The 72,089-nt window shown below is 48.5% G+C and overlaps 1 protein-coding gene and 1 long non-coding RNA gene across 2 annotated transcripts in view; both read right to left on the reverse strand.

Annotated features, from left to right (window-relative positions):
- Window positions 1-5,570: 5,570 nt before the first annotated feature.
- LOC144166709 (uncharacterized) lies at window positions 5,571-26,379 on the reverse strand. The gene is made up of 3 exons (XR_013321735.1): window positions 26,163-26,379; window positions 10,919-11,137; window positions 5,571-6,416 (listed from the first exon to the last, which is right to left on the reverse strand). It is a non-coding gene; the product is annotated as an uncharacterized LOC144166709 (long non-coding RNA).
- Window positions 26,380-61,357: 34,978 nt separating this feature from the next.
- LOC144138327 (TNF receptor-associated factor 3-like) overlaps window positions 61,358-72,089 on the reverse strand; it is a 13,053-nt gene continuing 2,321 nt past the window's right edge. Inside the window, exon 2 of the mRNA XM_077670558.1 lies at window positions 61,358-63,006. Coding sequence (XP_077526684.1) covers window positions 61,804-63,006 — 1,203 coding nt within the window. The 3' untranslated portion in view covers window positions 61,358-61,803. The remainder of the gene's footprint in view (window positions 63,007-72,089) is intronic.

Here is a 72,089-nt window from a genome sequence, read left to right on the forward strand (position 1 = left end):
GCATTGCTGACTGTTGGGGCGGGGCGGGTATACTCTGAACACTGTTGAGCAGAGGACAACGTGGCGAGGTAGGGTAGGTCCTTCGATTGTGATGAGAAGGGAAGCCGTTTGACCAAGCCGGCGGAAACGCACATTTTTCGAGATGGCTTCCTGCAGTTCCATTGCAAAATATTTTCTCTTTCCATTATGAAGTGTTCAGAGCTACTGGTGTGTGACTATTTACGTAAGGTCTTTCGGGGCTTGCACTCTTTGAAGAGGTTTTTTACCTTCTCTGGAGGTTTGGATGAAAGGACCCGCTCTTTCCGCTGCGAAGCAGACAAGAAAGATGCCACATCTATTTTGTCATCAGATCTGGGGGGGGGGGGGGGGGGGGGGGTGGTACCCAGAGGACCGGACCCCCTGTACTTGGCTCCCTTTTCGGAGCCCTTCGTTCGACCCGCGACGGCCGAGGCTGTCAGGAACGCTCCTGGTGGCACAGGCGGTGCGGCGGGGGTGGGAGCTGCCGCGGGAGCTTCCGTCTCCATCTTATCCGTGCCCTCGCATGTGCTTTGGGCCGGTGGAAAGGAAACAGTGGGTGCAGCAGCATCCCCAACTGACGTGGTTGCTACCACAGCCGCTCCTGGCTCAGCGAGTGGTGCGGAGGCGAGTTGGGCTGCCTGAGGCAACCCAGGGGGGAGGGGGGGGGGTGGACCAAGCCCGACTCTCGGTACTGGGTCCCTGCCGAAACCAGACGCCGCTCCGCCCCCCCCCCCCCCCCCCAGCGAGCTGCGTTGGCGTACTTCCCCTGAGAGAAAAAGGCGAACCTCTTTCGCGTCTGTGGGGAGGGGATGTTCTCGTTGACTCTTACGGTGATGATTTGTTTTTCTTGCTTGAACTTTTCACAACTCCTAGAATAGGCAGCGTGTGGTCCCTGGCAGTTCGCACAGGTGAAGCTCTCGGATTCGCAGTTGTCGGTTAAGTGATCATGTGCTGCACATTTTACACACATCAGTTTACCACGGCAAGAGGTTGTGCCGTGCCCACACCACTGACACTTGAAGCAGCGGCGTGGGCTTGACACGTAGGATCGGACCGGATATCTCATGAAACCTGCGTTGACCGACTCGGGAAGTGTTGAGCGGTCAAATGTCAAGATTATATGTTTGGTTTCCATTTTTTGGTCATCTCGGCGTATGGTGATTCGCCTCACTGCTGTCACGCCCTGATCCCGAAGGCCGTCGAGAAGATCTTCTTCAGTCTCATTTAATAGATCCCGATCAGAGATCATGCCCTGGCAGCTATTAAAGCTGCGATGGGGCGTGATCTTGATGTCAACATCGACCATGCGCGTTTCCTTAAGGAGGTTAGAGGATTGTTTGTTTTCTACTTCAATCAGGACTTCTCCCGTTGTGAGTTTCTTAGAATTGTACGACTTTCCGATAAAACTTTCAAAAAACTTGGAAATCAGAAAGACAGACTGGGAGGTGATGGGTTTTGACTTATCCAGGGATCCCATTACCAAAAAGCGCGAGATATTATAGGGCTTTGGAAGAGGGATCGAAGGCAAATGAGGAAAAGAAACTTCGGTGCCGCCCCTTTTCAGGGACCGATCACGTTGGGGGGGGGAAATACTATATGCTATAGTATAAAAGCAGGGGACGGGGGTACTTCCTTCTCAAACCTTACCCTGAGAGCTTGAGAGGTCTCGGAGCTCCTTGCCTGGTAAATAACAGGGAGCCCATCCGCCGGAGCTTGACCACGACTCCGACAGCCACCGTTCGTGGTTTCTCACCCTCCACCTATAAACACATCGCCACGGTTGACTCCGCTATGTTTGGGCGCTCGGGGTACTGGGTGTCACCAATACCGTCACCAAGATTACTCAAGGGGCCCTGTGCGGGGTTACGAGAACACTATAACAGCAGTTGAAACCATCAGGTGCCATTAGGAAGTGCATCGTTTTGTACAATATAGGTAGCCCTGTTAGTTGTTCATGACGGATTAAAATGTTTGCTCAGTGAACTCACGCCATTACCAGCATGCATGATGGGCGATAGAGTTAAATGTGTTATTGAGATACTCCCGCCTTGGATTTCGCAATGCGTGAGTTTCGAGAATTCCGCACCTCTGAATTTTTTTTTGACATCTGGCTAACCGCTCATAGATTGAGTACAAAAGAACGCCACTTTGAGAAATATCTTGATGCACTCTGCGGTTACCCATGGTTTGTGAATTTTCTTAGTGTGTATGTGTGTTTTAAATTTAAAGCGCTTTTTGTGAGCTTGTAGGCACAAATAAATATGCAGATAAAGATATATGTTGACCACAGCGTGCCATTAGTTGAAGCAATTTGTTGTCTGAAAATTTACAAGGTAGTGACAGCGATGTCCTCAATCAGAGCAATGACAGGCAGTGAAGTTTTCCCTAATTGAGGACTAGCGTTTCTGTGAATTTGCTTCTCAGTTTTACGGTATTGTCTGTGAACTATGAGGTGTTATTTTATGTATGTATGTATGTATGTATGTATGTATGTATGTATGTATGTATGTATGTATGTATGTATGTATGTATGTATGTATGTATGTATGTATGTATGTATGTATGTATGTATGTATGTATGTATGTATGTATGTATGTATGTATGTATGTATGTATGTATGTATGTATCTATTTATTTATTTATTGCCACATACTGCAGCCCTTTAAGGGCTATAGCAGGAGTGTTTGAAATACAGAGGAGCGATTAGAAGTGCATCACTTCAGCGAACAAGAAGTACAATTAACACCGCGCACACATTGCAATTCCATTCAGAACAAAAATACTGGTCCTGTAGATGCCAATGTACGTAGAATCCTAGTTATACATCCAATGAGCAGGCACTGCAGGACGGGGCCCACATACCAACACAACAAAGCAAGGAACTATTGATTAAGCGCGACTTTCAAGAAAAAGCTGAAATTGATTTATCGATGCGCTCCTGATATCACCCAGCAGTAAATTCCACTGTTCTGTCGTTCTTGGAAAAAAACTAAAACTAATCAGTCGCATACGGCCACATGTTCATGGTCATACATCGTCCGCCAACCAAAAAGCTAGAGCTAATTCCTTTCTTTCTTCAGAACTATGAATACCTTGATTTACCAGCGTTTATTACCTGAAACCGATAATAGGGGCGCTCCTATAAAATGGTGGCCGATGACCGCTAACCGTGGTCTCAATAACTCAGGATTTCGTTCCTGTTACATCAGCTTGTGCACTAGATAGATCGTAAACAGTCTCAGCTTCAAGTGTAAGGCGCGTGGGTTTGGGTTCACAAATGAGCTTTTAGAATATTTGATACGAGCAGCAGTGAAAGCTATGAGCCTTTGAGTACTGCTGTAAAACATGTGAATAGTTAGGTTAGCCCTAATTGCCGATTTTAGTTTATTAAAGTACGCAAATCGAAGTATATGTTTAAAGGGGCACTGACACAAAATTTTGAAGACGAGATAACTTCGGAGATAGATTGGTGGGAACACATATACATCATCTGCAAAATATCAGCGGCGAATACAGCCTAGAACATATTTAAAATCAATTTTAAAGTGTGCGAAACGCAACCGACCTGCCAGCAGAGGACCACGCGCAATCGACATCCCGAGGATATCGTGTAAATAAACAACATCCAAACACGTCACGAGTTTGTGTTTGCCGCTTCCGCACTGCCGGCGCTTTTCGCCGGCTCGCCCGGCTCGCCGCTCCAATCGGAGGGCCGGAGGGCGGAGCTTCTGCTCTCGAGAACGAACGACCCGATCGTTGGCGGCGGAGGCGCCGTGATTTCGTCAGCTCATGGGGCAGCTGGCCGCGACCCAAGTTCTACAGCGATTCCAGGCACTCTGTTTCTATTACTGTTTATTACCATTGGATGCGAAAACGCGCCGGAGGCACGAAAAGCCCACTGAGCTAGCCGCACGATCGCTGTGCAGGCGGCGGCCACGGCCGCGAAGTGGCCCAGGCCGGCACAGGTAGCTCGAGTGATAGCTTGTTACCGCTGCACGAAATTGTCCCCAAGTCCCGACCATGGTGGCTTACATGAGAAAGGAGTTAATGATGCGATGGCGGGTTGCATTAAAAATTGTCATCTGCACCGCTTACGAGAGCGGCACTCGAATATCCGCCGCAGTGCTAAGCCGAACACATCTGTAGGTGGACCTGTAGGCAGACCGGCCGGCTGCTCCCAGCGCGCGTCTTGCCACCCACCGTCTCGAGCGTCGCGCGTCGTTCTTTAGCCGCGGTAGCATTTGCACTCGCAGCGCCTGCGTCACATCCACGGTCGCTTTTTAATTAAGCGCCTCACGAGATCAGTACGTGGGGGCATTCGCAGAAACTGCCGTAGATGCGGATTCGACAGTGCTACGGCGGCTCTGCTCTGTGATATCCCTCCGACGGTCACGTGGTCAGCTTTGTGCACACAAAATCCATGGTTTCGTGGCACTCGCTGAAACCGAAACTGCGACTGGCCGCATTTAAAATGCCTCTAATTAAACAACCGTCGCACGCTGAGGCAAATGAGGTTTCTACAGGTTATAAGTAGGTCACTAGCTACTTATCGCAACAAAAAAACAAGATGCAAAATTTTTGTGTCAGTGCCCCTTTAAGGAAAGAAAGAAAAATCCCCAAATATTTGTTGGTGGACGATATATAACGATTAATATTTGCCGCAAGTGACTGATAGCACCTCAGAGTTCCAGACGATGCCGTGAAATTGAAAAGCCAATTGACAGAAAGAATACTCTTGATTAGTTCCGCATTTTCGCCTCGCTTACCTTGCCTCTTTGTAAGAGCTGTAGCCGGGCAGTAGACAACTTTTCTGTCGCAAGTACAACATGTTTGGGTTAACATGACGGCAACAAAATAAAACAAAAAGTTGTTGAGAAGTGCGGCTGTGCATTTGTGTTTATGCCTTGTGGATTAAAGAAATTGAGGCATCTGGTGACTTAGGAGTGCGTAATATCTTTTGAGGTCGTTGGTTTCGACGGAGCAACTCAACTGGGATAGTGGTCATCAGCGCGGACCGTAAGAGTGCATCACACGCTGAAAACACTCAGTATGTATACTGGGCAGATATCTGCATTGAAAGGAGGCCGCTATTAGATATCGAAGTAGAGAAAACAAGAGCATGCAATAATGTTGATTAAACACAGACATTTCTACGAATATGCCGTTGGTTGTATTGTATATGTCTTGTTGACATTTTTGGTGCTCCCTCAAAAATAGTGCTTCTGTCTCGGACTCGTAATTTAATTGCGACGAGAAAGTTTTCTCCGATTCTCGCATTAGAAAAACGCATAGAAAACCCTATCAGCTGAGGACAGTAGGCTCAAGTGTAGAATATTTAAGACATTATTGCCACATGTGATGCGGAAACAACTCTGAATAGAGGCGTATTCCCGACTGTTCGTGTTAGATTGTGGATATTGCTCAACCTCACGAAAGGCGACACAAAACACCAGCACAGCAAAACACTACCTCACCAAGACACCTCTTGAGCTCTGGCCCAGGCGCTCATTGATGAACATGGGTCAATTTTTTTATTTTTTTTATTCCCGTGAGCAGAGTTGTTCGCATCATTCAACTCCGGTTCAGTTACATCGGCCAACACCTCGTTCTAACACGGGCAGCACTTTTTACTTGAATGTTTGGGTGGGCTGGTTGATCCAAGTACGCCATGCAGTGGTCGCTAAGAAAGCAACTCCAAAAGTGAAGCCTTATCCGCTTTAGGTTGCACAGCTTCCCAAAACCGCTCCTGGAATGCGCTGAGCTTCGGAAAGTCGGCCGCGCAAACAGTGCAGGTCAACCAGGCCAAGCTCACCTGCGGATAGTAGTTGCCGACAAAAAGGCGAATATCGTAGCTATCGGTGCTCAGCCTCTTAAGCTCCGGCATTGATCGCATTGCTGCATGCAAATGTTCAGGATCCACGCCCAATCGCTTCAGTGGCGCTCTTGTGGCCAGTGTCAGTCGCTGCAAACGCTTTAGAGTCTTCCACGGCTGACTCTCGGACGCGAGAAATGCTGCGGCAGTTATTCCTGAACTAAGGTACAATTCACTCAGAGAGCCTGCTGCGGCGAAGATTGTTCGGAAGGTGTCAGGAGGGATAAAAGAGCTGAGCTGAAGCGACTCCAGACTGTTTAATCCATCTGGAGGAATGGACTCGTTCCGCACGCTGCATGCAATGATCGTGAGGTTTTTGAGGGCCACAAATTTCTTGGCGATGATTGCAAAGCTCACGCCATCAAAGTGGGATAGTGCCAAATCCGTCAGGAAGGGGACCGTGCGCAGATGTGTTATGTACCCATCAAAGGGGCACGGGCGATCCGCAAAGTTATTCACTGAGAGACGTCTCAGATTGAAAAAGCTACTGAGGCAGGCGATGACCGCCGTCGACGTTGTCGTCAGCTGCAAATAAAGCAAAACACTGGCTTTAAAACGCTGTGAAACACTGGGGAATACACTTGAACGAATGCTTACACTGCTTCGCTAGTTTGCATATAAATATTGTGTATGACTTGCTGGAACCAAAATTTTGTCGGTTGTGACCCGCACACATAACGGTACACTTCGCCGAATCATCAAAGCGGTTAACTATTGCGTGTATACGCGCACCTACGCAAACAGCGTACTTTATTACTTTGCTTCCTTCGCACGGCGCAGGCACCGTGCGAAAACTCAGTTCTGCGTTTACCAAGCGCAAACGAACGCACGCTCTTCAAGCAAATCTCTGAGTGTACGTTAGGGGCACGTATCTCGCTCGTCCCGTTCCCGCTGTTCTGTGGACGGTAAGTGGCATCATACAAAACAAAATGCCGCTTTCTGGCGCCTTACATGCAGTAGCGAACACAACCCAGGATTATGGAAGGGCTGGGTAACTAACGGGCGAGCACGAAAATTGCAATTACTCATAGTCTTAACACGTAGGGGAAAAACCAACCCGCCGCCAGACATCACGGTCACTGTCGTTAGCAGAGTATGCAGGCTACGGTTGCTAGGACTGCACGCGCAAACAAACGCGAAGGTCACGTAACCCTTGGCGCGACTCAAAAAGCAAGTTAATTTGATGACCCGCATTATCCCAAGGATAACCAACCACCGCCACAGCATAAAAGAAGCGGACGTGCAGGCTCCGATCACAAGGCGAATACAGTAGCCGACCGATTTTTCGTACCTGGAGGGGAACGAAAAATAGTCCCAATAAAGGAGCTGCAGTCCAAAAATCCACGAGCCGCAAAAACGAAGTTTATTCAATCTAAATATGACTGATGGAGTCGCGAATGGTTGCTTGCTTTAAATTCCTCCTTTGTTTGAGAACGTCTGCTTGCATCTCTGCAAGCGTCACATTCTCTTTGTAAACATCACAATCTTTGTGATGGTACGCGCAGTGAACAGACGTTGGGGTGAACCGCGTGAACCACAATCACCTGGCTACCGATCAAGTAAAAGAACAACATGCACGACGATGCGCAGCACAGGGGAAAACTGATGATGATGTTGCCTATAGTCAGCGTCACCTGGTGCCTAAAAAGAGTGATTTATAAAAAAAAAAAAACTGGCCACGTACCACCCGTTTCCGGCTTTGCAGACTGCTTCCACCGCAGATTACATGCAAAATTGCAAATCGGCCTGTATTGGCGCCTTAACAGGTTACCTCCCCATGTACTTTAACATGGGTGTTCAATAAAGTTTCACTTACTTACCTGCGCCACTTGTAAATGTAATGCATGGTCAGCAAAGAAAGGTGCATCCAACAGGCACGGGTTCAAACACTTCGTTCGAATCTTAAGTTTGGGGCACGTTGTTCGGGCAGAGCGCGGTCGACGCAAAAAGGTAAATCGAACCCACACCGGTTCAAGCACTTTTTCCGTGATGTCAATATGCGCATAGGCGCAATTTTACCATGCAGGAAACGCCGACGCACCTTAGCCGCAGCTCGTACTACACACGGCGGTGTGCCTTTTCTAACCCGGATCGGCCGCCCTCCGTTATTCAGTTAATGGCAAGGTGTTCAAAGTGTAATTCTCGTGAACAGAGCGATTTCCTCTGTTTTAGACCGATTCTTTGAAACCTTTCTTTCGCCCCGAACGTGCGGAAATAGCAGTAAAGGTTGTCTTTGTCAAAAATTTGGCAGTTTCCGCAGTGGCTAAAAGTGGGTGCTCCGCCGAGCGGGCAGCCTCGCATCTCCAATTTCGCGGATAAATGTGCACCGCCGAAAACGGGGGTGGTGCCATGCAGCTCTTTGCATTTACTGGTCATAATTTCCTTATTTGGGGACACCCAAACATCCCGCCCTGTTACGTCACAGCCCGAGCCAGCGCCGCCAGCTGCAGTGGAAGCGGTTCGGCCGTATCCAGTCCGCTTACAGGGAGCAGGTAGCCCCTCAAAGGGAGTAAGATATAAAGAGGAGCGCCGACTGCGCCACAGAAAAAAAAATTACGCCCACCTCCCCTCGCGGGAACCCTGGTGTGATGCGAAGCTGAGGGGGGTTCAAGCGCAAGCGGAGAGCAACCGTCGACCGAAAGGCCGCCGGAGAGCGGCACACCGGTTATATGCGCAGCGCGCCCGAAGGAGAGGAGACCGCGGTGAGAGAGAGTACTGCACATGCGCAGCACCGCGCGCAGCGCCGCCCACCGGCGGAGTGAGAACGCGCTGGGCCGCACACCCGCAGATGTTGAGAGAGAGTGTTCGCTCTCACCTGGGCACGCGCCGGCGCCAGTGCGTCTGACGCGGCTATGACGCAACACAATCCAACACAATTCACTTTAATCCAATCCAATCCAAATCCAATCCAATCCAAGCCAAGTCAAGCCAATCCAATCGAATCCAATCCAATGCCCCTCGCGAGAGAGTGTTCGCTATCGGAGAGGAGAGGGGGAGAGTGGAGGATAGACGCAGCCTTACGGACAACAACGGACACACGCAGGAGGGCAGCGGTGCGGACAACAACAACGGACGCACGCAGGAAGGACAGGGCCGCCGACAAGAGATGCTCTCAGCGTCGCATCTAAAATGTCCCGGTGGAGCGAGACCGCCATAGAGTTTCTTACTGCATACACTACAGAGGAATCTGGCGCTAGCGTCTATGCGGCTCACATCAAGGCCGTCTGTGTCGTCATGGGCCGCAATTATACCGTGCGCTCGCCTTAGTTTCATCATTGGCTTAGGTTTAAAAGCTTTAGTGGCTGTAAATTCAAATACAATGCCACAAGAACGTGAAGAAGAGTGTGTAATTAAATAAATAAAACACGCTGTTTTAGAGCGAAAGAAATAAAAAAAAATGTTTTCATTTACTGAGAATCTGCCAGTACGGTTAGGGCTACTATTCTGTGGCCTAACGATGATGTAAAATTTTAGGAGAAACTCATTAAAGAATCTTATTTTGCAAACATTTCAAATAATAAATTGTTTGAAAAGCTCAGAAACGTTTTATGCGCGTATACCTAGAAAGCAAGCACCTCGCCTTCGTGGTGTCTCCGTTCGTGTTTTCGTGACAGTCCGTCTGCTACAACTTTCGCAGCGGCAAATTACCCGCTCAGTCTAAATGTGCAGGGGCTATTATATGTACTCCTACTGCAAAAAAGAACCGGGAAGCGGACTCTCCTTACCACGAACTAAGGTATACATTGTGGGTTTGTACGTAAATATGTACTGATAGACGCTCGCCGGCGCTTGTCCTCCCATTTGCTTACAATGAAGCACAGCTGTCTTGGCATGAACTAATCGAGCGAATTTCGAGTTTCCAAACGAAGCGAGAGAAGCAAAGCGAGTTTCGGCCGTTTCGGCCGGAGCGGCTACCTCGTAGACGTAACAATGCACAGTGAAGAAAGCAACTCGAAGAAGACGCTCAAGAATCCGATAGACATGCCAAGCCAGCAGCACTATTCATCTTACCATAACCCCCAAGCCGACATGGATTACTGGGCGCAGTTTCCTCTCTAGTATACTTACTGAGAAACTCCATGCAGACCGTCCAGCTTTAACCTTGCTCTCTTCCTCTTTCGCACCCATCTCGTCATTGTGATTGCGTAGGTGGCTCTCCCCTTGTTCGCTCTCCCCAGCGGATTGTTTCCTTTCGTCGCTACACCTTTGTTTAAGCATGTAAAACTGTGGGTGCAATCATAAAAAAACGCGTACGCGCGCGAAACCTAAATTCAGCGGCACGGGAAGTGGCACACCGCCACATCACCGGTGACGCTCGCTTAATTCCCTAGCTGCCAAGGAGCGTTTAGTCAGACATACTCAAGGCCGGCTAAAACATATCGTTCTAACCCGGCAGATTAAAGGCGCAATCGTGCGACGACGATTCCGGCAGCGCCAGATAAAAAATGAGAAATTGTAGTACCACGAACCACAGCATGCAGTTTAGCTTATTTGTGCTCACAGTACATCCATGCAGTGCCTAATTCGCCCTTCTTACTTCTTGCTCACCCGCTCTCCCGCCCCGTGCTTAATGATTTATACTTCTGCGCAAAAACAACGCTTATGAGGGTCGTCCGCAGTCTCCATAGACGCGCGGAATGACGCAAATTTCCGTTTCAACACCTGAAATGGATGGCCGCCCCCACGTAGAAAGGCGCTGTCAGCGTAATTAGGCGACCTAAGAACATCGAACGCCACCTCTACTTTAACCCACGTCCTAACTTGCGGACTCATGTTAACTGTCACTGTACGGTCATGTGATCTTGTCGATAAGGCCAGTGGATAACGCCAGATGCATTTCTGAACGACGTCTCCTGATAACCTAGTTTGTGAAAATAATGGTGTTCAGAAACAAAGAGCTAAGGAGGACACCGGCCTACATTCCGTCATATCAAATGCTTGCGTGTTAGTGCTACAGGATTAGACGCGAGAGGTAAAAAAAGGAGCAGAGAATTTTATTCTAGAGAAACAACTTGACAATAACTCACGTTTATCTGCTGAATATTCGGATACTGCTGCCAGGCACTCCGAATTTCCGCAACGCTCGTGTCCTCAAGCATGGTGATTTCCGAGTTGGGCACCGCGACACTGCGCCCGAGGGTGAGCTCCGTGCACTGTCCCAGTAGTTGTAATGGGATGGTCAAGCCGAACGCGACGAGTTGCGACGGACCGAGGGCCTCGTTCACTGGAGCATGCACGAGACACAACTGCGAGGAACGCAAAATCAAGCGAAATATGCAATCATCATATATGACGTGAGTAGATAACGGCGTGCAGGGAGAATAATCACATGTTTTTGAGATTGTTGGTTCGTATCGAGGAAATATCTTCAAAATAGAAGCACCGGAGATGCAATTATTGGGCCCACGGTTAAAAGTGCTCGCACAATATCACGGCCGACGAAGTTCGCAGCGAGAGCCCTACCTCCAGCCTTTCTCGACATCGCACATTGAGTTCTGATTGCTGAAATGTTATCAATGGTTGTTCAATGCTATCTTCTACCCCTTCATTATTAATGAGATGCTACGTAGTTAGTATCAACTTTGCTAGGTTCTGCGATGTTTCAGTAAGACGGAAGGCATGCCGCGTGGAGGTTGCTTTTACGGTTGTATTCGCCACTCCGACACATGGGTATGTATAATATGTCATTGCTGAGAAGTTTTTTTGCGCGTCATATTCCTCAGCACCAGTCATATTCCCTCAGTTTTATTTTCTTGACACGAAATCGCCGTGAAAATCTGACGAGCAACCGATTGACCTTGGCTGGTTTATTGGTATACAGTTGAACACGGATATATCGAACACGGATATATCGAATTATTGTCTATATCGAACAGAGCAAACATCCCCTTGAAAATCCCACGCAAAAGTATAGGGCGGTTGTGCGCGTTTATCGAACTCCTGATCAGGGGCAAATTCGATATATCGAATTCCGCGCCGAAGGTGCCCCTGAAAGTTTGCTTCTTCTGATGGGGTGGAGTTGATGATAATGTTGACTCATCGCAGGAGGAGCTGCCTGGCTTGGTGAGACAGAGGCGGCGTCCGCGGCATTATGTCGTTCGATGGCCTTCAACAGCTGTTTTCAGGCTAGCACGAGGGGCAGCTCCATGATAGCTAGAACGCGGATAGTGGTTGGGGCGAGAGGACATAAAGGAGCAAAAGAAATTTTTCTGTGATTGAGCTGTTTGGTGGCTCGTGCAGGGGGACCGATGCGGCGTTGTATGTTTGTTTTGTCCAAGGCATTCATTTCGGAGCCACGAAGGCGGGAATTCGTCGGGCGCAGGCTGCTGAAAAGATGTTGGTTGAAAAGGCGTTCGGAATTCCTCGCAGTATATAGTTTTGAGGGCGAAGCACGCATCAACGTTGACGTAAAGGCGAATGCAGCACAACCCGCCCCGGCTATTCCGGAGCGTGTCGGGTGCAAAGCGACTTCGTTGCACGCCTCCAGATGGAGGAGGTGTTCGGTTCGGATACTGAAGATAACGGCACTCAGTGCCTGACAACGTTCCCAATCGCCTACTGCAGCCGTGGTTCCGTCAGCGCTATTCGCCTCTGTTGTTGCACAGTGTACAGCGTTGCTGTTCTCATTTGAGCGTGTTTGTAATCTTGAAGACAATTTGGCAACCTTTACGACGCAGAAGAAAAAACAAGCGAAGCTCCAAGACATTTCAATGATAAATAAAGTGCGGTGGTCATCATGCTGCGGTTAGGAGTTTCCGTGATTTGAGGGTTAAAACGGTAAACTACCGTTTTCCACGACTTCAGAAAACTCTCAGTGATGTGCGGATTTGTCAGATAATCTTCAGATAGGCGTATTTTATATATCGAATTATTGATATATCGAATTTTTTCGCGATTCCCTTGGAGTTCGATATATCCGTGTTCGACTGTATTCCTGTTGCCATTTTGTGCGCAGATAGAGTGTTTAGCTTTATCGAACAGCTTGATTTTTTTCCCGCGTCCGGTTCCACCTGAGAAAAATTCTATGAACTATAAATTACACACCGAGCACCTGCTGCAAAAATTGAAAATAAAAGTCTGAAATATGATTGGTATTACTAGAGGAACTGTCACCGTGTGGATATAATTACCGTTTTGGAACTGGGTTCGGTCCCTCTGCTGACAAGTGCTTCCTTTTCGAATCTGGAGTAAAAATGTCCACGCTTACAGTCACGCATGCCGAGCTCACGAACTTGCCAAAGGTTTAATGTGGGTCCGGCACAGGTAAAAGTATTTATTTCAGAAGATACTTTACTAATATTAGCCATTGAGATGACAACAGTGGACACCGAGCACACCGCTTAGATCTGTCGGCCCCAGTAAACACTACAATTCGGAACAATGGTGTTCTTCCTGACTGCTAACCTTAACACTGTTGGGCTGTGTAATTAAGGAGTAGAAGGAAGTTTTCAGAATTTGTTTTTTTCCCGAACGATTCTATTTTGTTGAATTTAATGCCTATCCTTCGTGCTTTGTTTGTGCCCCGAATGGTGAATCAGTTTTAGCGGAGCCTTAGCATTGTATAAAAACTGAGGAAATAAGAATCCCTACATAACTTCCTCGCATAGGTTTCGGCCATGGAAAGAAGAATCGTGGTGCATGCTTCCAGATTTTAAAGCAAAGCTTTCTACCTCTACCCCCCAAGGGTTCTTTCGCGACCGTTGGTGTCACCAGAAAACTCCAGCGAACAAATAAAAGAATTTACTGGCACCGCCGGGAATCGAACCTGGAACTAATAAACTAACAAAGCGAGAGCCCGTTGTCTCACCGATTCAGCTACGAGCCCACGCGAACGCGGGAAGACAAATGGTGTACTCAACAAGCACATCTACGGGTTTACCCCCTGCCTTCTCGCTGAATGCCACGTGAAAGCGTCACACGACCACTCACACCCGTCTAGCGGCCCTGTGTGCACCTTGCTCATGTGCTAAGAGTTACAAAAATTAAAGGAAGCTCACACCAATCCATGGCATATCACTTTTAGTACGTCAATGTGCTAAAGCCTGTGGCCTCCAGTGTTTACGTAAAAAATCACAGCTCCTTGTCGTCCACCCTCACGCCAAATCAAGGAATACATTCAAATACTCCTTGATGACCAGGCCATCACTCCAAACCCCAGCATCAAGATCCTGGGCCTACATTTCCAGGCCAACACCAGGAGTGACGTCTCCTTGCAGCGCCTCAAAAACAGCATTATTCTAATCATACACATGATCAGGCGAGCTGCCACCAAGAAGCGAGGCCTCAAGAAATCCGATACCTTTCGATTAAATTCAAGCTTTTGTCCTCTCGAGAATCACTTACGTCACACCTTGTCTTATTCTCGGCGAGGAAGACGTAAAGATGCTTTATATAATGAAAGGCCGTTGGTTTTCTCATGAGTGCGTCCACACTGAGGATGCTTAGCACGGGCTCCACAACACGGTGGAAGAGCTCAGAGAAGGCCATCTTTCTAACCAGAAGGTCCGACTCAGAACTGCGGTGGGTAACCGCATGCTTCACGAGATTGGCTGGGCAGCCGAGAATGTCACTCCGCTTGATGTACTCCCAGACTCTTGGCGACTAAAACTAAATATGCTCCCTTTGCTCATAAATATGAACCCCTCACATGACGAGGGTCACCGAAAAGCACGGGCTCAAGCGCTAAACACCACCCTCGATGGGGATCATGCAGTTATCTACACAGACGCCTCCAAACATCGACGGCAGCAACACGCCATCATCGTGGCTACCTCCAGAACCAACCTCCTTGCGTGTACCTCGATTAGGACCCAACAAATGACGGCAGCAGAAGAGGCAGCCATCACATTGGCTCTCACTCAACCAGGGGTTCGGAGGGTAGTCACCGATTCCCAGCAATCCTACTGGAATTACCAGTCGCGTTGGGTGTCCTGACCTGCACTGTGCGTGCAAAAAAACCACTCCCCAAACGGTTCCATTCAGCTCATCTGGACACCGCCTCACGCTTCAATGGAGGGCAACAAATACGCCCACCCAACAAGCCTGCGCTTTCACCTCCCGTGCTATGGAGCTGCACGAGGACAGTCACCCGCTTGTCACGTCCAGTGAGATAATCCAGCATTATCGCCTTCTGAGAGAGACCGCACCTTCGCTTTAAACTGACCTTTCCAGAGAACAACAGACTACGCTACGGCTCATACAATACTGGCTCCTTCCCACAGCCTGCGCGTCTTCACATAATGCATCCGAATCGCTACGACGCTGAATGTAATTTTTTCTCAGAAGTAGGAATACTCCGCCCCGTGATCGGGGTGTGCGACTTTAGCCCTGAGCACCCTACTCTCTTTCCGTCAACTTCCCAACAAGAGCAATGGGAGATGATGCTGTCCAGGCCCTCTCTACCTACCCAGCTTCAGCGGGTGGACAGAACACCGGCCGCGCGGAATGCATATGGGCCCCACAGAAGAAGGAACCACTCCCCAAGGCTGCACTCTGGGCCGTTCAGAAATCTGAACAGAAGTATTTCTTCCTCCTACTTCTCAGCCGCAAGTCTCGTCGCCTCCGTCCGCGGCGCAGAGACGGAGAAGTCAGATCGTCTAACACCGGGTTGGAGCTTGCTTTGATTTTATAAAAAAAAGTTTCCACTCTTGCTACACCAATACAACTGAACCAAACACCGTTCATGCATCATGCATTGATTTAACCTTACCAAGATTATCTCTTTGAAGTAATAAATGGTGTGGTTAAGTGCATCTAACTTCTCTCTGGTTTTACTATTTGTAGAGCGATGTGAGTGATTTTACGTGACGTCGCATGAGTAATCGTTATGGGTGCCGTTTACAGCTTTGCTTTCCAACCACATTCACGGGGTGGATTGGCGCGATTTTTTTAATTTGGAAATGTCATGCTCATGATTAAGCTACATAACTTGAAGCCGTATTTCTAGGACGGTAGCCGAAGCCAATTCAAGAGACCCAATAAAAAGGTTATTGCATCAGAACAAAGTTTGGTGTTCGCTACGCGCACAGTAACTTCCACTACGAGCAGTATAGAATCTCCTGAACAACAAATTTGGAAGCCGCACTTTTGCAGCTTGCTTCAGTTGGAGGCACGGAAAATAGAGTACGTATATAAAATTCTCAAACAACGAAAGAGGTTCAAGACGCTGATGCCTTGGCAGGAACGACATTCAGGACGATTCAGGTAGTGTGTACAAACACGAAGAAGTTTTCGTAGAAGCCGATTGCGAATACTTTATCCAGTTTAGGTGTTACACAACGTGTGTAACTCTAAGAGCAGAATATCGAGGCCCCAGCATGGAGATGACACTTGAGCGCTTCGCGCAGAATTAGTGCATCGGCTGCCTGAGTATGAAGGCTCATTGAAATCTACCCATTTCCCCCAATCACCATCAGATTCTCGTACTGGCTCGCAGGGGGGGCAACAAGGGTGGAGGTGGTCGAAAATCTTGACAAGTGCGGAGCACAGCTTAGGCATGAAGACGGGGTGGTATCCTGGAGATAATTCTGTCGGACGCGTCTCTGAAGTATTTTGATCAAAACGGCCCCAGGGTGGGTATTTAGTTGATTCTTTAGCCCATAATTTTGCCAAACAATGTTCTATAAAATCTTAGCGGGAGCTGGTGGCTGTCCAAATGTTGTTAACTCATCCAATTGTATGTCAAAGATTAGCTGTTTTGTGTCACAGAAATGTTATTTTATTTATTTCAGAATAGTGCAGGCCAGTATTCTCCTAGCGGGAGAAACAAAGTGACACATACATTCAAACATTTGCCGGTACAGCATATCCCACATATAAGGAACCAGGTTTTAACGAAATAGCGGATTTTACGAACAAATCTTCGTTTCCCGTCACCATTTGGATGCATAGATTTTGTGTCCAGATATAGCGAAAACTGGATATAACGAACTGATTTCCGCTTCCCGATGTGTTCGTTATAAGCGGACTCGACTGTATCAGCAACCTAAAAAATGAAAAAGAATTCACACACACAAAAAACATGACGGGAAAACATACCAGCATATTTGGTAACGCAGCACGTAGATAATACAGATCACAAAGCCATATAAAAATCAGCGTAAATGTCACCTTTAAGTCATATAAGAAACACTCATATAAAACTAGATAACAAAAAGTAGTACATTTCAATATTCCAAAAAACAATAGGCTCAACAAAGGAAGTGCTGTTTTATGGCTCTGACAAGATTTCCGGTCGCCACAACATACTCACGAATTTAGAGGGAAAATGATATTTTCGAGTAAGTTAGTTCTCGCAGAAACAGGCTCTCATGCGTGTACACGTGTGTTAAACGCTCTTGGAGTGGTAAGTGGTTATAGAAACACCGGTATAATTTAAGCAGCCTTTTTACGGAGGGCTTGGTGTAGAATGAAATTGCAAATCTTTTTCCCTCGTGTTTACAGGTTGGGAATATGGCGGTCGGTCATCAGCTTCGTTGGAGAATTTTGCCGCCTGTACTTACCCAAAATCAAAGGAACATATTTAATTCAAATTATGAAAAAAAAACATATTTAACATATTTATTAAAGGAACGTATTTATTTTTTTTTAAATATTATTCTGAGCCGGCGCCATACTACAGACGCATACTGAAGTTTTGACCTCATGTATGTCTGATAGGCTAAGCACAAGCGTGTTTAAACTTCTTCCTCAAGAAAAAAAGTTTTTCAATGATTATTCGCATCTGAGAAATGTTTTGGGACCATGAGAAAGTTTAGGTGAGCTTGACACCAAATACTTATGTGATCAAACTTCCGAAATGGTGCTTCCATGAAGGTGATACCGAAAAAACTGAAATACTTGCCACGCGTATTTCTTGAAATTGCTGTTTTCTGAGCATCAGCTAGGTTCCATATCCCAGTCTTTGCACCGCTGTTCAACACTTTCCACAGCTTTTTGCAGCACAACCTGATCACTTACGAAACTAACATTGATTAGAAAAATAGTTAGTGCCCTTCCACTCTGTGAAAACGGATGACCTGCGAAGCTCCATGCCCTCCACGGAGTGCACGAAACAAAACACGTTTGTTCGTAATTTACGGCTGATCATACTTCCTATACTCGGTGACAACTTAAGAATGGCACCGAAAGTTGCCGCTGTGCCTTATCACCGTAGCCGGATGTTTCTCCGCGCGGCGCAAGTAGGGCGTTACTGGGAATATTTTGAACATGGCGTGAGCCGTTCCCGTGATTTGTTGGACTTAATATGCTTATAAACGACTCCAGTGACGACAAACAAACTGCGTGAGACAAGGCAGACGGATATCACGCATTCATAGCAAACCCTTTCAAAACACGCGCGCACTGACGTCACGGGTCCGGCGCTTTGGCGGAGTGATACACTACATGAGGTGGTGCCGTTCTTGAGTTGTAACCGAGTATAGCAATTACCTGAATGAAACTTGGAATGACCCGAGCTTTATTCTAGCGGACAAGCGTAGAGCTGTCTCCCTCCCGCGTCATAGGCATCTTACTGTTTGTGTAACACTCCAATCCAACCACTCAACCACTGAGGACACCGAACCGGTCGCATTGGGCTGTTTGACGGCCACGTTTAAACCTCACGCCAACACAACGAACATGACATGCCATCAGTAAGGGCATGAAACCTATAGCTGCGCGTGCCCGCCCCCTCCCCCCTACCTTCACTCCCCTGGTGCACGCATAAACTAGAAACTGTTCAGGATCTGGTGCTTAGAAGGGAAAGACACTGTCGAACATGTCGCTCTTGAAATCCCTTTAAGCTGGGCAAGCGATATTGGCCCAAGTCGGCGTTCTAAGCGGGCCAGTTGCTGTTCATCCAGGAGGGATTCGCAGCTACTCGACCAGCTGGAACATCAGGTGGCAACGGTGGCGGCAGTGGCTTTCCGTTGTTTTCGCGCCAATTCACGCTTCTGTTCGGGCTGACGCTTCTAAAGTTTCCGCTCTTCTTCCTCCAAGCCTGTTCTCCCTCCAAGCGTGTGTCCCATAGCGAGTTACCACCTCGACGGCCTAGACCTTTATTCCAGCCGACACACACGTGGGTGTCTCTTTTGCTCCCCAGTCGTAGGCATGTTATTGTGTGTGCAACACACAAACCAAGCCCCAAACCTCTCGATTACGGAGGACAGGGGAAAGGGCGCATTGAGCCATGAGACTCCCACATATAAATCTCCCACCACCACAACGGGTATGTCATCGGTAGCGGTATTCAGCCCTGCTGTGCGTGCATGCCCCCTCCGCCCACCCCCAACCCGTGCACGCCTAAACCGGCAACCGGGGATGGGCGCATAATTATGCGTGAAATACATCGGCGAAGGGAAAGAGGCTCTACATGTGGCCAGACTGATTTATTATTATTCTCCCGCCAGAAGAACTATGACCAGCTGGTAAACGAGGGCCGCCGACGCGACAATGTCGCTCGGAACGGCTTTCAAGCTAAAGAAGAGTTGTGTGTTCACGCCGGCGTTCCAACGGGCGCAAGTTGCTTTCAACCGGCAGGGGCTCGCAGCTAGTGGGCGAGGTAGAATTTGAGGCGGCAACGGCCGCGGCTACATTCCCTGCGGCGTCGGCTTTCGGGCGTTTTAAGTGCGAATGCACGTTATAAGCGACCCCAAACCTTCCACCGCCGGCGGCGGCGGCGGCGTCCGCAGTCCTCCTCTCCCTAGCAACGGCGTGGAGCGGAGAGGAGCGTCGGTAGCAACGGCGCGGTGACGTCACTTCACCACGTGACCGCGCTCGCTCCGCCTCCTCGCCGTGGCTGCGCGGGTGCGCGCCGCTCCCCGCACCGCTCCTCGCGCCGTGACGTCATGGTATGACGTCACAGCGCGCCTCCTCTCCCCAGCAGCTGCCGCGCGCCTCTCTCTCCACCGTGACGTCACACTCTCTCCTCTCCCCCTCGCTCGGCTGCAGCTGCCGTGCGCCGCTGTCCCTCTCTCCTTGCGCTCGCCTCCTCTCTCAGCCACCTGGCTCGGCGCGCTCGGCGCGGCGTACCCCCCTATATATGCAGCGATAAACTGCCAGACCTCCGTGGGTCGGCTCGCGCGCGCTCACGGGCGAATGCCAACGGATTTTAACTTTACTCCCCCTCATAGCATCACCCCGTGCATTCGCACTTAACCATGTTCACCCTCGGGGAAATGCTTGGGAGTTTTTTATTTACACTCATTCGCCTTGCTGTTGATTCTCCGCAATCACTTCATAACGGCGCTATACTGCCGCTGTCAGCCGGCTGCGCAACTTGTGAAAGAGGCATCGGTGGTGGCGAGGGGAATAACCGCTGTGATAACCGTTGTGAGGAGGAGCCCAGGAGCAGCGCCGAGTAAAAGTGGCTTCACGGAAATGAAAATTAGGGGTTGATACATATACTGCTTAGAAGTAAAACAAAAAACAAACACGCAATAACAAAATCAGCCCCCGGAATCGACGCGCATGAACAGGGCGCAATCTATAAAGCCGGTCGTGCATCGCTCCCTACGTGCGGCGTGCGTTGCGTACGCGTAACTATAAGTTTCAAACGACATGCGCGTGGGCTACGTATACTTCTGACGTTCGCGTACGTGAACTCTGTACAGACGTGAAACTAAAATTGCCCAAGATCCCGCAAAATCTATGACGGTGCTTCAACGCACAGAATGTACAAATTCGAGACTATCATATGAAATTTGCACGTGCATAGACGAGCTTCAATCTAAAGAAAGCTACTCGATGTAAAGCAAAATTTCATAAAGTTTCCGCATGTTTAAATAAACGAAATGCTCGAAAAAAAAAGAATGCCACTTGAGCAGGCGCATGTGGTAGCAGTGTGCATGGTTTATTTTTCTACGTTGACGTTTGCATAACTAAGAAACAGTTCTAGTCTTGACCGCGATTTCTTCTTGCTGGCCGGAATAATAGGTAGCGGTCTGTAAAATCGGCATTTTTTGTATGACCGCTACTTTTTATGCAAACTTAGCCCTACCTGACAGGCGCGCGCCTTCCCTACACGGCAAATTTTTGGCCCACCGGCTGCCATTGTCGCCGGCTGCGATGGGTAGATCGTTATCTATAGAGCCGGTCGTGTCCCAATTCGATCACGCAGTGTAAACACAGCACCGACAAAATTCGCGCCCGGAAAATGTGGCTTTAATTGGTCTGTTTCTAGACTGCATTAAGCTTCGGAAAGCTGACAAAGTAAAAACAACTCCACACCAGCGCAAACGCAATATGAATATTGGCTAACGACGCTTCGCTGACTTCCCTTCACTGTGGTTGTGAGTTGTGTATGCCGGTGCGACTGGTACGCCTGTAGAAGATCTAACGACAATTAAAGGCAGGAGAATAGTCAGCGCAGTTTTTCTGCGTAAAAAGAAAATAAAATCAACTGTAACTTTTATTGCAAAGCGTAATTCCAAGATACGTAGCAGGACCTTTTAAACTGGGTGAACTAGCACAGCGGTATTCAGGACGACCACGCGTTTGCGGCCCCTTGTCTGCCTAAGGATGGAAGTCGTTGCTGATCAGATACTTGCTGAGGGGGAGCTTACTGCACAATTGGTATTGAACAAACCCGCAGCTTTGCAGCCAGGGGCCGAATTCTCTAAAAAACGGGCGTCGCTTTGAAGCGACGGGTTAGCGCCATTGAAATGCATGTGTTGTGGGGTTGGGGCGTCGCTTTGCGGTGCTCCTCATCAGGGTCGATCCTGAGAAAAGCACTGTGGCAAGGGCGCGAAGTGACAAGCGAAACGACGGGGGGCAGTGGGTGTCGCTTCGCGCCCTTTCCACACTGCTTTTCTCAGGATCGACCCTGATGAGGAGCACCGCAAAGCGACGCCCCAACCCCACAACACATGCATTTCAATGGCGCTAACCCGTCGCTTCAAAGCGACGCCCCGTCGTTTTAGAGAATTCGGCCCCAGGAGTGCTGTAAATCAACGAGTTTGCAAGAAGTAAACAGAATTGCACAGTCGTGGACACATGAAGCGGCAACACGAAAAATATGAACCAGAACACACGAATAGCGCGATTTCTTTTCCTGCAGCTTAGAATTACGCTTGGCTTAGTTACAAAAACAAAGTCATGTGCAGCTTTCCCGCTCATGGCAGTCATTTCAACAGCGATTACTTTGCAGTTATTTAGTGTAATTGAAAGTTATTTTGCGCTGCTAATATTGGGGGTGAAAACTTGCTTTGCGCACAGTTTCAAGTCGTGCACGTTTTGCAGCTAGGTTCCTGAGCCATGGAAACTATCCCATAGAAATGCATGGGAAGTAAGATTTGACAGCGAATTGCACATAAAATATTCAGAATCGTGGAAACTTCTTCGAGCGTTTTCATCTCCACGTTGACTTCTTGCTTTGCGCCAAATATCACTTTCCTGAAGTGGTTTCCCTAGGTTCCTGAGAGGTCAAAATTTTGAGAGAGAAAGCTGGGCATGTTGGGAAATGCGGCTTTCCACACGCCACTATTGGACCTCAACGAACAGTATTTTTCAGTTTTGCGTGTTCTGGTTCATATTTTCGTGTTCACATTTCATTCGGCCATGACCATGACTGTACATGTAGGGATAGGCCCTGGAAACTATACCTATTATCTGTGGCCGACCTTGTGTTGTATGGAGCATTGCAAGGCTGCACGCATCTCATTTCCAATCTTCAAGCCTTGTTTTCCTGCCTCGACTCACCGCAACGAAGTGCATTTATCTGCATAATTGAACTTGGTCTACTGCAGGCCTTAAGGTCACGCACCTTTTGCGACCCGGTGGAAAATACCAAGAGGAAACAGGCCCCGTTCTCACAAGGTGCGGTCTTCCAGTTGAGCATGTATACGATGGCGCGGAGGGCGTTCAGCTACTGTGTGCGCCTCGGCTCGTCCTTTGGCGCTGAATGGTCGAATACTCGGTCGGCCTGAGCAATGCTGGCAGACTTATCTGGACGATTTCTTGAGCGAACAACATGAAAATGGCACCCCACGGCGGTTCCTAAAGTACCGATAATGCGCGATAACACACAACGTTGGAAGCAGTATACGCCTCGAGCTTCGCAATCGCTGCGCCGCCTGCCGCCGCTTCTTCGCTGTGTGTACGGGATTAGCGCTGTGTGGCTGACAGGTGATCATACAGTGTTTTGGTTCTCTTGCGCTTCTCTTTGCCTTTCCGCGCACTAAACAACTTGTTATGGTGACGTCTGTAAGCAAATAGCACGTTTGGTGCACTTTAAAAAACAGCTGCGTCTTGGTAAAGCGCCGGAACGCCAACAAGAGCTATCTGGGGCCGAATTCTCTAAAAAACGGGCGTCGTTTTGAAACGACGGGGCAGCGCCATGCAAATGCATGTGTTCTGGGGTTGGGGCCGTCGCTTTGGGGCGACCCGCAGGGGGAGTCACCGCAGAAAAGCGCTGTGGCAAGGGCGCGAAGCGACAAGTGAAACGACGGGGGGGCAGTGGGTGTCGCTTCGCGCCCTTGCCACAGCGCTTTTCTGCGGTGACTCCCCCTGCGGGTCGCCCCAAAGCGACGGCCCCAACCCCAGAACACATGCATTTGCATGGCGCTGCCCCGTCGTTTCAAAACGACGCCTCGTCGTTTTAGAGAATTCGGCCCCCGGAGAGCGTATTTCCAAACGCTTCGCTGCACAGAGCACCCATGCGACATGTGTGATGTCACTGCATGCGCTATTCTTTCGAGCGCCTGCTAAAAGGTGCCCACCGTTCGGTTTCTGTGGCCTCGATGTCGAGTACTGAGTACTGGCGCTGACGGCTTGAGTTCGATCCCCAGCAGGTCTATCTTTTTTTTTTCCATTGCCTAATTTTCTTTTCTAGATTTAATTTTTTTCTTAATAAAATCTACGTGTTGTTTTTGTTAATAATGGTGATGTGGTATGTTTTAAGTCGCTTTAGGCGTGGGGCGCAGGCAATGGCCATGTTGAATTACTGTTCTCCATCGCGAACAGAGATGTCACGTGGGTGCTCTGTGCAGTGAAGCGTTTGGAAATACGCGCATCCGGGGAGGCGGTTCTGCACGCTTCTTGGTCGCTCTTGCGGGTGTCGGCGACGGCAGCAGCGTATCACCACTGTCCCCTTCAGACACGTCATGCACAAATGATTTCTGTTGTCGCCTCGTTTAGATCTGGTATTGGCACTATAAAAGGTTGGTTCGTTTTGCAGCGCAGGCAACAAAAGCGGCTTTGCTTCAAATATGTACGTCGTACAAAAATATGTTTCGGGAATGTGATAACCCAATAGCTGACAATAAATTGTGCCTTTTATGGGAATATAAGCCACGCGCAAATGCTAAGTTCATTCAAAGGCTGTGCCTTGTTAAATATGTGTCCACTCACGCCTTATAGCAAGAACCAAGGTATAAGTTAATGAAACCAAGGAAAAATGAATGGTCTGCAAGGCAGAAATAAATAAAATAGTCAAACGGGAATGAAAAAAAAAACGTAGTGCAGCTTCGGAAATGCCAAGGACGTTTGTTTAAGCAAGGTAGTATTCACCAGACCAACTAGATGCGAAATGCGCTGATAGTTCGCAAGTCATTGGGGGGAGGGGGGGGGGGAGGGGAGGGGAACGCTGAACTATCGATGTTTACAAATGCGGAGCAAAATAACGAATGAACGTTTTAGTAATCACACACACAAGCTGCGTGTTCACTTTCAGTTTGTTTTTCGCCTTCATCGAACGGCTGATCACTCGGCGGACGCATTTTTTTAAGAATACAGTGTAGGCAGTTCACAAGCGATACAAGGTGTCGTTGGAAGAGTTGATTGATTGATTGTAGGGTTTAACACGCCGACGCAACGGAGGCGATGAGGCGCGCCGTAGTGGAGGGCTCCGGATTAATTTTGACCGCATGGGGATCTTTAACGTGCGCCGAAATCTCGTGCACACGGGCTCGTTGGAAGAGTGTGGTATCTGATAAGGTCCTCTGATTTCGATTTATGCTAAATTCTGCAGTCTCCCTGTGTTATATGGCGATGTTTCTTAGAAGAGTTTAGTCGTGGACACGGATTACTCTCTGAGCCCGTCTCCGCGCTTCTCGTGGAGGATAAATGTAACAGACGAATCTTTGCGAGCGCTAACTTCGCGAAAAGACGACAAAGCATTAAATTGATCGTTAAATTATCATACTCCCGAGTATAATTTTGCATTATCCATAGTACTTCTTTCGGATAACGTTTGTGAAATTTATGCCGCATCGGCTGATATCTGATATGTGATATTGGCAAGCGTAACTTGCGTGCTGTCAGGTATGAGTGCTCCGATAGACTATGTAAGCGCACAAAGCCGACTTACTTCATAGTGTATGGCCGCAACATGACCATCGGATGAAACACTGCTTACGGAGACACTGCCACTAAATTTCAGGGCAGCGGAATTGCAATCAGCTGTATGCGTACGCCGGATTCGGGGCGCCGGTGTGTGACACACAAATGGCGCTCATTCAGACCGAATGCACCACACTAAGATCGCGTCATAAACGTTTATACTCTCGTAAACACACCACGCTTGCACACAGAGTGCCTGCTCGAACGCGTGCAAACGGTAAATCGCAGTCTTGAACGAGCCCGAAAATCAACGGCGACAGGGGGGAGCGGGCCGGTGACTCCCGCGGCTGCTTTCGAAACGGGCCGCTAGGGGATTTCAGTGGCGCCCCTACAGGCCACGCTTGAGGCGTATACGTATTGCCATGAAACAGAAACCGAAACTGGTTTCAGCAACTCTGCAAAATAAAGCCACGAGAATTGCACTCCCACACATATGCCTGTTGCCAAATACCACTGAAGTTTTTCGTAAAGAAAAGATAGCCTTGACACGCACGCAAATGGGTATGCATGAACATTAACATCTTATATATCGTTCGATCGCATAGCAAGAAGAGTTCGCGTCATTTCGCGTCGATGCGGTAGTTGTTGGGGCCGCCGCAAACGTCGCATGATGTGTTTTCTTCTTTCAGGTTTTCCAAATAAATAGTGCTATGAAACGATGACAAGTACGTTTATTTGAGCCCCTCTACGTAATGCAAACACAAACAGAAGTTTGTGAAATTCACCTCAGTGTCCCTTCACTGTCAAAATCTGAAGCAGGGCTCGTCGGGGTGGAAGCAGCACTAAATGCACGTGGAAGAAAAAATCGAATAAATTTTTACGCTATTTTTCTATCATCTATTACGCTATCTATTCTATAATATATTTTACGCTATTTTTCTATCAGAGCATTGATCTAACATATCCGCGAAAAACGTCTGTTTAAAGAGCCTTTCACAAACTACGAGTACTTACGTTCGGACATTTGATAAACAACAAATCATCTAGTAGCTCCGATGAGATGTAGAGGTTGTGCGCGCCGATACCAGGTGCAGTGCCACAGAGCCATCGGAGCTGTGAGGGCTGCTTTGTCCAGCGTTTATTCTTGTCCCCTCCCGCATGAAGTCTCAAATCGTGGTAGAGTATTAGCGCTGTAACGGCTGGGAACCAGTCCACCAAGTCATCGATACGGTCCCTGCGTTAGTTTGGAGCGGTGGTTAGAGGAAGCACTGTTGGAATGTAGATATATGGTGATAAAATTGAAAACAACACGAGACCGTTTTAGTAGCAGCTTGCCTGTTGTGCACTATGATGAGCCTCTTGGTCCTCCCGTGCAGTGCCTTCCGGGAAGCAGCGAGAAATGTTGGCGTCGATCCTAGTTCTGGACAGCCGGCAAAAACCGCCACAGAAATGGACTGCTTTGCGAAAAAGTCCTGTAGTTTCGTGAAGACCTCCCTATTCGCCGTAAGGAGCAAGCCACTAGAGTCGAGTGCAACCTCGGGTGGGGTATGCCCGGTGGAGAGCGGCTTCTCTAATTTGAGGACGACACTGTCTTGGAGATTGGCGAGTTCATCTGGGTCCCCGATGTCACGAATGGCCGCCATCATCGCTTCCTCGGAGCTCATTTTCTCTCCTCAGAAGGGTATGAAAGTAACTGGGCTGAGAAAAGGGAAAGACACAAAAATGTTGTAGTGCCTCCTGATCTTTTGCTCCAAACGCAGGTTATCTTCGTCTAACGAGAAAACATAAAGAAGTCGGAAAAAAAGGTTTTGTTTGGAGGAACGATAACGTTTGATGAGCATCACAAATTTCTCTTCTTAATGAAAGCCATTTGCGAGTAATAGCGCTTTTAATGCAATGCGCCAAATGTTCAGGAGGAAGTGTTCACCTAATAGTGTCAAACAATGTGCATGACGTCGCCCCCGTTTTATTGCGTTTGTAACCATTTTCGCGAATGGCGGAACGAACAACTTCGTCAGCTGGTAAGGGTTGTTGGCTACTAATAGCGCTCGTTGGCGATTACCAAAAAAAATCTGGACAGAAATCGTTCTGCTACATCTATTCTTTGCTTATCGTCTGTGCGCAGTGCGAGTAGGCCTGATTGTTTTTGCGAAGCGGCGAAAAATGTATCCGAAACAAAAATTTCCGCATGAATCGACTTCACTTCTTACGCTATGGAAATGGAAGCAATTCCGGCTAAATCACTCCTTTCTTTCTTTATTACATGAAACAGAAAACGCATCCTTTTCAAAACACACTTGCACAGCTAGAGACGAACAAGTAGGATTAGATCAAAACCACACACACACAGACACATGCATATATCAGACGAACACACGCACACGCACGCACGCACACACGCACGCGCACACGCACGCACACACGCACGCAGCACCTGCAGCCAACGTGCATTGGCCCCTACATGGCGTTCAGTTGCCATATCTTATAGCGTAATCGAGACACCTGCATTTTCAACTTTTTTTCCCTTCGATCTCTGCTTGGTCTTTTGTAGTCTCACGTGCAAAGCCCGACTACTCTATACATACTCACCCAGTAGCCATACAGTGGTGTGTGTGTGTGTGTGTGTGTGTGTGTGTGTGTGTGTGTGTGTGTGTGTGTGTGTGTGTGTGTGTGTGTGTGTGTGTGCGCGCGTGTGCGTGTGCGTGCGTGTGCTTGTGTGCGTGCGGGCGCATGTGTGTGTGCGTGTGCGTGCGCGCGCGCGTGCGCGCGTGTTTATGATGGGTGCGTGTGTGGGTGCGTGTGTGTGCGCGTGTGTGCGCGTGCGCGCGAATTATTGCTCTCTCTCTCTCTCTCTCTCTCTCTCTCTCTCTCTCTCTCTCACCTACAACGTTCTGAACGATTATCCGATTTCTAAAAAAAGTGCAATGCATAACCACTAAAACAATTTAGTTTCAGACAACACTCATCTATCGAACTTGCACTGCTACGACAAAAAGAGAACATTCTTACCAACATCGAGAATAAACTGATAACGTTAGGATTATTTATGGACTTTTCTAGACCCTTTGACAGAATGAATCATCGTACTGTTCTTTTAGAACTTTCAGCATACGGAATCAGAAATAATATGTTCAATTTTCGATTATCTCAGTAATCGCGTGTAGTGTGTCACAATTGATAGTTTTCAATCTGCCTTCAAGCATGTTAAACATGGGGTTCCTCAGGGACGTTTGCTAGGTCCCCACTATTGAATATATATATATATATATATATATATATATAGTATAAGTAAAGAGTCGGATACACAGCAAGAACAATAACAAACAATGTTTACTTACGTAGCGGCAATGGGACTTGCCTTCATCAGAGTAAAGTTACATGATTATGGTGTCGCAAACATTGAACACATTTCTTATATAGGTTTGCATAAAACTGTAAGAAGGAATGGAAAATGTTTCGCAAATGGAGAGTGTGCATACAGTCAGGCTACGCCTACGTTACAACATCAACCAACAAAAAAAAAAAAAAAAAAAAAAAAAAAAAAGGGGGGGGGGGAGCAAGAGAGAGAAAAAGGGGTCGTGTTAACAATGCAGCGTTCAAGGTTGCACCATGACGGGTCAACGTATGCCGCGCGGGTTGCAAGTTCAGACAATGGGGGAAAATGGTCAACCGCGGTTTGTAAAGAAAGGGAAGAGTATACAGCAAGGTATTCAGTGGCTGGGGAGACTGGTTCTAGGGAAAGCGAAGATGGGTGTGCCCCCCGCGGATGAAGAGAATAGATAGGGTGCACAAAAGAGCATTTCACAGAAGCTAGCAATCGAACAGGAAATAGGTAGGGTCACAAAAGGTTAAACATGAATAGATCACAAAGAGTTAAACATTCTTAAGTGGTGGTGGGAACGAGGCCTCCTTCTCCCGGACAAATGGCATTGTTGAGCCGCATTAAGCTAACAAAGCTGCTGTATTAGGAGAGTTTCTGCGAATTCTGGTGGCAAACTCGAGGGTAGGAATAATGAACATAGTTATAAAAATTATGAAGCCGCTAAGTTTATTCGAGGGATAAGCACGTTAATTTTCCGTAACTTTCATTAATTCCAAGTGTGGCTGACCCAAACTTATAAATGAGATAAGATTCCCGAACCTCGCGGTCGTGGTGCGTTTTGAAGGCGGATTCTAAAATCGTTGCTTTAAGATGATCAAATGCATGCCCGGGACTGTTCACATGTCTTGACAGGGGCAAATAAGGGCAGCTTTTTGCATGAGAGCGGTGATTATTGAACCGTATTCGGAAGGGCGTTTCAGTTTGGCCGATATATTGTTGCCTACAAACAGTGCACTCTAGAAGATATACGACATTAGCGGAGTCACAGTTAAAGTTACCTTTTATATTTACGTAGTAGTCTGAAGCCGTGCTGGTGGCGCGCTGTGTAGTGGTCATGTGTGGGCATACTTTACATCGGGGTTTATTGCAGGGCATGCAGCCAGTAGTTGCCGGTCGGTTGATACGAGAGTTAGTAAGAAAGTCCCCTAAATTCTTATTACGCCGGTAGACAACGCGTGGTGGTTCGGGGAATATGCTTTTTAAGCGGTCACTTTGCATTAGGATATTGTGATGTTTTTTTAGCACGGTTGACACTCTTGGAGCGGAGGATGAGTGGGTTAAAACTAAGTTAGTTTGTGGGTTCCCGTTCGGGGCTTTTTTCTTACAGATTTCGTTACGGTCTAATTGGTTGGCTCGCACAATAGCGTCGTCGATAACTTTTTCCGGGTATTTTTTATTCAGGAGGGAGGTCTTGAGTTCTCGACAGTTTGAGTCAAAGTCGGCTTGGTTTGAGCAAATTCTCCTAAATCGGTGGGCTTGGCTGTAAGGTATTGCTGTCTTGCAGTGTCTGACATGGCTACTTCGGAAGTGCAAATACTGCCGCGTGTCTGTCGGTTTTCTATACAGTTTAGTTTGAAGCCGACCTTGGAAGGTAGTAACGGTGACGTCCAGAAAGTTTACACTGTGTTCCGAATAGGAATGAGCAAGGGAAATACTAGGATGGGCTAGATTAAATGCCTCAATGAAGGTGAGGAGTTCCGCCTCACCGTGTTGCCAGATAATGAATATGTCATCAATATACCTTTTATAGTACATTGGCTTTAAATTTTGGGTGTCAAGAAAGTTTGATTCGAGGTGAGCCATAAAGATATTAGCGTAGTTAGGTCCGATTCGAGTTCCCATTGACGTTCCGCTGACTTGCACGTAATGAACTCCGTCGAACTCAAAATTGTTAAGTTCAAGAATAAGCCTAAGGAATGTTTGGAGAGCAGAAGAATCGATAGGTTTGTCGCACGATGACTGCTCATACGCAAGGGATACAGCGGCGATGCCATCTTCATGGGGGATGTTAGTATACAGTGACGCAACATCAAGGGTGACTAGAAGGCAGTTATCAGGAATTTCAATTTTTGAGATGTCTGAGAGAAAGTCATTGGTATCCTTAATGAAGGAGGGAAAGCTGGGCGGAATGTCGCAAATGAGATTATCCACATAGCGCGAGAGGTTTTCGGTAACAGTGCCAATGCCAGAAACAATGGGGCGCCCTGGGTTGTTCACCTTGTGAATCTTTGGGAGAAGATAGAATTTACCGGCTACTGGGCTTAAGGGGATCAGGGAACGAGCCGTGGTTTCATTTATTGTTTTATTTTTAACAAGCTCAGCAAGTTTATCTTTGACAATTTGCTTATAATCTTGAGTGGGATCATTGGGTAGTGCTTTATAGAACGTCGATACTGATAGTTGCTTGTTGGCCTCGTTAACATAGTCGGTTTTGTCAAGGATTACGATTGCGCCTCCCTTGTCGGCAGGTTTAATAATTATGTCGGGACAGCTTGCGAGTTCCTCTAGGGCTTTCTTTTCGTTGGTAGTCATGTTGTGGCGGAAAGAATTTTGTGTTTGGTATGCTTTTCGCACATCGCGTTGGACAGCTTTGATGTACATGTCGAGGCAACTATCACGCTGTGTGGGAGGGGTCCAGTGCTTATAGCTAGGTAGGGTTCTGCGGGCTTCTTCCGTCGCGGGGTGATCGTAGAAGTATTCTCGTAGCCTCATGTTTCTGGCGAAGTTATCTAAGTCCTTAAAAAGTTGAAATTCATCAAAACCACCAGTAGCCGGGCAAAAGTTTAGGCCCTTTGACAAGACGTTCATCTGAGCTGGGGAGAGGGTTATGCTTGAAAGGTTCATTACATTCCCGGTAAGGTTTTCTTTTGTGACGGCAGGCGAGGGAAAAATATTAGTACAGTGGTTTAACTGAACTGTTTGGGGTGCAGTAGTCGAAGCATTTATTACAGTCGTAGTGACATTATCGGCCGTATTGTCAGAGTTGGGGCAGTTACTAGTGCCGGAGCTTGTTAGGTTCTTACGCATGTGGCCAGTGTTAGAAATCTTATCTCGGTTAAACTTTCGGGCTTTTGTTCGGGATATGGCGGAGGCCGTCTTAGACTCGTAGTTGCTTAAAAGGTTCAACTCTCTTTTGCTTAGTCCCTGACTAAGTAGTTCCTCTTTCTTTCGGAGAGAATGGGCCGTAGTTTCGTAGTGATTGAGGATTATTTCAGTTAATTGTAAAGATGCTTTATCGAGTACCTGTTTCCACTTATTCATGTTGGACGGGGAGAGTTCGGTAGTAGCAGGTTTTATTCTAATCTTAAGACCCCTGGGAGCGACCGCGGCAGTCAAGTACTGTGCAAGAGCGGAAACGTGCAATTCGGAACGTACGCGCTTTTCGGTGATTTTTCTTAGCTTTAAAAACTGTCTTGAAACGGGGAAGGAGGCCGCGTTACCTGTTTTTTCGTGTTGTAGTCAGTTGCTGCTATGCCGATTCTTTCGAAGGTTGTAAGGGCATGTGGCACGGAGGGCTGGATTTTGGACCCCGGAAGGTCCGGCGGACGCGCTGCTGTTGGTTTTCGTGGGCTCGGCGGTCGCTGAAGATGCGGAGGTTGGGCGTGGCATGCTGTTGGTGCGGCGCCGGTCAGGGAGCTTCTTAGTGTCGCCGCGAGCGTTTCCTCGGGGCGTTGTGGCCGCTGCAGGTTTGCCAGTAGGGGTTGGCATGTCGCTGGCGCGACGCTCGTCCGTGGACTTCGGGGTTGGGGCGCTGGCGCTCGCCCGGGGCGCCGTGGTTGTGGTGGATCTGGGGGGCGGTGGCGGTGGGCTGCTGGCACGACACTGCTCCGGGGTCCTTACACTGGATAGAATTGGAGGCAGTGGTGGGAAGTCGCTGTCATTTGGCAATATAGCCGGGGCTGCAACTGGGTCGGCGGTGCATTGATGACATTGATGACAATGACATGATGACATTGATGACGTATATTGATGACATATTCATTATCTGGCAACACGGTGAGGCGGAACTCCTCACCTTCATTGAGGCATTTAATCTAGCCCATCCTAGTATTTCCCTTGCTCATTCCTATTCGGAACACAGTGTAAACTTTCTGGACGTCACCGTTACTACCTTCCAAGGTCGGCTTCAAACTAAACTGTATAGAAAACCGACAGACACGCGGCAGTATTTGCACTTCCGAAGTAGCCATGTCAGACACTGCAAGACAGCAATACCTTACAGCCAAGCCCACCGATTTAGGAGAATTTGCTCAAACCAAGCCGACTTTGACTCAAACTGTCGAGAACTCAAGACCTCCCTCCTGAATAAAAAATACCCGGAAAAAGTTATCGACGACGCTATTGTGCGAGCCAACCAATTAGACCGTAACGAAATCTGTAAGAAAAAAGCCCCGAACGGGAACCCACAAACTAACTTAGTTTTAACCCACTCATCCTCCGCTCCAAGAGTGTCAACCGTGCTAAAAAAACATCACAATATCCTAATGCAAAGTGACCGCTTAAAAAGCATATTCCCCGAACCACCACGCGTTGTCTACCGGCGTAATAAGAATTTAGGGGACTTTCTTACTAACTCTCGTATCAACCGACCGGCAACTACTGGCTGCATGCCCTGCAATAAACCCCGATGTAAAGTATGCCCACACATGACCACTACACAGCGCGCCACCAGCACGGCTTCAGACTACTACGTAAATATAAAAGGTAACTTTAACTGTGACTCCGCTAATGTCGTATATCTTCTAGAGTGCACTGTTTGTAGGCAACAATATATCGGCCAAACTGAAACGCCCTTCCGAATACGGTTCAATAATCACCGCTCTCATGCAAAAAGCTGCCCTTATTTGCCCCTGTCAAGACATGTGAACAGTCCCGGGCATGCATTTGATCATCTTAAAGCAACGATTTTAGAATCCGCCTTCAAAACGCACCACGACCGCGAGGTTCGGGAATCTTATCTCATTTATAAGTTTGGGTCAGCCACACTTGGAATTAATGAAAGTTACGGAAAATTAACGTGCTTATCCCTCGAATAAACTTAGCGGCTTCATAATTTTTATAACTATGTTCATTATTCCTACCCTCGAGTTTGCCACCAGAATTCGCAGAAACTCTCCTAATACAGCAGCTTTGTTAGCTTAATGCGGCTCAACAATGCCATTTGTCCGGGAGAAGGAGGCCTCGTTCCCACCACCACTTAAGAATGTTTAACTCTTTGTGATCTATTCATGTTTAACCTTTTGTGACCCTACCTATTTCCTGTTCGATTGCTAGCTTCTGTGAAATGCTCTTTTGTGCACCCTATCTATTCTCTTCATCCGCGGGGGGCACACCCATCTTCGCTTTCCCTAGAACCAGTCTCCCCAGCCACTGAATACCTTGCTGTATACTCTTCCCTTTCTTTACAAACCGCGGTTGACCATTTTCCCCCATTGTCTGAACTTGCAACCCGCGCGGCATACGTTGACCCGTCATGGTGCAACCTTGAACGCTGCATTGTTAACACGACCCCTTTTTCTCTCTCTTGCTCCCCCCCCCCCCCTTTTTTTTTTTTTTTTTTTTTTTTGTTGGTTGATGTTGTAACGTAGGCGTAGCCTGACTGTATGCACACTCTCCATTTGCGAAACATTTTCCATTCCTTCTTACAGTTTTATGCAAACCTATATAAGAAATGTGTTCAATGTTTGCGACACCATAATCATGTAACTTTACTCTGATGAAGGCAAGTCCCATTGCCGCTACGTAAGTAAACATTGTTTGTTATTGTTCTTGCTGTGTATCCGACTCTTTACTTATACTATTTCTGCGCGCTTTGTGAGTTTATCTTTCTCTAGATTTGTTTCTACCATGAGCGCTGACAGGACCACAGCAAAGAGCATCATCTGGAAATTTCCGCAGACCGAAACCACAGCAGTTGTGATCGGGGACTCCCAGACCAAGTATCTGTATCATCACTTCGATCCCCTCTGCCCTGGAACCCCCGCTTTTGTTTCTCAGCCTGGCGCATGCATTGCTGACGCACGCTCACTGATCGACTTTATCCCTGCCTCTGCCACTACAGTTTTTCTGCATGTTGGTACTAATGATCTCAGCTCTACTTCCGCTGAACATGCTTTCTCTGACTACCGCTCACTGACTGACCTCATTCTGGAATCTCGACCGAACATTTCCACTATTAACGCCAGTCTCATTCTTCCCCGCTCCGCTAACCGCCGCCGCGACTACCGCATCTCTCGCTTCGCTCGCTGCTGCAGCGAAAAGGCACGCCGTTTCAACTCACTTCTCCGCGAATTTTGCCGCCACTCACGCTTTGTCCGCTTCGTCGATCATGGCTTTGAGCACCTTCCAGCCTGCCGAGTACTCGCTGCGGACGGCTTACACCCGAGCTTCGAGGGTGTGGCCTTGCTGGCCGGCCACATTCGTGCACTCTGCTTCATGCAACAGCGCTGCAATCCTCTGGGCTGGCGCGACTTCGCATGCACCGCCGACCCAGTTGCAGCCCCGGCTATATTGCCAAATGACAGCGACTTCCCACCACTGCCTCCAATTCTATCCAGTGTAAGGACCCCGGAGCAGTGTCGTGCCAGCAGCCCACCGCCACCGCCCCCCAGATCCACCACAACCACGGCGCCCCGGGCGAGCGCCAGCGCCCCAACCCCGAAGTCCACGGACGAGCGTCGCGCCAGCGACATGCCAACCCCTACTGGCAAACCTGCAGCGGCCACAACGCCCCGAGGAAACGCTCGCGGCGACACTAAGAAGCTCCCTGACCGGCGCCGCACCAACAGCATGCCACGCCCAACCTCCGCATCTTCAGCGACCGCCGAGCCCACGAAAACCAACAGCAGCGCGTCCGCCGGACCTTCCGGGGTCCAAAATCCAGCCCTCCGTGCCACATGCCCTTACAACCTTCGAAAGAATCGGCATAGCAGCAACTGACTACAACACGAAAAAACAGGTAACGCGGCCTCCTTCCCCGTTTCAAGACAGTTTTTAAAGCTAAGAAAAATCACCGAAAAGCGCGTACGTTCCGAATTGCACGTTTCCGCTCTTGCACAGTACTTGACTGCCGCGGTCGCTCCCAGGGGTCTTAAGATTAGAATAAAACCTGCTACTACCGAACTCTCCCCGTCCAACATGAATAAGTGGAAACAGGTACTCGATAAAGCATCTTTACAATTAACTGAAATAATCCTCAATCACTACGAAACTACGGCCCATTCTCTCCGAAAGAAAGAGGAACTACTTAGTCAGGGACTAAGCAAAAGAGAGTTGAACCTTTTAAGCAACTACGAGTCTAAGACGGCCTCCGCCATATCCCGAACAAAAGCCCGAAAGTTTAACCGAGATAAGATTTCTAACACTGGCCACATGCGTAAGAACCTAACAAGCTCCGGCACTAGTAACTGCCCCAACTCTGACAATACGGCCGATAATGTCACTACGACTGTAATAAATGCTTCGACTACTGCACCCCAAACAGTTCAGTTAAACCACTGTACTAATATTTTTCCCTCGCCTGCCGTCACAAAAGAAAACCTTACCGGGAATGTAATGAACCTTTCAAGCATAACCCTCTCCCCAGCTCAGATGAACGTCTTGTCAAAGGGCCTAAACTTTTGCCCGGCTACTGGTGGTTTTGATGAATTTCAACTTTTTAAGGACTTAGATAACTTCGCCAGAAACATGAGGCTACGAGAATACTTCTACGATCACCCCGCGACGGAAGAAGCCCGCAGAACCCTACCTAGCTATAAGCACTGGACCCCTCCCACACAGCGTGATAGTTGCCTCGACATGTACATCAAAGCTGTCCAACGCGATGTGCGAAAAGCATACCAAACACAAAATTCTTTCCGCCACAACATGACTACCAACGAAAAGAAAGCCCTAGAGGAACTCGCAAGCTGTCCCGACATAATTATTAAACCTGCCGACAAGGGAGGCGCAATCGTAATCCTTGACAAAACCGACTATGTTAACGAGGCCAACAAGCAACTATCAGTATCGACGTTCTATAAAGCACTACCCAATGATCCCACTCAAGATTATAAGCAAATTGTCAAAGATAAACTTGCTGAGCTTGTTAAAAATAAAACAATAAATGAAACCACGGCTCGTTCCCTGATCCCCTTAAGCCCAGTAGCCGGTAAATTCTATCTTCTCCCAAAGATTCACAAGGTGAACAACCCAGGGCGCCCCATTGTTTCTGGCATTGGCACTGTTACCGAAAACCTCTCGCGCTATGTGGATAATCTCATTTGCGACATTCCGCCCAGCTTTCCCTCCTTCATTAAGGATACCAATGACTTTCTCTCAGACATCTCAAAAATTGAAATTCCTGATAACTGCCTTCTAGTCACCCTTGATGTTGCGTCACTGTATACTAACATCCCCCATGAAGATGGCATCGCCGCTGTATCCCTTGCGTATGAGCAGTCATCGTGCGACAAACCTATCGATTCTTCTGCTCTCCAAACATTCCTTAGGCTTATTCTTGAACTTAACAATTTTGAGTTCGACGGAGTTCATTACGTGCAAGTCAGCGGAACGTCAATGGGAACTCGAATCGGACCTAACTACGCTAATATCTTTATGGCTCACCTCGAATCAAACTTTCTTGACACCCAAAATTTAAAGCCAATGTACTATAAAAGGTATATTGATGACATATTCATTATCTGGCAACACGGTGAGGCGGAACTCCTCACCTTCATTGAGGCATTTAATCTAGCCCATCCTAGTATTTCCCTTGCTCATTCCTATTCGGAACACAGTGTAAACTTTCTGGACGTCACCGTTACTACCTTCCAAGGTCGGCTTCAAACTAAACTGTATAGAAAACCGACAGACACGCGGCAGTATTTGCACTTCCGAAGTAGCCATGTCAGACACTGCAAGACAGCAATACCTTACAGCCAAGCCCACCGATTTAGGAGAATTTGCTCAAACCAAGCCGACTTTGACTCAAACTGTCGAGAACTCAAGACCTCCCTCCTGAATAAAAAATACCCGGAAAAAGTTATCGACGACGCTATTGTGCGAGCCAACCAATTAGACCGTAACGAAATCTGTAAGAAAAAAGCCCCGAACGGGAACCCACAAACTAACTTAGTTTTAACCCACTCATCCTCCGCTCCAAGAGTGTCAACCGTGCTAAAAAAACATCACAATATCCTAATGCAAAGTGACCGCTTAAAAAGCATATTCCCCGAACCACCACGCGTTGTCTACCGGCGTAATAAGAATTTAGGGGACTTTCTTACTAACTCTCGTATCAACCGACCGGCAACTACTGGCTGCATGCCCTGCAATAAACCCCGATGTAAAGTATGCCCACACATGACCACTACACAGCGCGCCACCAGCACGGCTTCAGACTACTACGTAAATATAAAAGGTAACTTTAACTGTGACTCCGCTAATGTCGTATATCTTCTAGAGTGCACTGTTTGTAGGCAACAATATATCGGCCAAACTGAAACGCCCTTCCGAATACGGTTCAATAATCACCGCTCTCATGCAAAAAGCTGCCCTTATTTGCCCCTGTCAAGACATGTGAACAGTCCCGGGCATGCATTTGATCATCTTAAAGCAACGATTTTAGAATCCGCCTTCAAAACGCACCACGACCGCGAGGTTCGGGAATCTTATCTCATTTATAAGTTTGGGTCAGCCACACTTGGAATTAATGAAAGTTACGGAAAATTAACGTGCTTATCCCTCGAATAAACTTAGCGGCTTCATAATTTTTATAACTATGTTCATTATTCCTACCCTCGAGTTTGCCACCAGAATTCGCAGAAACTCTCCTAATACAGCAGCTTTGTTAGCTTAATGCGGCTCAACAATGCCATTTGTCCGGGAGAAGGAGGCCTCGTTCCCACCACCACTTAAGAATGTTTAACTCTTTGTGATCTATTCATGTTTAACCTTTTGTGACCCTACCTATTTCCTGTTCGATTGCTAGCTTCTGTGAAATGCTCTTTTGTGCACCCTATCTATTCTCTTCATCCGCGGGGGGCACACCCATCTTCGCTTTCCCTAGAACCAGTCTCCCCAGCCACTGAATACCTTGCTGTATACTCTTCCCTTTCTTTACAAACCGCGGTTGACCATTTTCCCCCATTGTCTGAACTTGCAACCCGCGCGGCATACGTTGACCCGTCATGGTGCAACCTTGAACGCTGCATTGTTAACACGACCCCTTTTTCTCTCTCTTGCTCCCCCCCCCCTTTTTTTTTTTTTTTTTTTTTTTTTTTTTTGTTGGTTGATGTTGTAACGTAGGCGTAGCCTGACTGTATGCACACTCTCCATTTGCGAAACATTTTCCATTCCTTCTTACAGTTTTATGCAAACCTATATAAGAAATGTGTTCAATGTTTGCGACACCATAATCATGTAACTTTACTCTGATGAAGGCAAGTCCCATTGCCGCTACGTAAGTAAACATTGTTTGTTATTGTTCTTGCTGTGTATCCGACTCTTTACTTATACTATTTCTGCGCGCTTTGTGAGTTTATCTTTCTCTAGATTTATATATATATATATATATATATATATATATATATATATATATATATATATATATATATATTAATGATCTGATACAAATAGATAAAGAAGTTGAGTACGTAATATATGCAGACGGTACTAGCTTATTCTTAACTGGCCAGGACGCAAATAGCTTAGTGGGAAAGGGAATATAGTCTGACCAAAACTACACACATGGTCTATCAGAAATACTATTTCGGTCAACTCACACAAGGCAAAAGCCATATCCTTTAAAGCCAAAACACGACTTATGACTTCTCTCTCACTGGGGGCTAAGAAATACAAATAACTAATGTAGTTCAATCTCAGGGTGTTTACTATACTGAGTTTATGCTGTGGGATGCTCGTATCGAGTACACGAAAACTAAACTCTCTCGTACAGTCTAAATACTTAGGCAATTGCAATACATGCTGCCGGTAAAAACAAAGCTTCTTTCTTACTTTTCTATAGTTGAATCCAACATAAGATACTGTAACTTAATCTGGGGTAACACTACAGCTACCAACGGCAATAAAATTTCAGTGGTACAGAATTGTGCATTTAAAGCAATAGCAAATGTGCCAAAGATATCGTCTTCCGACCACTTGTATTCAAATTATCACATGATTAAACTTATTTCGTTGTATGATTTTCTCCTACTTCAACTGTGCAAACCATTGTCCGAACGTCCAGCGCCATTGCTTGAGGAAACGATTAATTTACAAAAGAAAAAAAAAATACACACTGCCATCAAAGGTGTCATCATGAGCACTGGTACTTGACTCTCCCTCGGACTAGTTACGGATTTCAAGCACTAAATTATGCTTTGCCTACTCTGCTCAATCGATATGGTCTACCCAACTCTTCTGATGGATGGTTCGCCGTCCTAACAACAGATAAAAACTTTCGTTTTCATAACAGAGGCTTTGAATGTACGTATTAATTTTTTTGTCTTTTGTTGTTCACGATGTTCACTTGTCTTCTTGCTACACCTGCCTTTGCCATGCCTTTGATACTTTTTGCGTTGTATATATTTCTGTTGAATTCTTAGGTATGAATTGTTTTTTTAGCGGCACGTGATGTGCATATAAATATTCATCTGCCTTTAAGTGCGGAACTTTGTTTGCACTAGAAACAGAAGTAGTGCTTTAATTCCTGCACCTGCTCTTGGTTATCCTTGCTGCCTATATAGCTCAGGGTGGGAGCATCGTCAAGCTTCTGCACGGCGGGTTTTTTGCCTCCTCCTCAACAGTGTTATTTACATGTCTGAAATAGACGTGAAACTTGAGTACTCAAGGTGCCCCGTGCGGGGACAGTTATAGGCACTGCGATAGGAATTAGAGAGATAGTAGCCATCTATAGTCCGAGCTCATAATTCCGCACATCTTCCAAAGATGATACACAGGAAGCAAACTTACAAAGCCTTGAAGGTGGCTAAATGCAGGATCAATAATGGGGGGAGGATAAGCAGGGAGGATATAATGTGCACAGCTACCGCCTGTTACGGAAAAATTTAACCCTCCCGTGATTAGGAGCGCTGGATTTAGAAGAGGGGTATATGATGGGGATATATTCGAATCGGTGGCGAGACAGAAGGCGTATCATCACGGTACGAATGAGGTGCTATCAGCAGAATGAATAAAGAAATGAAGGTTGCTTTGGTACCGGCTAAACATGGACCTACGGCGATGAAATGGATGTGACAACCCCATTACACCAACCACCTCAGAAAATTTAAAACTGCGTCAGAAGAAAGGCTATTGGCCCACTGAGGTAGTGTGACAAAGATGTCATTGAGCTGGGCAAAATGCTAGCGAGCCCTACATTGCGAAAGAACCCTGCTGGCGGCCATTAACTGCGAAGCAAACAATCGTAAAGTCTCACCTCAATGCATGGAGAAAGCTTGTCTCCGGGTGGCGTTAGGTGCTTTACTGAAAGCTACTTTGTGCTTCTTGTCTTGGAACACAAAGTGGAAAGCTTTCGGTGGTGCCGCTTATCTTCCCGCCAGTTCACGCGAACACCTTAAGCGTACTTGGTAGCGGTAGCGTGCCAAGGCTAATTAAACTAGATTGACCTTTTTTTTTTATTCTGACAAGCGCATCATCACTTGCGACACTCTCTATAAAACACCTGTTTTTATCGTAAGTGCCGTACACTGGGTACCGTTCCGTTGCAATGAAGAATGCGAGTGGCACGGCTTAGTTGGTAGAGAAGAGAACCGCTCCTAAATAAGGCTGCTCTATTGACAGGCGCGTCATCCGCGACCGAAGCCGATACAGTCCCAATTTCACGCTGGCAATGTGCCAACCGACAACAATTAAAATACCGAGATTAGCGAACGTGCTGAGTACAAAAAAAGCTTGCCAATTTGGACATATTCACGTGCCGCACGATCCCCGGGGTGGGGGTCAGTGAAGTATTACAACCAGGCCACGTTCCAATAGGCACTTCAGACGACGCCCAAGAGATTATCGCGGTTGCGTTCCATAGTCGCGCTATCTTAATTAAAAACGCGCCTACATGGGCAAATGACCTCGCTAAATATCCCTCCATTAGTGTTCGCAGCCCTCAGACGCACTCAGCAGGCGCATGTGCACAGGCGTTCCACATCAGAAAATGTTGGTTCTGTCTACATGTCCAGCACTGGAAGCGCATGTCCTTGGGGCGCGGCGTGTACCGTGTTCGCAGTAGATTCGATGCAGATTTAAGACGCCACACATGCATTCTTGACCTGCTCGTCCAGGCTAGTGCGTAATATTTTTTTGAACTGCGGCAGAAAAAAATTGAAGGTCATTCCGCCTGTGAAAGTGGATGACCAGCGGAGCTGTGTAGCATCTAGGAGGGTAAGGGGCGTACCCGTACTCATTGTCGTACACAGCGGCGGCACATCACCGTGCATGCGTGCGCACACTTTGAACGTTGCCACGTAAGCTTTCTTAGTATTTGTTTGCCAATTCTTAACTAAGCCATTCTCAGTTCGACCCTAAGACGCCGATTTCAAACTATTTATACTTACACGATATTAATAACTGTCCTTCAGCTTGTTTTATTTCGTGGAACTTCGGACTTGGCGTATGGGGGAAGGACAGTTGCGTCGTATTTCGCCTTTATTATCTTTTTTGCCTATTCCGTTTTTTCTTTTGAAATTTCGGATAAATTAACTTCTTTTCTTTAAAGGGCACGCGAACAATACGCCAGAAATGTAGTATGACTACTAAAACTATTCAAGCTGTAGGAGATAAACAGGAAATTATGTATGACTACAAAAACTATTCAAGCCGTAGGAGATAGACACACTCATAACTGCTGCCCTAATGTTAGCTCATCAGCTGGGCGTCCTAAAGCCCAACTACTACGTCTCCAACTCTGCATTACTCATTTGCACCCCCCCCCCCCCAACATAACAGCAAGGCCGGTAACCGGCTATGTTAGCGATTATCTCCCAATCTTGCCTTTCATAGCGATAAGGCACGACAGGAACAAGAAGCCATCCGGGGAAGTTCTCTTATCACAACATATCGCCACACGTGCTCGAGCGCTTGCGCTCACTTATCAGTGAAGAGGAGTTTCTAAGAAAAGAAGGGGCGTGATAAAAAGATGAAAAACCATGGGTTCGCTATTTGGTATTTTGGTACTCTATAAAATAGAAACTTTAAAAAAATCACTCCCTTATCTCCCCAAAACGACATTTCAATTGGATATTGTAACTCAGGGGATGCGTGAATTGAATTTTATTTCCTTTTTACGCAATGCTATCAATATCTCTTTGGCATTGTTACAGGAGTAGGCGTACGCCTTCAAAGGCACAGAAAAGATGCGCAGGTGCGCAGGTACAGCGCCAATATAATTGTAGTAATGCAAGGGCACATTCGGAGTATGCATAATCATAATTATACCAGTGAACATTCAGAGTATGCATAATAAAAGAGTACAGGCACCAAGATCCATGCGAGCAAAACAAAGTTGAAGCTTGTGAGGCATTTCACACATTAGTAACGTCTCACCGATTAAATACAACAGCAAATACAAATGAAGTTGCTGAACTTAGTACACTTTTTTCAGAAAGTTGTAGAAATTTCTCAATTGTTGGTAGCTGGGTAATGACAGGGTCTAGTGTATTCCATTCTTGAATGCGGCGTGTAAAAAAAGAATATCTAAAAGTATCGCTATTTAATTAGTACTCGTCTAATTCCCTGTCGGTCTAGTTTCGCGAATGGTCAAATAAGAATCAGGATTTATTCTGAACGATTTGTGGATTGCTTGATAAAGAAATGTAATCCCAAGAAGCTGTGCGCGGCTTCTTAGGGTATGCAAACCTGCTCGACGTAATAGCTCATTTAACGCAGAACTGAACCATGCTGCATCACCGTATTATACTTTTTTTTTTGCTTTCACACCTACGACTAGACCAAGGAAAAATTCGCAGGAAGTGAATACATTAACGGTTGGTATTACAGAATGAATTACTGTAAAAAATGGCTCCAATCCACGCTGTGAAGGTGGTTCGGAAGCAAAGCTCTAAACGACACGCACAACAATTGACCATGCGAACCACCAAGGTGTCCTTGATGGTTTGGGCTCGTAGCGTCTTGTGTCGGGATTGGTCTTGGTAACGTCGTCGCAACAAAGCGGATGCACTTTACTGCAGCTCCACGCTGCGATGGCGGCTCTACAAAGAGTGAAACCAGAGATTCTGCCAGCCGTTACCTGAAATTCGCGGGGGCGGCGTCCCGAACGCAGAAGCAGCGTCGGCAACGGCCGGGCTAGGGCGGTGGACGCCGCCGCTGTAGCCCGGCCGTGAGTCGGGAGAAAGAAAACGAAGAGGAGCGTCATTCGAAGGGTGAGACAGCGGAACCTAGCCATCCTGATGGGCTAGCATGGGGCTACACCACCGCGCGGCACAAGCGGAGACACCTAAACAATTCGGCATGTGAGCTTAGTGGTTCCCATTTATACCGATTTAAACTAGTCAGTTCAGTAAGTTTCAAAATTGCGGGAAAGCTGAAGGGAACTTTTATAATCGCTATTTATCAGAACCAGTTGCTGCTTTCGGTTTTTTTTATACGTCTTAAAATCACAGCAAAATGGTATTCACCAATTTAGAACAGGGAGTCCCATTCGTGGCAAGCAGTGCGAAAAAGGGAGCGTTTCCCTTGCCGCCAGATGCCTGTATGTGGTCTCTACATTTTGTTTTCCCGCCCTGCAAACCAATCCTTAACGTATCTTTGGCGTAACGTACCACTTAATTCCGTCGGGTCCGGATTACCCAGGAGGTGCTGTCAAACAAGTTAATGAAGCCGCGCGAAGGAAGCGCGCAATGGACGCGGAGCACGCCAGAACAGGCCAAAAAAAAAAAACTGTCGCTAAAGCAGACGACAAAGCCGTCCCTCCAACGCCGCCGCCGGTGAGCAGGCACTTCCACGCGGGGAACGCTGGGTAAATTCCCCGCGCGCAATCTACAGTGTGCTGCGTGAGTGAAACCTTCCGCCTCGCCCCCCCCCCCCCCCCCCCCCCTTGAGGCATGTGATTTGTTGAAGTCCCAGTTTGACGCACTTGAAAACTTCAACGCTGGAGTTTTATTGCGAAATGCACCAAACTTTTTGCGTTGCGTTATGTTGCATGTATACGTTGCTTTGATTCCTACACGCCAATGTGCGTGCCTTTACCAACTTGCAGCATATAAAGTACTAGCTCACCTTAACAAGGACCTGACAGAGTATTCGTCATTATAACTCGCCGACTGCTTCCCGTTGTTTTTATTCCTTGGCTCCCGCTGAAGTTGGCGTATGCTTTCGTGCAGATTGACAAGGGTTGTATGTCATGGCTGACTCATCGCGCGGCCCCAAGGGCGGCCGCCGCTGGGAGACGAGGGGGAAAGGAGGCAGTGGAGGCTTGATCGGAAGACGCCGGGGGTCCCGTTCGAGGTCCCGGGCCAGTTCGAGACCCCGGGCCGAGTCCAACCAACGAGAGATACTCGCCGAGAAAAAGGTGGGCTGGACCCACGGGTCTTCCGTCGCTCTAGGGAACGACAGAGAGTTCCCGCCCCTCAACCCTACCCCACCTCCCACCTCTAGCCAAAACACCGCAACACGTCAAGGGTGCGGCGATTGTACAGAACTTAAAAGACTAATCGAAAGGCAAAACACCTAGATTCAGAAACGGAACGTGCACAGGTCGGAACACTCATGAGTAAAATAGATGCGCCAGCTAGCGGTAGCTCAGCGACTAAAGTAACCAAAATGAACAAGGTGCCCGATGGTGTCAACGAGAAACACAAGGTGCCACGGAGGGACCCCCCCCCCCCCCTCGCCACTCCAAGAGCGGAGAGGAGAGGCGTAGCCCACGCAACAAGCATCGAATGCTCAAGAAGCGATGGACGTCGAAACCACCGTTGACCGCGAGACGGCAGCAGCGGCGCCGCAGACGTCAAAGCAACAACAGCAACCGCCGCAAGGGGGCGAACTGGCAGCGATACTCGCAGCCATCAATCAAATCAACGAGAAGCTCGGCAATATGGATGCCAGGCTAGAGGCCTTAGAAGGTCAAGTAAAGGTCCTGTCAGTCAAGCACGAACGACTGGCGGCAAAGGTAGCAACGATAACCGTGAAGAACGGGTTCGCAGCGCTAAAGAAAGTACGCGCCAATAAAATCAAGGAATCGATCGCGTACAGGCGCGGTCGCATCGAAATGCCAGAAGAAGATGACAAAGAAGCCAAACAGTAAAAAGCACACCAGCGGGGGGATACAACGATCATTTACCAGCGGAATTGCAGGGGTATCCGCAACAAGGAGGCCGAGTTACAACTTTACATAGATAGGCTCGACTAGAAACCGGACATGATCGCGTTGCAGGAGACGCATGGCAGAACCAAGACTCCAGGGATATGTGACCTACACGGACCCAACGGAAGGCGGGACGGCGATACTGGGGCGCAACAACGTGGCAGCGACCCAGCACCTCACGGCGCAAAGGGGCTGCGAACGCACGCTGGTCGAGGTTCACACAAGGACGATTGGCAGCGCCGGAAACGTGTTTGTGCTGAGCGCATACTGCAGGCCGTCACAAAGGCAGTGCGACTTTCAAAAAACTGTGGGCCAGGCGAAGAGGTTGGCGGGGAACAGGCCGCTCCTGGTCCTCCGCGACTTCAACGCCCCTCACAATGCATGGGGTTATAAATACCAATCTAAACGAGGCAAGGCCCTAGCAAAGGCAATGGAGGACCAAGACATGGCGCTCTCTAATGAACTAGGCGTCGTCACCTGAAAGGGAAACAGTGTCAACAGGGACACCACACCGGACCTGTCGGGGATGGCGGGCTCCCTAGAAGTGGCCTGGCGGAACGAAGACGTAGACCTGGGTTCCGATCACAGCATCATAAGTATAACTATCAAGGGACCATGGTTCCGGGCGGCCCTCGTCAAAGCCCAGGTCACTGACTGGGACCGAACGCGCAAACACGCGGACGATGAAAACGACACCTCCGAAGAATGATGGCAGACGTAAAACGTACGCAGAATGGGCGCGAGAGCAAGAGATCGCGCTCAACAACGGTGCAGGCGCCCTTCGTCGACGCCAAGCTAGCCCACATGTGGGCGGCGCGGCACTCGCTCACGCGAAGATGGAAGCGTCAACGTCGAAATAAGACGCTGGTCAAAAGTATCGCGATACTCAACAAACAGGTTGCTGAATATGCAACCAAGCTGTGCCGAGGGAACTGGATAAGTACGCGCGACGGGTTGCAGGGCAAGCTGTCGGCGCGCAAGACCTGGTGCCCGCCAAGACCTGATCGACCCGCTGAGCAGCAAGACCGCAACCATCCGCAACCTCACCAATGTTCTGAACGTTTACGACGGCAACGGCCAAAAGCTCATTGAAGACCTCAAGGCGAAGTACCTCAAGACGGAGCGAGGACGATTTCTCATACCGGAGGAGTACGGGGCACCGGAAAATCCGGAATTGGACGAACCGTTCACTATCACGGAGTTAACAGCAATAGACGAAAGTAATAAGAAGAGCGCACCGGGAACGGACGCCATTACATACAAGCTGCTCAGCAACATGAGCGATGCGGCAGCAAGGGGGCTCCTGGGTCACATCAACAGCACCTCGGAAAGTTCGAAGTTGCCCGCAGAATGGAAACAGGCCGAGGTACGGTTCATACCTCAACCCGGCAAACCTCTGACGATCGAGAACATCGCCCTATCTCCCTCACGTCCTGCTTGGGAAAGGTCATGGAACGCAGGGTTCTCAGAAGACTTCAAGCACACCTGGACGAGACGAGTCAGATGCCGGCGACCATGTTCGGATTCCGCCAGCACCTGAGCAACCAAGACGTCCTGATCCAGTTACACGAGCTAGTGATAAAGAGAGCAACGAAGGCACGCGCCCCGGGGGACACTGACTCTGGACCTCAAGGGGGCCTTCGACAACGTGTCCCACGCCAGCGTTCTCGAGAACCTGCGCAAGACGGGGTGTGGCAGCAAGACCTACGGCTACATTAAAAACTTTCTAACAAAGAGAACGGCGACCATCCAAATAGGAGAGGAACGGTTGGAGCCTGTGGAGCTCGGAGACAGGGGTACCCCACAGTGGTCGGTCCTGTCACCTCTGCTCTTCCTGGCCCTCCTGCCCCTGCCCGAACTACTCAATCAGATCGAAGGCGTGCACCAAGCGTTCTATGCCGACGATATAACAGTGTGAACGAACCACGCGGGGTCCGATGCCTGGGCGGAGGAAGCCCTGCAGAGAGCGGCAACGACCGTCCACGAGTATGCCAAGACCTGGGGCCTGAGCTGCGCTTCACAGAAATTGGAGTTTCTCAAGGTACAGCCCGGAAGACCAAAGAAAGAGCCGCCGCCGAACGTGATTATCACGATCGACGGCACAGAGATCAAGCCAACGCAGCAGATCTGTATACTGGGCCTGCTGTTGCGGAGTGACGGCAAGGCGCACGCGGCCGTCAACAAAATAAAGACAACATCACAACAGATCCTGAGCATGATTCGGACCAACTGGAGCAGAGGCATCAAAGAAGAAGACACACTGCGCCTGGTGCAGGCGTTCGTCGTGTCACGCCTCACGTACTCCGTCCCGTACCTCCAGCTTACGAAGGCGAACCGCGAGACGCTGAACACAATGATAAGCAACGCAGTCAAGCTCGCCATGGGCATGCCAATCTACTCATCTACACAAAAGCTGCTGGACATGGGTACCCACAATACGGTGGAAGAGATAGTGGAAGCACACCTATCCAACCAGAGAATGAGGCTGAGCCGGACAGAGCACGGCCGGGCCGTCCTACGCAAGACAGGTTGGCAAATTGAACAGCAACCAACAATGGAGACGCTCCCCACAACGTGGAGAGACATCATTAAGACCAAGCCTCTCCCCTGGAACATGCAGCTGGGGAGGAACGACGAGAGACGCTCTGCATGCGCGGGCCAAGGCATTGGCTCGACAGCTGGAAGAGGACCCCCAGGTTCTCTACGCGGACGCCTTGCTTGCCGAGCACGGCACTAGAGCAACGGCAGTCGTCACCACCGTCGATAAGCCGAGTTAACGTAACATAAGTACAATGGCGTGCATGATCAGTTAATCTCCAGAATTAAATCAATTAGCGGTTTTCTTTATTGGAAACTAGCCTAGTGGTCATTAACATAAAGACTGCTATGCACACAGAAAAACATTAAGGGAAAGTAGCAATATGTAGTGTGCAGTCATGTGGATATGTATGGCACTTAAATATTGACCCGTTGCACACATTAACTGAAACAAATTATGTGCATTTTCGATGTGTCACTTTCAGAAATGTCTAATGTATGTTCCATGCCTGAAATGATCACGATGGCAGGGAGCTAGATACATTTAAAACAAGGGCTCATTTAACTCCGTTCTCAATATCGTTGTGTGTCACTATGATGGGATGAAAGTGGACGGGATGCGGTAATTATTTAATGACATAATTGCTCTGTTGTGGAGAATATGATAAGCCTAGGTATTCGTTAACAAAAGTGAGTTGACGAAATAATGTGTAACATTTAAAGTGCTATATTGCTCTTGACGTTAAAAGGAACTACAGGCACTCCTGAAACATTTCAGTAGAAAAGGGGGGTGAAGAAACTGCGGGTGAAGAAACTGTGGGGCTGCCGCTTTCGGCATTGCACTGCACAGCCTTGGAAAGAAGTGCGGCCGCTATCATTTCGTCCATCAGGTGCTGCTACCCTCTCCTTCATCGTCGCAGCGACGAAGCTTTGCAGTCCGCCTTGGTTTTTGTGGTGACTTTATCGGGTCGCTCGCCCGCGCTGATCGCGATGGGCCGTTTCGCCTCTGTAGGAACTTCTTCCTCTTCGTACATAGCAGAAGACGCTGATCATCATCATCTTCACCAGCACGGACCGAGCGGTGGCACGCGCTCGCGCTCCACGCTACCCTGTTCCATTAAAGCCCTCATTCTCATCAGACGTGCGCTCTCGGCTCTCTCCATAGAGTTTCTTAGTAAGTATACTAGAGAGGAAACTGCGCCTCGTAAGCCATGTCGTCATGGGGGTTCATGGGAATACATCCTTTTTGGCTTGGGCTTGGCATGACAACTGGATCCTTAAGCGGTTTTTGGGATTTGCTTTCTTCACTATGCATTCACATGTTTACGAGCTACAAGCAAGCAGAAATCCTCCCGTTTCTGATGCGTTTCTGTGGTAGCCGTGTTCAGTGAAACAGCAGGCAATGCGTGATTGCACCTGACGTTGCTCATGCCGCAGTCGAAGGACGTATGACTGAGCGGGTAATATGCCGCCGCGAAATTTGTAGCCGACGAAAAGAAGAAACAAAACGTACTTCGACGAAGACAAGATACGGCAGATACGGGCGCTTGTATGCGTCCTATCTTGTCATCGTCCACGACTGTTTAACGCCACGTTTTCATTTTGCTTGTTAAACTAGCTGGCGGTCGCGGTGCACCGGTTGACCCCGAAGGCAACGTTTTCATAGGCACGCTCAAAAAACTTTCGAAACTCTTCAAACAACTTATTATTTGAAATAATGGTAAAATTAATAAAATCACAGTATCTAATGAGTTACCCCCCAAATAATAACATTGTTCGTAACTAATTGGCCTGCGGAATAGCAGGCACAACTGTTCCGGCAAAAATACGCTTTACTTCTTTTTATCTTAGTTTTAAAACAGCCTGTTTTTATTTTGCACTTACATAATTGAACACTATTCTTCTCGTTTTTGTGGCACTTTGTTTAAATTTGCGGTCACTAAAACATTTCAATCCAAGCCAATGATGAAACTAAGGCGAGCGCGATGTATAATGGCGGTCCATGACGACACAGACGACCTTGATGTGAGCCGCGTAGACGCTAGCGCCAGATTCCTCTCTAGTGTATACTGTAAGAAACTCTATGGCTCTCTCTCGACGGCTTGGCAGCCGGAGGACCTCGAAGTCCATTACATGGTGCCGAAACCCTGGATCTCGCGACAAGGCCTACCTCATCGACGCCCGAAGCCGCGCAAGCCCTTTGAACCGACGCGGCGCCGGCGACCTTGGCCCCAGAATCCCCGGCCGCCAGCTGACTGCCATGGAACGGCTATTCCGACGTCGCCAGAGCCTCCGCTCTCAGCTGGACGGCGTAATTGCCGAAGCGGAAGCAGCGCTGCGAGGGCAGCCAGGACTTTCGGCGTCCGAGGTGAGCGTTCTGCTTGAGCGAATCGAAGCGCTCCACCAGCAGATCAGGAAGCTCGACGACCGTATTTTCGACGAAAAGCCAGAAGACCTGCTGAATAATGAGACGTCGGACGCTGGGAGATACGGCGATAAGGTCGTGAACACGACAGCGACCCTGCGTTTTGAGCTGCAGAACGCCCTTGCAACCAGACTGCCCACACGACCGATGAGCTGCCCTACTCCGGCCACCAGCAAGTCTAAGCTGCCCCAGCTTGACTTAATCAAGTTTGACGGGAACCGGAAGAACTGGCAGCGTTTCTGGATGCACTTTTCATCGGCTGTGCACAACAACAGCGAACTGAGCACTGCGGACAAATTTAACTATTTGAACACCCTTGTGACCGGAGCAGCCGCGTCAGCCATCTCTGGGCTTCAGGCCAGCGAGGAGTGCTACAAGGACGCAGTCGACATCCTGAAGAAGCGCTTCGGAGACGAAAGAATCATCGTCCAAGATCATCTCAGAAGCCTTCTGGACCTGAAACCGGTTTCGTCGTCGACCAACACACAGCAACTTCGACGTCTCTACGATCAGATACAGGTGCATGTACGAAGTCTGAAGGCCCTTGGCACCAGTCCCGCTAATTACTGCTTGATGCTACGGGAGGTTCTCTTTAGAACGCTACCGCCCGGCATGGTCTTGAAGTACCACGAACTCTTCAAGTCACCGACGTGTACTTCAACGACATTCAGCTCGACTCAAGCCGTAGTTGACCAACAGAACGAGACGGCACAACCCGAACAAGAACTCCAGCAGCTTCTCGACTTTTTCGACCATCAAGTTCGGTGTCGAGAAGCTGTGGAGCGTCAAACAGCTGTGACAACGCCGGACGTTGCCGTGACACCACAAGAGCCACCTAGACAACAGAGGTTCCGAAACTTACACACCGTATCGGCTCTGCAAAACTCGGCGAATAACCCTCAACGGTGCTTGTTCTGCCAGTCCGTGAAGCATCGTTCCGAAGTTTGCGACAGCGACGAATGGAGCCTAAAACGGAAGAAGCAGCTGCTCATCAAGGAAGGTCGATGCTTCCGGTGCCTCAAGAAATGGCACATGGCGAAAGACTGCCGAGGCCGACTGCGGTGCGACAAGTGCCCCCGAAGGCATGCCACTACCATGTGCGCGCCAGACGCCTCGAGCAGAAACGAAGTGACTTCTACGCCCGTTAGCCTAGTTTCTCGTCAAACTGGCCCCATGGTCCTGCTTCAGACTTTGACCGCGACAGTCAAAGGCTCTGCGTCATCTGGACGCTACCGGATCCTCTTTGACGGCGGAAGCCAACGAAGTTTTATTACTGCCGATGCGTCACAGAAACTAGGCTGCGAATTCCTGGAAGAGGAGACTTTAACTGTGGGTGTATTTGGAGGCCAGAAAACGAGAAAAACAATGAGAAAAGTACGTCTCCTCATCGTTTCCGAAAACACAGAAAGGCCCGTGCACATCGAGGCACTTGAAGTAGATGCTATATGCAACGAGCATATACCCGTGCCAGATGACCAAGTCATCAAGACGATGGAAGCAATGCGTTTAGACACACAGGCACTCTGCGCACGAGGTTTCGAAGAAACCAAAATAACGATCCTGATTGGCTCGGACAACTACTGGGATCTGGTAACCGGCAACGTGAAGCCAGTGACGACGAAGCTCAAGGCAGTGGAAACGTTGCTAGGCTGGACTGTTCAAGGCCCGCTGCCGTTAGGAGCTAATGTCACGCACTGTGCTAACGTTGTCGTGCTACGAGCGTCCGTGGAAGCCAACGAGGTCTCGGAAGTCCTTAACCGTTTCTGGGACTTTGAAAGCATCGGCGTCAAGTGCGAGGACGAACGAAGTTCCGAAAACGATCTGGTCATTACCAAGTTTGGGGAAACAATCAAAAAGGCGAACGAACGGTACGAGGTCGCGCTTCCGTGGAAACCAAGGGTTGACTTGGCGGATAACCTTGCTGTGGCAGCGAAGCGGCTCCACATCCTAATGAAAAAACTAGGAAAAGACGCCAGCCTCATGGAGAGGTATGACGCTACCATTAGAACGTACCTGGAAGAAGGATCCGCTGAAAGGGTACCACCGACGGAAAACGTCCCTCGCGGGCGCTTGTATTACATGCTCCACCGAGCAGTGATCCGCGAAGACCGTTCTACGACGAAAGTGCGAATCGTGTTTGACGCATCATCCCATGAAAATGGTGCGAAGTCGCTTAACGAGAACTTGGAAGCTGGCCCGAACCTGAACCCCGACGTCGTGACCCTTCTACTGCGTTTCCGAAGGTACAAGGTAGCAATGACCGCTGACGTCGAGAAAGCATTTCTGCAGATTCTCCTACGTGAAGAAGACAGAGATGCTCTGAGATTTCTCTGGTTTAAGACATTGCCTCAAGCGGGTCGACCGTTACCAGAGCAGGAAATCTGGAGAATGACTCGCGTTCCTTTCGGGGCCACTTCAAGTCCTTTTTTGTTGACAGCTACATTGAAGCACCATTTTCGGCGATGCGAAAAGAAATATCCGTCGACAGCCCGTCTGCTTCAGGAATCCATGTACATGGATGACCTTCTCATTGGAGCTGATAACAGTGCAGAAGCCATCAAAATGCATGAGGAGATCGTTGAAATTTTTCGTGCTGCGTCCATGAATATCCGGAAGTGGGTGAGCAACGATCCATATGTTGCTGCTTCTTTTGAAGAGAAAATAACTGCCCAGGAAAAGGTGCTTTGTCCTCCGTCAGGGACGACGAAAGTTCTAGGGATTTCATGGGACCCTGAAACGGACACGTTCTCCTTCAAGAACAACAGCCTTCTGCACTTCATACAGCAACACGAAGTGACAAAACGATTCGTTCTTCAAGCTATCGCAAGGGTGTATGACCCACTGGGTTTTCTATCGCCCTTCCTTATCAAAGCCAAGATCCTGCTGCAAGACATCTGGCGAGAAAACCTTGACTGGGAAGACCCCCTACCATATCGACTGCGAAGCATATGGCTCAAGTGGGCCGAAGAAGTAGCCCTACTGCACGATGTAGTCATCCCAAGATTTTTAGGCGCCGGAAGGGATGGCCAGAACCGCACATCCAACCTTCACGTCTTTGCAGACGCAAGCGAGTCGGCTTATGGAGCCGTGGTCTACCTAACCATTCACGATGCCAGCGGCAGTGCTCGGACAGTCCTTCTCTTTGCAAAGACGAGAGTTGCACCACTGAAAACGGTTACGCTAGCACGACTTGAATTGATGTCGGCGATAATAGCGGCACGTATCTACAGCTACATTACGAAGAACTGCGAACTCGACATCGAAGAAGTTACGTTTTGGTCAGACTCGCAGATTGCCCTCTGCTGGATTAGAAAAGATCCGTCGACATAAAAAACATTCGTGCGGAACAGGGTGCAAGAGATCCGGAACCTGACGGATTACACACGTTGGCGCTTCTGTCTAGGAAGGGAAAACCCAGCCGACCTTCTGACAAGAGGCATCTCGGCTGACCTGCTAAAGCGATCGCACCTGTGGTGGCACGATCCAGACTGGCTCACTGACCCAGATCTGTGGCCGGAAATAATTCCAGAAGGTGGACAACTAGACGCACCCGAGCAGGTGGCAACGACCGGTGCTCACGCCGTGAATACGACTATTTTGGTGCCACAGGTGATCGACACTGAACGCTTCAGCTCATTGTCCAAGTTACTCCGCGTCACAGCATGGGTACTTCGTTACGTGAAGAACCTGAAAGAAGAGGATAAAGTGACCGGGCCTCTGACCACCGAAGAAGTACAGCATGCGGAGCATTACCTCATTCGCGTGGAACAGCAGCTGCACTTTGATGTCGAGGTGAAGTGCATCGCAACCAAGAAACCTCTTCCGTCGCACAGTAAAATCAAGGAGTTGCGACTCTTAGTCGATGACGACGGTTTGTTGCGAGTTCAAGGAAGGGTGCTCGCCAGCGACACATACGGAACCCAGGTCCCCATACTCCTACCGAAGGACACGCACTTTACACATCTCATGATCCAGCACGCCCATGTGCAAGTCCTACATGGAGGAGTACGAGACACCCTGACCCAAGTTCGCGAGAGGTTCTGGATTCCACGCGCCCGACAACTAGTAAAAAAGACTATCGGACGATGTTTCGTCTGTCAACGGCTGCAGTCCAAGCCCATAGTGCAAGAGACACCTCCGCTGCCCAAAGACAGAACAACCGAAGCTTTTCCTTTCTCCGTAAGCGGGGTTGATTTTGCTGGGCCCTTGTACATCAAAAGCAGAGCTCAAGGACGGACATATATTGTTCTGTTCACTTGTGCCGTCACAAGGGCTATTCATCTAGAGCTCATGGAAGACCTAACAACAGAAAACTTCATCTGCGCCTTGCGGAGGTTCGTGTCCCGACGGGGATTGTGTAAAACCCTCTACAGCGACAACGCACGAACTTTTGTGCGGGCTTCGAAAGAGCTTCAAAGGCTATGGAAAGCTATCAGACACCCCGATGTCCTTACATTTTTTACGACGTTTAGAATACAGTGGAAATTTATCTGCCCAAGTTCTCCTTGGTGGGGTGGTTTCTACGAGAGACTGATCCGATCTATCAAGATGTGCTTAAAGAAAATGTTGGGCAGGCGCCTAGTATGTTACACGGAATTGGAGACACTTTTAACCGAAGTGGAGGCTGTATTGAACTCTCGGCCCCTGACCTACGTATTTAACGACGTAAACGAACCGTGCCCACTATCTCCGTCAAGCTTTCTTGTGGGGAGGAGGTTTACGGCGTTGCCACCGTACGAAGCCGTGGAGAACCCCAACAAATCGGCTGACCAGCTGCGAATCCTTTGGCGGAAGAGAGAAGATGACCTAAAAGCGTTTTGGACCCGCTGGTCTAAGGAATATTTGAGTGAGCTCAAAAACTTTTCCGTCAACCAGGTCAAGGGGGTCGATTCATTGGAGGAAGGAAACGTGGTTCTCGTCAGCGAAAAGCAGCGTCCAAGGCAGATGTGGACTCTTGCAAGGATTCAAGAACTTCATCGCGGGCGTGATGGCAAAGTCCGTTCCTGCTCCTTACACTTGCCTTGTGGAAAGACAGTCGACCGTCCCGTTCAACTCTTATACCCCTTGGAAGCCAACTAGCGTCATCTGTCGGCGGGGGAGAATGTAGGAACTTCTTCCTCTTCGTACATAGCAGAAGACGCTGATCATCATCATCTTCACCAGCACGGACCGAGCGGTGGCACGCGCTCGCGCTCCACGGTACCCTGTTCCATTAAAGCCCTCATTCTCATCAGACGTGCGCTCTCGGCTCTCTCTCGACGGCTTGGCAGCCGGAGGACCTCGAGGTCCATTACAGCCTCCTATATATTCTTGCTCCGTGGCCCGCACTCGCACTGCTTTGCGAACGGCAATGGGAGGCTGAGTAGTATGGGGATTTCCAGCAACACTAGGCATTTTTACACCGGGTGGTATGTGGTGCAAAGAGCTTCACAAGAGTGTCAGTTGTAAGGGTATTAGCTGGGATAGATGTGGCATAGAATGGGGGTGTCCTGAAAGCGGCAGCGTGAAGTTTGGAGAGGTATAGTAGTGGATGCGGCTGCGAATGCCCGGGTATCAAGAGAGAATGGGTTGGACGAAGTGTGACCGAGTCGTCCACTCTCGACGGGCAAACCTGGAAAATAATGCCGCGGGCAGCGGCGTGAGCCGCACCTTTCCCTGGGAAGCAGGCGAGCCTAAGAGTCCACACTGTTTGGTAATGTGCTTATATTACAAGAACATTTAGGCTGCTGTATGCGTTTTCCGTGACAAAGCGTTGAAGCGAAGCGCGATGCGGTTTGGTTTTGATTTGTTTGCGCCGAAGCAATCCCAGCTACGCTCACAGATGTGTCGAAGAGCAGAAGACAACCCGGAGAAGTGTTTTTGTTTTTTCTTTGAAGTCACAGGCCTTCGTGACGCCGAAGCTCCGCCCATGAACACCATCTTCCCTATCTCTCAAGGCTCGCCGCAGAGGCGAGAGGTGGTCTGTCTCTCTCTCTTTCTCTCCCAGCGGTCTTGCGTTTCCCCGTCGCGGGACGATACGGGGAGGAGCGCAGCCGACCCCACGCGGGACCGGTTTGTCCTGAGGGCCGGCGGGCCAGTCTGGGGTTCGGGGTATGGTGGCTAGAAGGGGATGTCCACGCCGTCCACCCCCTTCTAGCCACCATATCCGGGGGTGGACGGTGGTGGCAGGCCCTCTTGGATACCAGCCACCATCGGGAGCGGACGTAGGTACGTGTTGCTCCTCTTGGCCTTCCTATGTCCGCCCTCGCGCCTGTTTCTCAAGTCCTGACCAGGTGGTTTTGGCGGTGGCAAAGCGACGAGCCCGACGTTCCTTTTTGCGGTGGCAATAAACGTCGGTGTTGGCGATTTCTGTGTCTGTCTACCTTGCTGTTCGCTGCCGCTGCGCCAGTTGGCGGTCCGCGGCGGAGTTCAGTGGAGCTAGCCTTGCGGCCGAGTCTCGAGTGCGAGCTACGTCGCCGTAAGAACCCTGGTCCCCACAACGTATACATACGGCGGCGAGTGGCGTTGTGAGCGATCCCTGCCTCAGCGGGAGGTAGCCGCCAGAGTGACGATGTCAGCTGTGCTGCTTCATCAGATTTCGCAAGCGTGGAACTGGCTATAATTTTTCGCTACCTCTAATGTGCCGTTTCCACTTACCAGTCCCGGTAGACGTCAGGGTGTCTATTACCAACTCCTCTCGAACCTGTTTTTTTTTTTCCGCTTTCGCAAGGGGTTGCGGTGCAGGACGTTTCTGCGTACACAGGACCGCAAGATTTTCCCTTCGTATCGCCCTATAAAGCATTGAGTTAAAAATCTGGGATGAAGGTGGTAGCACGATTAAAAAAAGTTCCGCGAGTTGGTGATACACGTTGCGTTAACATCGACCGTACTACCAATGTCTATTTTTCGCAATAAAGTAGTAGTCCTTTTTCTGCGTAGTCGACTATTCCACGCTTTTTTCTAAGATCAAATCAAAGTTTATTTCAACATCGGTTACAATGTTGTGTCGAGCCAGAGAGCCCCGTCTGCCCTATTTTTTCTTTAATAGCCGTGTAACTACAAACCCGCATAGCTGCTAACAGGAAATACAGAGGTCCTTCCTTCACGGAAACCTAAGTAGCGCTACAAAATTTAGCCATATTCATTTGGGAACTTTTCAGCTGATTTCGCCCCGCTGACAGCATTGTTCCATCATTGCGTTCCGTCAATAACGCTCAATCGGTTCATGAAAGCAAATTTATTCTCCCGGATATAGGAAAATATGAATCGAGCATCGACAATAACCGTTCGAAAATTTGCTTTGTTGTATACCTTAGGGCCATCAAAACACAAGTAAACAAATATTTCTTGAACCTGTTTCATTTAAAAGGGAAAACGTAAGAGAACGTGAGAGAACTAAAATGGAAAGTCACTTAGCTGGATTCCTTGCCTTGGTGAACCTTGGTCCGTTGACAAGGCATTTGTAAAGCAAGGCCTGGAAGGGTATCCTGTGGCGAAAAGCGCACGTCTCTGTGTTGCAGCAATACCTCGAAGAGTACGCACGCACGATACCTGCCAGTCATGCAGGGGTAATTGCAATTTCAGTCGATTGTCTAAGCCCATTGTACGTATTCTAAATCACGCTGCCTGCGAGATTCGTACTCGCATCAAAGCGCCAGTAATCCCAGGCACCACGGTTCGTCGTCGCTAGAGGAGTCCTCACTTCGGGGTCTAGGACATTTCGGTGCACGGACATATCGGTGCACGGACATTTCGGCGACCGAATTATCGGTGCTTGCTTGTTTGAAACACCCGTTATATTTTTATTTCCGCATAACGTGAGTGATGAACATAAATCTAGCACAGTGATTGCATCTTTACATTGATACCAAGTTTGATTCTTACCAGTTATTGTTAGAAATTAAACATTCGTATTTTTTTGTTTACTAGCTTGTTCAGAGAACACATGGTATGCATCCAATTGATAGAATTCTTTTGCACGTGTTTTTTTATTTGTGGCAAGGGGTTAATTTATATTCGCTCCTTTTTGCGGCCCGCAGATCAGCTAAGACAATTACCCAGTGTTTGCGATGGTGTGATGCATTTTTATGTAGTTTTCTTTAAATGAAGCGCACACTTTCACTATTTATTGAAGCAGCTTTACAAACCCGGTAACAATGTACGCGACGGAACAGACGGGCTGCTAAAACTCTCTATTAACGTGATTTGTCCTAAGTTGCGTTATTAATTGCAAATTTGTAGCGAAGGTTTTTCAAACGTGCATTATGATTGAAAAAAATATAGAGCGCGACTTAGACAACGATAGTACAGAAGGACGACGGGACAAGCGCTTGTCCCGTCGTCCTTTTTACAGTCGTGCTTTATATATTTTTTCAATTCATTACGACAGACGCTCGCAATGCAATTGAACGAGATGATCGTAACTCGTACGCAGTATTCTTTCCGTGCAGCGCACGCTATAAAAGTGGGGTTTTGCGGCACCGCACGAGAAGCAAACACCAAATTTAGGAGCATCTGCGTCGATCGCGCCGCTGGAATACAAGCAGTCGACCAAGTAACCGACGCACGGCATTCCCGTGTCCAGCCCAGTAGCGGCGCCATGAGACCGTACTATCCCGTTCATGCTATCCCGTTCGCCCTGGCTGGTGCCCAGTCCCGTGTTATTCGATGCTTTCCAGCAAACTCCCGGTGTTGTCGTCCAGCTCGGCGTTTTCCAGTGTTTTCCGTCATTTACAGCGTATTCCATCGCTCTCCCCATGGTGGAAAACGCAGGGTTGTCCGCCAGGGACCTCATCGACACCAACACCATACACAAACAAAAAAACAAAGCATACATTGGGATCATTGCACCTGTGCTTCCAGGAATTCTAATGCAGCACACTGCCGATTGAGCGATGGGTTGACATGGCAAGCTTCGACTATCTCCCTTTGCGTCTTGCCCAGTGCTTGTGCATGACCATGTACTACAACAGTCGACAGTTGTGTTTTTTCTCGAACCGAAGTTTACAGACACGTTTTTCGCGCTCCTGACAGTGCAATGCCAGGTGCGCGTGCGAAGTCTGACCACGAAAGAGCTGTCATGCGCGCGCTTCATGGGCAAGTTATGATTTGCAGGTTAAATGGTTTGATTTGCAGGTTAAATGGTCAACGAGCGAAAAAGCCAGACGCGCCATAAAGCAAACTAGTGAGACTGTTGCGTCGAAATCAGAACCACAACAAAGGACAAGAGTGGAAAAAAAACCCTACGTTCATTGGCTGTCACACGGTATCGAAAAAATTGGCTCCGGATACGGTGTGAACGTCATGTTTCCCGCCAAAAAAAGGGCCAGTCAGATTTGCTCCGGGGTAGAGGAGAGGATGAATAATTCGGTAGCAGCACGACAGCTGAGGCAGCAAGTAAAACACGGAAAGCAGTTTTGCTTTGCGCACAATCAGTCGTGTACCGTCTGCTCCCGGCATCGCACTGTAAGGAGTGCGGAAAAATTACTCTAGGCCTCTCTTTTTTTTAAAAAAAGAAAAAGCTACAACTGCCATGTACATGCATAAGGGCAGGACGGAGAGATAGTCGAAACGTTCGATATCAACCCGGGAGGGTCAATGTGTATAAGCCACACATCGCTGAATCTGCAGGGTGCTGCGTTGAAATTTTGAAATTCCTTGAACCACACGTTCAGTGATCACGTGTGCTTCAAGGAATTCAATTTCTCTGCGTGTGTTAGGCCGGGTTCAGACTGTTGCCCCAATTGTGGCGGCAACTTTAAAGAACGATGTCTCGTTCACGTCTCAGCCAACCGAACTGCGCGACACGCCGTTTGTTACGTCCATAGATCGCGGTAAGGCTATTGCGTCGGTAGTCTGAACATAGCGTATAGTACCGATGAAATTGCGTTATGGCATCTATCCCACTGAAAATCTTTTTCCTAATAAAGTACGAGTTGCGACCAGCGCGCAGTGCTGTGGGTTCTTTTTCTGCCATGACGTCTGTTCCGTGTTTCTTCCTAATTATGTGGTAGCTCTCAATGTGAAGAGGGCACAACATAAACTTCTTACGCCGATCGTCGCATAAGGGAACTTGGTCGCGAGAATATGCGAGACTTATGAACGTTCGAGGATTTTGGCTACGAACGGTACCAGAAGGCGCCCCCCGAACGCTCCCGCCAGCGTCGCCACATATGGACATTCCTTAGTGTTGCCTAGTAACAATTTTTTTCTCGTGTGGCATTCCTTTTAATGGCCTTGGGTTGAAATCATGACACTGACACAAAATGTAATTGATGAACAATCTTCCTCGGCTGCGCCCTATGCATGCTGATTGCTCAGAACAGGGCACCTCACTTTTCCATCGCACGCGCGTTTGACTTACAGGCTCTATTCAGAGGTATGCGCTGGTGGGTAAAACATGCTTTGTCATGGTCCAGCAGACGCGGAACACTGATTAATGTTGGCATAATTTATTCAGCTAAGATGATGAGCATAAACCACAATAGGAAAGAGCAAGCAGAAATATCCTGCTTGCCATTACTAAGTGAAGGCATTACACAAGAAAGAAGGTTAGTCCAAGCACGATATAAGTTTGGTTATTTTTATTTGGTGTAAAATATAAATACACTAAGCGTGGAAAACAAAATCATTGCACAATCAATTCAGTGCACGGTTATGTACTGATGCTAGTAGAATGCCCCCAATGGCAACCTCGCATGCTCCGGAGAAGGGTATCACCTGTGAACTAATTTTTTTTTATATTTCACTTGCATTTCTGCCCCGGCAGTCACAGTTCACAGCAGTCGGCAGTACAGTTCGCGCTGCACGACGAGAGAACAAGCAAATAAATTGATTTGGCTCAATCTTTTGTAAAAAATGCATTTGCCGAATATCTACCATGCTCACAACATAAAAGCCGTTTTAGATCGGCCAATGTACACACCAACATTGAAGTAAACATCGAAAAAACGAGGACACGTAATATTAGACGTGGAGGTAACGCATGAAAAAACATCAAGCGATTTTTTGTAGTCTAGGCTCGCACGGCAACCTTAATACAAACTTCGTTACCTTGAACACAACCATCCTTTTCAAGATCGCTTACCCTGAAGTCCCGAAAGATGCGGACTATTTCGTTGTGCGTGTCTTTCGGTTTCTTTATTCTATCAATCACCACACCCCACGCGGTTGCACAAGCGAATTCTGCTTTCCTAGTGTCAGCTGGATGACCAATCACAAACGAAATTGTTTTGCGAAATGGCCACGACAATAGCTCGTCGTATTCACCTTGGTGAATGCTGAAGACACAACGAATCCACTGTCCACCGCACAATGTCTCAACTTCAATTCCTGGGAGGATCGAATATCCGTAGAAGTATTTTGGTTCCTCAGGGTGTATCAATTTTTTGTCTGACTGACTAGCGGTTTCAAGGGCTGCCGACCAATCAGTGATGGTCCAGTCCAGAAATGAAGAACCATTTTCGGCGTTATCTAGTATTAATCCAAAAATTATTTGTGAAGTTTTCTCTAGGGACGAAAGTTGGGTCTTCAACTCAGTGACACTCTCGTCGGTAGCAGGTTTTTTCTTAAGCCACTCAGCCATAGTAGTCTCTATTGACTTGAGGCTGTCTTCGAGGTCATTTTTCGTGGCGTTAATCTGCCTAGTTTGCTCCTTGAGTAAGCATCTCGATTCCGAGCACGAGTCGTCAATGCTGACTTGGGACTCCTTGACCTTATCGGCTATACTCTTGGCATCATATACTGAACATTCGACTGCCTCTAAGTTTGCCTTAAGCGTATCGTGTGCTTTGCTGACCTCTGTCATGGTCGCGAGACCTAAATGCACGCTGTTTACGAGAGTGATATTAGAACACTGCTGCAGCCCCACGACCGGCACACACGGGAGTGACACTTTTTTCGAGTTTTCTCCATCACTAGGAATTTGACCAATGTTTTCTTGCAACCATGTTTGCAATAATGAAACCTTCGCTCTAACCTTTCCGACTTCCTGCTTGACTAGGGAAATATTTTTGTTAACGTCAACATAATACGGTTTCTCGTCGTCTGCTCCACGACAACTGGACTCATGATGGTCTACAATGTTCCTCTTCGCAATTCGGCAGTCACACTCTGGGCAAAATACCGTGTGGAACCCGCAGTCATCAGAGAAGTGCTCGAGGATCTTGGAGACATGGCCCACAGCTTTGCAGCCGTAGCCCTTATTCCAGCAGAAAATCTGAAAAAAAAAGCAAAAGAGCACGTTGGAGTGAAATTTCAAGGGCTGCGGGTGAGTCTAAAAATTTCTGAATATATGGCACGAAACAATATGCACGAAACCTTATGCGGGGAATGCTATGATTAAGCATGAGAGTGAGCGTGGTAACATTTGCAACCTCGTGTGGTGTATTTAGCCGTGGTGCTTTATCGAGGCTGGTGGCTTTCCTGTTGATGTGAAGGTTGATCTTTCACAATGCAAAAACCAGATGCTTCGGTATTATGGGGGATGTCACCAGAAAAGAAGTCCTAAGTTCAGCCACGATGGCGCGCAGCATCGAACATTCCACTTGGCAAGATACAAACGCACGGCGGTTGCAAACTGTTATACGTTAGCAAGCTTCCAAGGTTATGATGGTCAGAATTTTTTGTTGTTTGAACAATTATCTTAGCTACATTTTTTGAAGACCACAGGTCTGCAGACTTTTTCCTGGCCGTTTCCAGCGTCTCGCATTTTCCCAGTGAAATTGCATTGTAAGCCATTCCAGAAAATAAATGCAGGGCACTGAGTACGTTCAAAACGTTTTGGCTTCGTTTTTTTTCCACGTAGCATATCAAAGCAAGCGTGGAGAAAGAAAAATCGGGTAAAAGAGCAAGAACCATAATGATATGAAAGTAAACGATTGTGAGCAAAGCAACAGTCACCTACTGCGAGTTCAGGTCTAGGAATGCACAATTTTCAGTTTTACGTAGAAACTTCAGTAAGGCTTGTAGGACGTGTTTCTGCGCTCAGTGGCTATTTTCATACCGTTCAGCCAAGTGGAAAGTAGCCTCTGTGCTTGCGTTCTCTCAAACGGCCTTTGTGGCAGAGCACATCCACAGCGGATGCCTCTCGAGTCAGTTCCTGAATGTTCGGGCGTGGGCCCCTCACTCCGGTCGGCTGAGCGTGGGAGTGCTACCCCATCCTGAACATACCCCAGAGATATTTCGTCCACCTGAGAAAGACTAAAGAACAAAGCTTACACACGCGGGAATTAAAACACGTGTCCCGTCTGAGGCGCGATTTTCGGGGTAAAGAAAGGTAGTGCGGATCGCAGCGTAGGGGGTGTGGGGTAGTTTCAGGTACGAAACACGGTGTTTGCTCTTGGGCTAGTTGGCTATTCTAATTAAAAATGCTACAGCGCGAAAAGGACAAAGGCACCAGAAAAAAAAATAAAAAACGGGAGAAGCGCTGCCTTCCAACTGAATTTACTATGAAGAAACTGGCACTTTTTATACGCACCCATTATGTGAATGACAGAAAAAATAAAAGAAAATTAAAAACAGACCCACAAAACCAAGAAAAACACACACCCCATCAAAATGCCTTCACTCGCTTGACACAATCTATAAAGACATCAGATTATGTCGTACCTGATAATCACCACGTGTTAGAAGGAAAATTAATATCTTTTTGTAAGAAGGTGTAGGCGTGGGCGGGTTGGTTATTCATACTGAACGTTCACTCCGCAGAAAAGAGTCACAGAAGTTTCGTATGGCGGAAGGGTAGGAGTGACTTTGTGGCGTGGGGATCGGGTATCAGCGTGTTTATTCCTAACAAAGTTAGTTGCATGTGTGCGCGTTGTCTCATGTTCTTTCTGTCGTCTTCGTCTTTTTTCGACGCAGTGAATATCAGCTGTTTTTGTAACAACGTGATGGACGCCCTGCTAACGCATTTGCTACCTAACTTGTCAATTTTACGTGCTGCTATTACGTCTTGCGTAGTTTGACTTCCGTTCCTTCCTACAACCTCGTACGTGCCAAAGTGGTTTGCACGCGCAGGATTTGCAACGAAAGACCATCGATCATTGCCTTTTCTTACGTTGTTGTCGTGCTCCCTTTACCAGACATTTAAGCATCTGCCAGTTTGGCAGACGTATATTGACCAACATTTTTAGTGGAATGCGATAAACGACAAGCTCCACTCATGGGATGTACTGAACACGTCGATTTACGTAGAAACCATGATTTCTCAAACCTGACTTGGTTGTATTCTTGGCATTCACAATCCTGTGGGCAGCGCTAAGCTCTACCTTCAAGTGTACACGGTTACCAATCTTTTTCAAACCGTGAGACAAGCCATGAATGTGCGGAACAACGACAACCTTTTTTCTCGCTTTCCTTAGGAGACTTATCGTGCCCATCCGAACGATGGCAAGATTTAAGCGCTGGACACATGTACGACTAGTGCACGCGATTCGCATGCGACTGATCGTTACGATTGATCGTTAGGACCCGTTTTGGCGTCGATCGCTGGTCGGAGGCGGCTCACGACGTGCGACTGGCAAGCCAGATGCAGTCGTGCCGTCGTTGAGATCGTCGTGAGGCCACAGCCAATGAGAGCCCGCTGAGCCCGCAACCGGCTTGCGTTGCTCGGGCGCGCAGGCCGGCTCGGGGAATGGGAACTTTAGGCTTAGCATCTTAGCGGATATTTGATCGCCGCTATCTGTGCAGCTGCGAATGACAACCTGTAACACAACTTTTCACCACACTATCATCCCCTTTCTCGCATGTGGAACTTTATTTAAGCTATAACTGCCGTTTCAGCGATCGGTGACCAAGACATCTGCGTAGCCTGTTTCGATGCTTCCGCGCAGGTATTGCCATCTCTCGGCCGGTCGGCGCACCGCGCGCCGCGGCGACCGGTCAGCGTAGGTTTGCATTGGGGCAGATATCTGATCGCCGCTTTTAAAATAAGCCCTGACAACAATCCCTAGCATACTTTTTTGCCACACTAACACCTACTTTCTCGCATGTGGAACTTCATTTTAACGATCACATTGATTCAGAAGAGCAGCGACAAGCGGTTGCTACCGTGGTCTGCGCCGGTTCGAGCCGCTGAGTGTGCCGAGCTGGCAGGCGCGGCCGGCGTGTGCGCGGACTGTTTCCGAAGGCAGAAAACGCTTCACGATTGCCTGCTATCCATTTCTTGCGAACAAACGCGCGGAATCTACAAATTCAGCTCAGCGATCGTCGTAGTTGACCATGGAGCAAAAACAGTGGGCGGAGCGACGCCGACGATGCATTGTACGCGCGCATCGGGTCATGTGTCTCAAATTCACGCGTTCGACTAGTCGTGGCAACAGTCGTAACGATCAGTCGCATGCGAATCGCGTGTACCAATCGTACATGTGTCCAGCGCTTTAAAGTTACCGAGGATGCCCTCCGTCACCTTAGGTGCTACATAAAACATGTGCGTACGTCACATGTGTTCGACATTTCATTAATGGCATTCCGCTAAAACATTCTGGGTAAGTATACGTCCGTCAGACTGGCAAACATAAGCGACAGGTTGAGAAAGCACGGCAACAACGTTTTGAAAAGAAACGATGGTCTTCTAGCCTCGCATTGGAAATCTTGCGGGTGAAAACCACAGCTTGAAATGTGCGTGGGGGTAGGCAGGGGCGAAAGTCAAACTACGTGTGAGGATAATAGCCGCACATAAAATTCATAAATTAGGTACCATATGCGTTAGCAGGGCGTCAAGCACGTCATAACAAAAAGGTTGATATTTCATCTAACACGTGGTGTCCATGGGATACGACATAGCCTAGTTTCTTTTATATTGTGTCAATTGCGAGAACGCATTTTCATGTGGTGTGCATTTTTCTTGGTTTTGAGGGTATGTTATTTTCTCGCCTTTGATTTTTTTGTCTTTAACATGATGGGTGCGTATAAAAGGTAGACGTTTCTTCATATTACATTCAGTGGGAAGTCAACGCTCGTTGCATATTTTCCTCGTGTGTTGGGCGTTTTTGCACGGTAGCTATATTAAAATGGAACTTGGATTGGAAATTTGATCAGATAACTGATTCTTAAGATTCGGAGCATGCCCCTGCTGCCATTGCATCCGCATCATAAGATGTGCCATCTTGTGGAGGTGGTGTGTTAGCATGCATATTTGAGGCATCTTGTTCACTTGCGTGAGGTCCTCCAATGCGCTGATCAAATCTGCAATGTTCAGCCGTGCCTCCGATGTTGCGCAGTGCGCTTGCTGCTTTGGTAGCGCCATGTATGCTCTGGAGCTGGAATTGCGGTGGGCCTGGAGTGGTGGGGCCTGGAGAGGTGAAGCGTCTGGGTTGAAGTTTTGGATGTGTCTGGATGTGATCAGTCCTCCCCACGTAGAGCAGCTAGTTCGGTGTATATTACTTAGTGACGTTTACGGACGGCCGCATTGGTGGTAAGAGCTGGCTGGTCACTGAGAAGAAGCTTTGTTGTCTTAGTAATAATAGCATGACACCATGGTGGTGGGTCTTCTAGGGTTGTCACGGGTGGCTCAGTATTGATAACTTGCACTGTCCTAACTGTAGCTGTCATGTTGGTGCACTGCGGTCACTGTGAAAGACTGCGAAAGTATCTGCTGCCCTTATCTGGAGTAGCGCTGGCAAAGCTGAGAGCAGTGCACCGGAAAGGGCAGTAGTGACGTCATGTGCAAGCCATGTATAGAGAAGCGAGTGTAGCGCTGCAACCACTTGAATGTGGAAACTATTGAGGCGCTTGGCTGCTTCACGCTGTTTCACAAGCTCCGTGTTCGTATTTAGTTGGGCGTGTCTACGCAACATGGCAACCGGGGTGAGAAAATCAAACGCATCTTCGGAATGAGGCTTTATTCTCGCCCGATGTTGTATTGTCAGCCTCTGAAACTGCCTGGGAAAGTAGGCGCGGGTAAAGACCAGCGCGCACGAGTCGCTCAGCCACCTATGTGCGGGCTCTCATTTCTTGTTGCGTTCGAACGTGTGAATTTCAAAATGGTGGACAGTTGCCGGGCTTTTCAGACCAGTCGATAGCCGCACCAAACTTATTCATTTTCAAGTCACACTACCCGTAGTTGTGCAGTGACTGATATAAAGTTAGCCTTGGAGTCTTCTTCCTGCCTCGCAAGTACCTGTGGATAGCACACTTTCTAGGCTGAAGTTTCCTTATCAGCTCATATAACAAAAGCATGAACACCGAGGGCTTGGCGGAGGGGATGCAGTGCGAAGGGATGTTTATGCGTGCAGACCGCAAAGTGTCATGACATCGCCTGCGTAGATAAGCAATGTGACAGAAAAGATGTCATGTTCGTGGAATTCCAAGGTAACAAATGCGATATTAAGCGTCAGCAAAAAGCAATGCATTGCCCCACAATTGGATGTAAACCAGCCGACATGTTTCCCATCGACTCGCATTGAAAAAGTTCACAGAAACTGGTGTAGGGCCAATCATGGTATTCATTGCAGGAAGGGAATGTCCACAATACATGACACAGTGTCAGAGCAACGGGGTGCGTACAGAAGCGGTGAACTAGTGCGCACAATAGGCACTGCTCGATATTCATCATCCGAACACTACATACAACAAACCAAGCGAAATTTCAGTGCCCTTTCACTCTGAAGATTCACCAGCGAAGCTGGTTGGAGCCCACGGTGTGCACAAAGGAAAACACGTGTGTTTGTAATTTGCGTTTGAGCATACTTTCTATCTAATTAGCATTATGAAACTTCGAAGGACCAGAGTTATTTTAGGGGACAAACATGCGGATATCCGTTTTCCTTCCGTGTCCTAGGCATCTTGCTGTCTGTGTAACACGCGAACCCAACAAGGTCGGATCGGGCTATGTGACACCCTCGTTGAAATCTTCCACCAGCACAACTATAGCATGTAATCGGTGAGCGCGTGTACCCTTGACGGGCGTTAATGCCCCCCCGCCCTTCCACCCTCTCACAATGCACGGGTGAAGGAGTGACGGCGATGTGCGCGTGCATGGACGGGAAGGACACCAAACAAATCGTCGCTCCGCAAGCCCTTCCAGCTGCTCGTGTCTGTGCGGTAAAGACATGCACCATAACGTGTTTCAAGGAGCATTCCAATTAAGAAGCGAACACAAACACTAGCTCTGGAAAGGGAGAAGTGCCGTTCCACGCAGATTTGCCTTACTCGCTACGCAGATTTGCCTTACTCGCTACACAGTGAAACCGAGACATATACAGCTTTCAGTGAAAACAATTGGAGTATACAAAAACTAATATAAAGCATACAAGCCAGGATAAAAGATGTGTCGCATGCATGAGCGTACTGGATTACTAACAGCGTATATACTCTAGAGCGCAGACATTTTCAGTAATTGAAATCACACGGTGAAAAAATATTCAGAAAAAAAAATGTACTGTTGCCGCATGCGTTAAATATTACAAGGGGCTATTTTATAACAAAGGATAAGGCACAACAGTGTAAGTAACAGCCAAGCCCTGCTGTTCACTGGCATGGCGTTTGCGGGAGGGTGACGGACTGATTGGATGAGCACCAAGGTAATCAAGTGGAAAGCTCCCGGAGGGCAGGTTGAGGCGGATTATCTCATATTTCATGCACTGTAATCTGTAGAGCAGTATAAGTCTGTATATCTCTTTATGTGTTCACTATAAGGCAGTATATGTCTTACCCCCCAGTTTTCACTCCGGTAAAGCAGATTTACTCGGCGCCACTCCGGGACTACTTCTCGCCACCGCCAATCCCTCCTTTACAAAGGCTATCACAACGATTATTCCCCTCGCCACTACTGATGCCTCTTTCCCAAGTTGCGCAGTCGGCTGACAGCGGCCGTAGCGCCGTCATCAGGTGATTGCGGGGAATAAACACCAGCGCGAATGAGTGTACAGACGCCCAAAAGCCGCCGCCACCGCCGCCGAGAATGTAGCCGCGGCCGTTGCCGCTTCAAATTCCACCTCACTAGCTGTTGAAAGCAACTTGCCCCGTTGGAATGCCGGCGTGAGCACATTGTTCTTCTTTAGCTTGAAAGCCATTCCGAGCAACATTGTCGCGTCGGCGGCCCTCGTTGACCAGCTGGTCATAGTTCTGACGGAAGAATGATAAATCTTAGTATGGTCACACATAAAGTCTTTCTCTCTCCATTTGCCAGTGTATTTCACGCCTAATTAGGCGCCTATCCTTCGTTGCCGGTTTAGGCGTGCACGCGTTGGGGGTAAAGGCAGGGGGCATGGCACGGCAGCGCTTCATCCCGGTACCGAAGCCATACCAGTTGGCGTGGTGCACGATTTCAACGTGGCAGTCTCATGGCCCTATGCGCCCAGTAAGCTGTCCTCCGTAATCGAGAGGTTTGGGGCTGGGTTGGTGTGTTGCACACACAATAAGATGCCTACGACTGGGCAGCAAAAGAGACACCCACGTGTGTGTCGGCTGGAATAAAGGTCGAGGCCTTCGACTCGCTATGGGACGGGCGCATGTCGCTCACTTGGAGGAAGAACAGCGCAACCTTAGAAGCGTCAGCCCGAACATACGCGTGAATGCATGCGAAAACCACAGAAAGCCGCTGCCGCCGCCGCTGCCACCTTAAGCTACAGGTGGTCGTGTAGCTGCGAATCCATCCCAGATGAACAGCAACTGGTCCGTTTGGACAGCCGACGTGGGCCAATATTACTGGTTCAGCTTAAAGGGCTTTTAGAGCGAAATGTTCGACAGTATCTTTCACTTCTAAGCACCCGCTCATGACTGGTTGCCGGTTTATGCGTGCACGGGTTGGGAGAGGAGGGTGGTAGAGGGGGTGGGCACGCGCATATATACGTTTTATGCCCTTACAGATGACACATGCGTTGTGTTGGCGCGAGGTTCAACATAGCCGTCAAAGGCCCAATGCGACCGGTCCGGTGTCATCTGTGGTAGAGTGGATTGGGTTGGCGTGTTACACAAAAGGTAACATGTCTACGACGCGGGAGGGAAAGAGACAACTCTACGTTTGTCCGCCAGGATAAAGCTCTGGCCTGTTCAAATTTCACTAGGTCCTTTGCCTAGGAAGTATGCTCTGTCGTAAATAAACAAACGTGTTTTGTTTCGGGCACTCCATGGAGGCCACGCTGATTCGCAGGTCATCCTCCTTCGCAGAGTGGAAGGGTACGAATTTTTTTTGTACGCTCCCAAGAAAAAAAAAACAGGGGAGTTAGCCTTCGCTGTGAAGTCAACGTATCCGGACCGCTCCTACAGGCTGCCTGGTTATTGATTGATTGTAGGGTTCAACGCGCCGGCGCAACGCAGGGGATGATGCGCGACCTAGTGGAGGGCTCCGGATTAATTTTGACCACCTGGGGATCTTTAACGTGCGCCGAAATCTCGTACACACTGGCTTTTTTTTTTTTTTTGCTTTTCGCCGCCATCAGAAAAGCGACCGCTGCGGCCGGTAATCAAGCCCGCGACCTCGTGCTCAGCAGCACAACGCCTTAGCCGCTGAACCACCGCGGCGGGTGGTTTGACTGGTTACCTTTTTGAACTGCAACCCAAAGGAAGCCTGCACTTGCGCTATAACTAACACAGTTGTACTGCGTTTATCGCATTTCCCTCGCGTTCGTAATTATATTCAGGTCTGGACTCTTGGGCGCCTATTGCAATAGCACGCAGCCAGGTTTTCCAGCAAGGCTTGCGCTGCCGTTCATTTTCGACAGGACGCACAGAGCAAAACATTATCTCCTAATGTAATTTGTTTCTTCTTGCAGCAGAGGCGTTTAAGACTCTGGTTCCGCCGTCGAACGTTACCAGAAAACTGAGCTCAGCCCAGTGCACGTGCGCGTGCGCCTCGTGAGGAGCGCCTGGCGTGAACCAGCGCGACCTTCGAGAATGTTCTGCCCAGCGTTCGTGGCTTGCCCTCTCTCGGGCTATTCTTCTGGTAAGCTCACGTGCGTTTGCGCCTGAAGTGGGCAGGACAGTCGCCGAGTTCGCGCTACAGAGGCAGAGTTCGCGAAGCTGGTTGCCGCGGGTTCTAGCGCGTGCAAACGTGGTCCTGTGTGAAAGCTTGCGGAAAAACTCCTCCGGGCGTGCTCGTGATGGAGAACTTCCAGCGGCAAGGAGGGAAATCCATGTGAGGTGCAATAGCCGGGTCACCGAAGAAGGGAGAGGAGCCGCCAGCTCTGCCGTTTCTCCAGCTTTGCACCACTAGTGCAAGCTGGACGATTTTTTTTAAAGCAAAGCTTTACTACTTTCATCCAGCGATTTCGCGGAGGATGCGTAAGGTGACCTTTTGACCGGAGACACAGCCCCGGTGGTACAACCCTCGAAGCGCATCGCCTGATTCGCCGGGCCCGC

This window comes from Haemaphysalis longicornis, unplaced genomic scaffold (assembly GCF_048455015.1).
Source record: "Haemaphysalis longicornis isolate Haplotype H1 unplaced genomic scaffold, Haemaphysalis longicornis Haplotype H1 scaffold_1, whole genome shotgun sequence".
NCBI lineage: Eukaryota > Metazoa > Arthropoda > Arachnida > Ixodida > Ixodidae > Haemaphysalis > Haemaphysalis longicornis.